We start from the raw sequence: 58,733 nt of genomic DNA, 5'->3' as shown, positions 1-58,733 counted from the left end.
TCACACGGTCCACTTTGGGACGGGTGTGAAAAGCTGAGGAAAAAACGTTCCGGGCCTGTTAGTCACGGAGAACTTTCAGCGGCAAGTGCGGCAATTCATGTGAGGTGCGGATCTCCGACGAAGGGAGAGGGGCCGCCAGCTCTGCTGTTTCTCCAGCCTTGCGCCACCAGTGCAGTTCTGCGCCGTTTTTTTTTCTTTTTGACGGTGCATCTTATTGACGGCATCCAATGATGCAAAATCATTCTGTAATCGCTGGGAACGTTGAACACCCGTTATATCAGGTCACCTGCAGGCGAGCTGACCGAGGGAAGCGGAGGCTGCTCCGCTGACCCGTCATGCTTACAGCCGATACTGGGCCATGGTCACTTCCGCGGCCCAGGACGTCAGTGCGTGCAAGAGCGAGTGCTCGCGAGCAGAGCGCGGAACCGGTGCGCTCAGTTTGCCCGCACTGCCGCCTCCCGCCCGGCCGGTTCCTGTAACGTCGACACGACGCTCGCATCGTCGAGGACGCCGCCGCCTCCTGGGAACGGCCGCAAATACCCCGCCAAGGAGATCGTGTCGCGGGGATTCGAAATTTGGAGTGAGCAGTGTGACTAACAGTGGCCAGCAGTGGTGGATTCAGAGTTATTTCTTGCGGGGGTGGTATGGCCATGTCCATGATAATGGCTCTCAGAGGGTATCGAGGGCACAGAATGCATTCGGGAAAGGGGATGGACGTTGAAAATCATTGCAAGTCCAGTTCGACCAGTCCAAAACTCAACCGGACGGATTGAAATTGGTCGTCTTGTGCTTCCATTTGGTGTAATTGTGTTTTGTACTGGTCTAACTACTTGCAATATTTTTTTGTTTGATTGAATGATTTTGATCACCCCAATAAAGTTTAACGCCCACAATGTCATTCACCTTGTTTCGCACAATCATTCATACCGCGCACCATGTTGAGTGGAATAACTTACCAGCACGTGTTGCCACCGAAAAAGATTCCAATAAATTCTTGCAGTTCTTGCACACTACGGTCACTAACTAGAATTTTTTTTCTGTAGTTTTTACCTCTTGCATAAATTGTAGCAGTAGCTTGCATACATTGCTCTTGGTCTTGCTGCAGGCTGTTTCTGCATACGCTGCCACTGTTTATGTTCTCTGTCCTTTGTTATTACGTTATATTGTTTTCTTTTTCAACCAATATTATGGGAGCAAAAGCGTCAAGCAAATTCTTGAGGGCTTGTGAGCTACGTTCCCAATTTCTCTGATTGTTTAACGATTGTACAACGCGGTATGGCTGTAGGTTGTATTTATTGTTTCTTCCCTTCGTTGCAGCTAATTACTGGTTATAATGCGTTCTGTATTTTTGTCAGTATTTTTGTATAATGTTGTCTTGCCCCCCTCACCCCTATGTAACACGCTCACCTAGAGGGCCTTTAGGGGTACTCTGAATGAATGAATGAATGATTGGAGGGCTTAACACGCTGACGCAACGCAGACGATGAGGCGCGCCGTAGTGGAGGGCTACGGATTAATTTTGACTGCCTGGGGATCTTCAACGTGCGCCGAAGACGCGGAATTCCCTCTAGCGCTAGTAAACACCAGATCACTCAACATAACGGCAACACAATGAAACCACACGGAACCGCCACGATGCTTCGCATCCTCATCAGGGTTCCCCACGGGAAGATAGTGTAATTTTTTGCTTTTCGCCTACATCAGAAAAGCGGCTGCCGTGGCCTTTTAATATTTTTTTGGCACCCCCCGGTCCTGGATGCCTTCTCATACTGACGGAGATAAGCATCGAAGACCATATGTGCGTTATTATCAATACCACGATTCCAGTATAGTACTTTACGTTGGCAGCATTTTGTGAATGCCTTTAACTAGTATCCACTGAGGCAGAAATTACTGCTGTCCCTATGACTAGATGTAAAGAGGAAGTTTTTTGTCTATGCAACGTCTACACACACCTCCCAGTAACAATTAAGGTGGTTGGTTACATTGTTTCCACGGGAACTAGAACAGTTATAACTTTCAGGGGAATTCGATGTTAGGACATCTGGAAAAAATTAAACGGAAATACTAAAATAAAATTCTGCTGGGTGCAATGACAACACTTCGCCCATCTGAAATGTTTGTTCAAAGAATTTTTACTGTGTACTTGTTTGTACAAGAGTCTGTGATTTTTTATTAGTGCTTCTCGACAGGGCTCTTTAACGCAAAAGCCCATTTTTCCACCAAGTGCCCGCAGGCAAGAACACAAATGAGGACAAATTTGAAAAATTGGAAGCAGCTTTGAGCATGATGACAAGGACTGGAATAGGACAGATTGTGTTGAGCTCAGCTCAATGACCTTGCACATGCTGAAGTTTTATTGCATTGATTCCTTCCTAGAGACCTGATTGGCCAGGAGCCTCATGTGGCCCAAGCTCCACTCTGAGGACATGCGCAATCTCATAGCCAATGCTGATGCTGGCGTGAAAGTACTACCAATGTAAAGCTGGCTTCTAGCTTCTTTGCCTACCGCACACTGGTGCAATCTTATGGCTGTGGTAATTGGGGTCGTTGACCATCAACATCAAAATCATAACTATTTTGCTTAGTCGTTTGAGTTGACTCCTCTTCTGCAGTTCTGATGACCAGAAGCTCCAGAAGGGCAGATGGCCAATTCTGGCCAATCCCCTCAGACGACACGTTTTTGTAGCCAGTGCATGCACACATCTGCCACAACTATCAAAAGTTTTTTTTATCTTCTCCTAGAATCGTCAATGACTCAGTCGTACACTGCAGCATTGATTGTTAATAAGGCCTTGAATCTTCCTGCTTCTTTTTTTAATGTGATGATGAATTGTGTGTACTGGCATATCAAGTTGCTCGGTCGTGTCACACTTCTGCAGCTCAGTGTGCCGCCCTTTCAAGACCATTTCCCGCATAAAATCTGGCCTATAAAACATGGCCCATGCTAAAATGTGAATCTGCATTCACTACTCTTCAGGCAACAGTTCATCACAAGTCATGCGCTTTCTGATGGCGATGCCTGAATACATGATGATGCGCTGATGTGAGTGAGCATCGCTGTTTGACAGTGTCTGTACAAAATCTGGCGGTTGCCTCTGCTGTACATGCAAAACTGCTGCACACAGTCCTGAAGCAGTCTGTCCAGCTGTTTCCGGTCATTGGTCGCCAGCTTGCCTCTTATCCTCTTGGCGCATAGCGCGCACCTTGTCGATCACTTGACGCAGCTTATTGTACCTCCCTGTTGTGTTGGGCAGGTTCTCGAAAGGAATGAATTCAGAGACGCCTTTGGCAAAGTTCTCGCGCGGTGGCAGTGACGTGTACTCGCTGAAGCCAAGCAGTATTGGAGTGCCCAAAGTCACTTTGCGAAGCCTGACTTTCGGCGATTCTGCAGCAGGCTCTTCGGTGCTGGCACAGTCGCCATTTTCCACGGTGTCTGGCTTGGGGCTCACATCCATTGGGCTTGATGTACAAGCTGTGTCCAAAGGCATGCTTGGAGTGGTGCAGACACTATCCGGCACTGGTGTTGTCCCTGCATGCACAAGTGAGCCCGTCTGATTAAATGTTATCTGCCACTGCTCAGAAACAAGGCACAAAAGCCTTCCAACTTGCACAGCCAATGTAGTAGCATTCCCCTACCACTACTACTAGCACGCTTGCACCAGATGTCAGTATTGTTGACACTCTTTAATCAGCTTTTGTGATGGCATTCTAAAGCTAACCTGGGTGCGTTTTTGGAGCAGTATTGTGCCTTGCGCTACTGAGCTGAGCAATACCAGTGGCTCTTTTAGTTTCTACAACATCCTGGCATTAAATCAACTTTTTCTTCTGTTGCACAGTGACTTTTCTTTTCCAAATATCGTAAATATCAATGACGCAAGCCTTTTGATCCAGTGCGGCTTTGCCCGCCAGGGCGCATGAATGTGTTTGGAACACTTGCGACTTCAGCAGGGAATTTTTGAAAATTCATGTATTGTAATTTGCGCCAGCAATTTTCTACATTCCACTGTTTCCCTGAAGGCAAAATTTTCATATTTTTTCCTTCAACATGTGTCTGGATTTCGGGCAATAGCAATAGCAAGTTGCTAACAAGATTAAAGCAGGTGCAACCCCAAGAGAAAGACATTATTATTTGGTTGATAATGAAAGCATAACCAAATCTTGAATTTGAAAATTTAAGGCATAATCAAATCATTCTTCCATAAGAATTCCCAGTTCACGAGAGTGTATCTATGAAGCAATCTGTGGTTAAGAGCCACCACTTGCTGCACACAATAAAAAGCCAAAAAATGAGCCACTGACTTACAGCAGCGCACTCGTGCTCCCACATTCGCATTTGAGCACTTAAAACATGGCACTTAAAGGCCAACTGCACTCAAATTTTCGACAACGTAAAACTACTGCAACCTAATAGTACACATAAAAAGAATGCGAAATGCAAAATACTATGCTTCAAACATGAACGCGAGCGACACGAACAGCTCACGACATTGGCGTTTTGGGAACCGAAACTGAATAGAAAAGGCAGCCATTACCGGCAGCCGGACGTGACGTATGTGATGGAACAGAAGCGGCCGCGCTGAAACCGGCGGCCGCTCAGAGCTGCCTTCAAATGCGCGTGGTAGCGTCGTGCTTCACACTGTTATTTCCACAGAAGAACTCCCGCTAACGTTTGCCCAGGATAATGGAGTTAGGCGCAATTCCGGCACCGCGTTGCTATCAATCGAAGTGAAGTAGATTGTTCAACAATTATTTTTCCATCAGAATAACTGCCGCTGTAGCGATCCTTGGCATTGCGAGTAAAAAAGCAGGCCCTGATTTACAAAGCTAGTTGCTCGTACGATATTGGTTAGCCAGCGCCTCGGCTGTCACATCGCTCTCTTTGAAAGGAATAAACCGCATGAGGGAGGAGATCAATCACTATTTTTGCTATACATTATGTGGAAACAGCTTTGTGAATACCAGCCCGGTATATTTTGCCTTGCTGCACACCGAGGATCAAATGATAAAAGGGATCTAAAACTGCAAGCCAGCTTCCACGGCTAAATGATGCACTAAAACACAAAAAAAGTTACCTATCTTCTGCTGTTTTTTACTTTCACAGGAGACATGTGCTGCTGAAAACATTTTACTTTCAAGTAAACTAAATCTAGCGCTCTACAAAAGTAAATACTTCATTTGGGAATTGAAAAAAAAAACCCATGTTTATCGTTTATGAGAGGAGCAGTTTTGTTAGCTTTCGCACTTCGTGAATACGACCGATATCTGTGCGGATGTATTTGTTGCCACGAGCAAGGCTGATTTTTGGTTCACTTAGCGAGTGAGGCTAAAGTCGCATAAATGTTTATACCTGCGTGTACAATAACTCTAGTTAGGTCACAAAACTTTGGGCAGGTCTAAGAGGCATTGGCCCAGCCCAATTACATAGCAAATATTGGACGCAGAAGTGCAAGTGGTCAATAATTTATAAAAGAACATTTTTCTGTGATATATGCATAGGAATGACAAATGTAAAGCAAGTGTGCGTGTCGCGCTATTTTTTTTAGTAGAAATAATATTTTCAAGTAAAAGGAGTTTTGCTAGATCCAGAACATTCGCAAGCGGCAGTAGTTCAAAGGCTTCTAATCTCTTGTTGCACAGAAAAAAAAAAAAGGGCGAATATTGCTACCCATGCGATTAGTTTGAAATGTGATGGCGATGGTGGTACAACGCGGTGGTGTAGCAGAGAAACCCCGGGTGAACACGTGTCTGCACCCGGCGGAGCTCCGTGCAAGTCGTCGGAGAAGCGCGAGCTACACGGAACAGTTCCCCAACCTCCATCACAGGCCGCTCGGAACTTGTTTCGGCGACTCTCCGCCAGGTGCAAACGTCGTCTGCACGGAGCTACTTTGAACACGGTACCTACTGTGTTGTGTGCTTACGAAGCTTAGGATTTCGACATGGTGATTTTAAGAGCTTAGACTGCTTATTTGGATCAAATCTGGACAAAGAAAAACTTGAGTGCCGTTGGCCTTTAAATGAAGTGAACATGCCAACTGAGGTGTTGTAGCTATCAAATGACAGGAAAAAAAAAAAAAAAAAAGAAATCTGCATGTTTTGGCGTCCTGGAATGAATGAAGCACTTTACCTGGGGAACCACTGCCTATTTCTGGTGAATTCTCCGCACTGCTTTCACCGCAAATCTGCCCCTCTTCGATTTCGTCGTCCTCGACATTCTTGTCAACCACCTGGACAGCGGCTGGGCTTGGTCGCACAGCTGTTGCGGGCAACTTCTTCCGCTGGTCGACACGCTTTGCAGCCTGAGAAAATGAGCGCAAAAAAGCAAGCAACCTGATCCTGCTCGGTGCACTTGACTAAGCACCCTTCAAACTGGTCGCACACAACATGACACGACCCAATATGCTAAGAAGTGCACAAACTGTCAGTCCTCGATTATAACACGCAATGCTGACATGGAGTGCTACAGCTCCAGCACATAACAACATTGACATGGTAAAAAAAAAGGAGGTTCCAGAATTATGACACTTGGTGAACACAAACATCATGCCATTCCTACACACGCAAATGGTTTATAAAAATGCTTGAAGTCTCAAGCAAACGTCATTCACAAGGTGGGTGCGACACATGTTAGGAACAAAATATTTTTGAGTCATTGAAGAGTGAAAGGTACGTAGCTTTCCATAAAAAACCGACAATATTGAATTTATTCCAGAACGTCCAGCGGCTAGCGTTCCAACTCTTGCTCGCCGGGAAGGGCATATGTAGTTTAAAAGACCTCTTCTCCAATACCTCTAACATTTCTTTCTGAGCAAGCGGCCACAGACAAGTTCCTTCAAACTGAGCAAACTTGTATTCCGTCTTTCTGGCCCCTTCTCCTTTCTCTCTTCTTGCAAATCCCCAAACACTTTTCTCTAACCTCATAGGGGAACCAACGGGGTCAGTACTCCTCCCTGCTGCTCTGTTCCCACTTTTTCTTCTCCAAACGTAGACGTTCAAAGAACAACACTAGGCAAGCAACACTGTGACTGCCTACCTGTTCGTTCATGTACTTTTCGGCTTCTGATCTGAGCTGATGCTGCATCATCGGAGCCATCTCGTAGTCCACCCATCGCTAGAAATGAAAGGGAGGCATTTGTATGAGGAAACTAGTGTGGCCGTGCTGTCGAACGGCGTCACTGCATGGCTGCACTCGAGGCCCTTCACTGTTTCACTCACAAATGAATTCACACACAAAGACAGCACGGTCTCGCTCTGAAGTGCAACAATGAACGTCATATTTAGCTTCAAAAACTGGGTACTGACATCATTGACCCCTTCTGGCATAGGGACATTGAAGCCGGGAAAGCTGATCAACCGTGTTGGGTCATACTGCACTGCATTGGGAAGAAAAAGAAGAGAAAACGCGCACGTGAGCGTTAAAAATAAATACGGATGAGTTGTGATGTTGGAATGACTGATAAAAGAAATTCTTATATTCTTGGGGTATGGGACAGCAGAAGTGTCCCATACCCTACACAGAAACAGGAACACAACTGCAGGAGACACTGCAAGACACTAATATTGTACAGTAACCATTTCCAATTGCTTGCAACGAAAACACAGAACAACTTACCTTCTTCATCTTCCCCGTCGTTCGCATTCTTATCTGCAGAAGTGACAAGAAAGAATACAAACAAAATGTAAAGGGAAGGTGCTACAGTGCTGCTGATACTGTAGCTCTGGCATATCTTGCTCTGTGCTTCCTACTGTGTAATGCTTCTTGCAACAGGCAAAAATTGTGTTACTAGCATTTCCTTCTTTAAGCTTCTTTCTCAACACTGTGTGACGCAGGAGCTGCAAAGCAAACATTTCTCACTTGCCCTACCCTGCCGCGACTTTATCTAAGGCATAACACAAAGACTGCGCATTTGACAGTCTGGCATGGTCATCATTTTTGAAGATAGCGTGCAAGTCAGCAACGAATGTAAACTATATTCTATAGCCCCTTCGCCCTGCTCACAGAGCAAAATACTGGTAGCACCAACAGGTTGGTATTCTCTCGCACCAGGTTTAATTCAGGTGCCACATAAAACCCATAGTATAGTCCACAAGTGGCACGAGCATTATCTGTGCCAGTTCACTGAAAGTGCAATAAAAGTCCACTGGTGTACGTTACACAACTGACACCAGTGTACAAGTCCACTGGTGTACGTTAGAGTAGCTGTGCAAGTGTTCATGACCTGGCACCCTGTGCTGAATGCTGCCTTTGAGTCTCCACGAGGTAATCTTGGAGAGCAGCAAACAAATCATGACGTGGAAAAAGAGAATGCACGCTAAAGAAGCCCCCCTCGCCTCATTCCTCCACCTCTTTTCTCCTAATGAGGAAACTTAAGCTGCACACAAGCAAGGCAAGCAGAAACAGCTGCTCCTCTCTTTTTTATCTGTTCGTGTGAACCAGTTAGTTCTCCTGTATGTGGTTTCATTTTTTCCGGCAACACTGTCAGTGGACGTATTATGTCCCGTCTATCATCATACTAACCATCCAAACCATAGATTTCAAGACCTGATTCTTCAACTTCTGCATCCTTAAGCCAGCCTGGCGGATACCCAAGAACACGCATCTTATAGGTGAAACAGGGTAGCTCATTCCGCCTCACGTCCAGAGCATCCAGCAATTCCTCACTGAAATTGAGAAAGCACTTTTTTACATGCATATTCCACAGACTGAAAGGATGTGTGGCAAGTGAAATTCAGAGCTGAAGGAGACCAGCGACCACAACAACAAAGACTTTCTGTTAATTTCTTCTTTCAGCGTAGACACTTTTCAGGGAAAAGAAAAAGACAGGTGAATAAAAGTTCCAGGTTTTAAAACTAATGCTGTCAATATACTCCTTTAGCGCAAAAGGCTCATAGCATACACGTTTTATAGCTCAATGTGTAGCTGTCAACATTGTTAAAGGCACAAATGCTCACCTTAATTTGCCAGGCTGGAAACGTTGGCACTGCATTTCATACTCAAAGTAGCGCCTGGAAAAAAAAAAGGGCGGGGGGGGTTATGCTCACGACCACAAGTACATTTGTATACAGAACGAAATTGGTTTACACCCGACAATGCAGGGGTGCACCAAGCTAAATCTATGGCTGCGTTTGTTCAGCCGACACAGCTTTTTGTACAAGTCAAGTGGCACTATACTGTTTGCACAATATATGGCCACATGTGGCATGCCATATATGACATGCGAGCTGTTTTCGTAAGTTTCATTTTAAAGTGGTCACTTAGACAACAAACTTTTTTTATTGAAAAGATATGGACTTCCATAGCAGTACCCTGACCACTTGTCTGGCAGCAAACAATGCTTTATTCAGTGAGAAATTTATCAGTTAAAGCTCCAATTTTCATTTCCACAAGTACATGATGCATCCAAGGGTGACTATGGCCTGAACTACGCCACCCAGTAGGAGACAAAATTCCTTACATCTTTTTGGGGCCCGAGTCCCTCTCCCTGGCCATTTCCCGGCGCTTCTGAGCCACACGAGCCGAGTCAAGCTCCTTGGGGCAGTCGTACAGGAGGTGGCCACCCCCGCAGTTGAAGCACTCAAAGCTGCACGTGCAGAAAAGGACACACCAGACTTTTAGCATGGCTTGTGTGATGCATTCAAATACCACAGGAATGAAAAGAGGAAGAAAAGGAGGACTGCACTACAAGGCCACTACCACCTTTTCTGGAGCACTGCTCTTGTTCTTCTCGGCGCTGCTCACGATAACAGCACCGGATAAGTTTGCAGCCTTTCACTGCGCACCAACGTGGCAGCTACACTGATGTCACTGCAAGCAATCTATAGTGCAGTGCACCCCAGGTACATATATAGGGCATTATGCCGTGAATTTGCTTAGTTATTAGTGCACAGCCATGAAAGTGCACACCAAAGGCAGGGTACAAGTACTTCCCCTGCCCCGTCTTGGCTCCCATATTTTTGTCTAACACAAGCATTATACAACCTTGGATTTTCATTTTTAGGCAATGTATTATTCAAGGTATATCTGCTCTGCAGTACATATTTGTGGTTTGGCTTCTGTAGCGCAGTTCATCCACGCTTCTTTTTGACACTAAACTGATGGCAGTTTTCATCACCTTTTCTAAAAATTACCTAACATGCAGCGGTGTAGCCCCTCTAAGGGACACTAAATTAAGTTGTAAACGCTGTCTAATTAGTTTACCAGATCAAAGTCTTATATGCGTGGATTATGCTGTCAGTTTCCTTTTCAGCAGATTGTGTTCAAAGTTGCTGTTTATCCCACAGCATCCTACCTGTCAGTTTGATGACGTTGGCTATGACAACACACTGGCCAAATTCACAGGGCTAAATTTATAAGGCAAACCAAGAGCTCGAGATGAAAAAATTTTAAAAATAACTATTGCAATAAGTCAGAACTCATTTCAGTTTCCCTATAAAGCCAATGCCAGCCTTCTGCTGTATGTACGTGGGGAATTTCACATCCGTAAAGAAAACGAGCCAGCTGGATGGCTATTTGTTGCAGCGCAGAAGATGATGTTAGCTAACGACTCTGTTGTTGGTCAACACCATCGTGTGCGTAATTTCAGTACAGCATTTAGTCAACGTTGGAAATAAGACCCTCAAGAATGAGGCACGAAGGGAGCGCCCAGAGCTCCATTGTGCGAGAAATATCCACCTTGGCTGCGGCTTGTTCTCAGGTTCTCGCTCATTTGCCGCCGCCTCATCCTCCGGGGAGATAAAGTCTGCCGTGTAGCTGTGGTGAAAATACTTAGGAAAAAGTATTCAAGGTGGATACCAATTCAAGGGAATTGGCAAGAAATGGACAGCAATGACGAGTGATGGGGGCACTCACACACACACACACACACCTGCAAACCCTCCGCCACCTCCTCTGAAGTCACGACCACACCCTTCCTCCGAGCACAGGCCAAATAAGTGCGCGCAAGAGGATCGTAATACCCCTCATTCTTAGATGCAGTGAGGTGTCACTCTGACTCACAGCCTACCCATCCACCATTGTCTTTTGTGAGGAATTGCATCGTAACCCAAATCCCCAACCAGTGCTCGTTAACAAGCGAAGAGTTGGACACATGCCACGTCGATGATGAAGATGATGGCAATGACACAGACGCTGTGATGTGAACCCAGGCATACACCTTACTTTATGATAGCAATTACGTCTCGCAAATAACTGTCTTACAGCTCATACAGTTTTATGCGCAATTTTAAGAAAAGGATACAGAGGTGGCTGTTCAGTTGTCTCACCCCCTTTCTTGTCAAAGAAGAAGAGGTCACCACCTGAAATGTCCTCCTCCTCCTAAGGAAAAAAAGATGAGAAATACAGTGAATGCCTACCAGTCGTGCTCACAGGTGACTGCTGAACAGTGACTCAACAGCTATCTTCTTCTTTTCTGTGAAATCAGGTGCCCACTGAATAGCTTATGGGCAATGGATCCAAAGTGGAGTCAACGGATTTTAAAATCTTAAATGTAGATTTCAAAACGACACCGAACAAAGTTATAAACACGTCAAAATTACTTTATCAAGTCAAATCATAGCATGTTTAGAGCACTTTTCTGGGGCATTTTTTTTTAACAAAGAAGTGGATTGGAAAGTGCTGTTTTCTTTGCTCCATCCTCCCAGCAGATTTGGTGATGCCCATTATGGCACCATGCTTGCAAGTCCACAGACCTGAGCCCAGAGCAGGTTTAATCTGTATAAACTGTGTGTGACCAAACAAAAAGTTAGGATGAAACATGAAAATACACATTTTTAATAGAATAAACTCAAACAGCACTGAAAACCAGCGAACAGTCACTAATGCTGCACATGAAGCAGCTGAAAATGGTGAAAAATGTTTCCGTTTGTTGTTATCTTTGCAAATACTCTATGGCTCCATGCTTGCACTAAATGGCAACACAAAGGACCCTGTGAGTTGGAATACACTGATTTATTAGTTTGACAAATTTCCTTCAGGGTCCTCTTTAATACAACCGGGCTATATAAGCACTGAAATGAAAGGCTAATATAAACCATTCCTTATTGTGCAATTTACCCCACTGTGTTCTGATGTGGCAAAAATCAGTTCACCCCAGGTGCTTACTGCACAGGTACTTTTTGTAACTAGAGAAAAGAAGAATCCACCATGCCTGTTTTAAATTTTTGTGCTAGCGTTCAGGTGATGTCAAATGCCACATTTTTAAGGCGACACCGCAGGTGAAACAAAAATGAACAGCCACGTGCAACCTGCTCATGCACACTGAAACAAAATAATTTCACATACCTGCTTTTGGCGTTTTGCAGGTGGGTCATCCTCTTGGCAGTCCCTTTTGGCGCCAGTGTCTTGGAGGGGACCATTCTGGCAATCTTCGCTAGCACTAGCATCTTTGCACACGCCATTCTGACAGTATTCAGCAGAGTTCGTATCCCCGGGTGTGCTGTTGTGGCCATCGCCGGCAGAGTTAGTGTCTCTGCACGCGCCATCCTGGCAGTCTTCGGCAGAGTTGGCATTTCCGAGTGTGCTATCCTGGCCGTCCCCAGCAGCCTTTGCATCTCCAAGTGCCCCATCCTGGCAATCTTCAGTAGAACACGTGACTCTCGATGCAGCATCTTGATGTTCTTGAGAAGAGGTGGTGGCCCCTAACTCATTATTCTGGCCATCTTCACTAGGATCAGCGTCTCTGAATGTAGAAGGCAAGAAAAACCCATCCTCTTGAAGCAACAATAAATGTCACTGCAAAGGAAGATGGCATTGAAGGTAGGAACCTTTCAACGCAGACGCCTCAAATGCAATTAGAAACAAGGACAATCTTCAGGCAATTTGGCTGTGTTTATCGTGGTTATTCCAGCCCATGCCCGAGCAACTACCAGACATCCATTAGTTGTTCGATGTTCGCCCACACACAGAGAGCCTCATAACAGATCTTCAACTCTTACACTGACATGAAGACAACATACAAGTTTGGTTCATTAGAAAGACTGCTTTGTTTCAATAACAATGATACCAATTTTATTGCAAACTTTCAACAATTATTGAGATATTAAAGAAAAGAGATGGAGCCATGGTGACTAATCAGCCAGTTTCTCTCCCAGCTCTTATGATGTCACAGGGGCTTGTTTCCACAACTGGTGGCCGCCAACCAAAGTCGCCGTCAAGAAATATGACTGTGTGATTGCAGTTGTGCCTCAGGGACTGTTTGATTGCACCACCTGAATACTAAGAAAGAATTAACACGCTGATAACGATCTTCTTAATATTTCCCATATTACGCGACTACTACTGACATTGTGTATAGCAAAATTTGAATGTCTTTCTTTTTCTTTTTGTGAAAACATTTTTCGGAGCCGGAATGGAGTTATTTCAAATTAAACGCAGCTGTACCTTGACTTTACAGTCCCTTTAAAGGGATTTCTATTTAGTAGCTGATGGTGTGCCACATTTGTCCATAGAAAATCCGCTTGAAACATTTCTTGGTGTCCTGTCAGATGTCCAAATTGGACTTTTCACACACAAGTGCTGAGGCAGTACACGCATAACCTTATCACAGTCATGGACAAATTAAATGCGAACGCAAAAATATAAACCTAAACATGCAAAATTTAAAAATACTGTTTGTGGATGTGAAATAACGGAGCATTATTGGTATATATGGAAAGCTACATTTCTCAACTTTGTTACTGTAATTAATTCACACGACAATCTGTTCTGCATAGAAAGAAATTGTGCTATTTGTGTGTTTGGATTCATATCTTTGTGATTGCGTTTCATTTGTCCATGACTGTGCCATTACTTTTTAATGAAAAGAATGGCAGAAAAGCACTCTAGTAAAAAGTGCTCCACACACAGATGCAGGCATTGTACATTTATAGGCATACATTTGTTGAACGCAAAACAAACGCTAAATATTCCAGAAATAAACAACCACATGACGGGGTAATACGAATAAACACAACTCTTTTTCTCTCAATTTAAGCTAGAATGTCTTCCACACATGTTAGTTTTTACATATTATTATTTCACGACGCCTGACGTTGTTGCCGAGCTTCACGAATACGGCACGCATATCACGACGCCCGTCGTCGGGCCGTGAGGCGGACGGTCGCGACGGCGGCAGCCGGGGGGGGGGGATGTTTCACAATTCACAACGCCTACGAGGCGCCAGCCAGCGAACACTCTAATAACACACTGAGTGCATACTTTCTTAATTGCCAAGATTTGGTACCACAACCACAACTACGTCAAAGCATCTCCTACATGCACCCCATCCTACGTTAATTCATTACGCGATTCTTTGTTGATTTTGTTCTGTTGTGACTATAACGGATAATTGCTACCATTTAGATTTTAAGGTGTTTTATTATCAATGCTGAAATACTCTTTCGCGGTTTGGCAGCCTGTTACTACCCTGAATTTGTTCGTACTTATTTCAAACTTACCAAAACGCTACGGGAAGGCTCTTACACAAGATTCGAACTATTTCCTTTTCCTGCTTGACTCGGGCCATCGGAATCTTCACATTGCTAAAATATCATCTGCTGACCTGTGCCCTATTCTTTCAAGGCGAGTTTCTACACACACTGCCGAAGCACGACGTATCTTCGGTCCGACTCTGCCCGAGTCGTAGGGAGAAACTAACACGTACACGACACAAGGTAACTAGCGCACTGGAAATGATGTGATCGCCAATAATCTCTTCCAGAAAATTTTGCAGCGCCTACTGCAAAGTTAGAGGTTGATAAATATAAGCAACACAAGCAACTTACACTATTTGTAAGTCAATAGCGTCACCGGGCACTTCGATCGCAGCAGTTTCGTCCATATTTTCAACCACGGCCGGCTGTTGTTTACAGCGATGCGCTGCTGTCACCAAATATTATTATCAGGCATATCGACATCATTGGTTTCTTTTCCGTTCTTTACCCCTTATAAATTGTGTAAAATGATCCTAAAAACCAGAAAGATAAAACATTAATGAAGGTTAAAAATTATTAAAAAATAGTAATATGAGTAAATTCTGCTATAAATAGTATTTTCCACGTTACAAATACCAAAAAACAGCTCTCAATTGGTAGAGAAATAACGAAACGAATGACGACTTGCTTCACGGTTCGTCACTCTCGACTCTTGACGTCTAGCGGTCTAGTTGACTGACTGCTTTTCTTTTTTATTATTGTTGTTTTGTTGATTGTCTTCAGGCGCCGGTGGAGTGAGCAGTGGAGTGAGTGCACATGTGCTGGGCGAAACAAGTCCGGAGTGAATGATCCTCGGGACTTTTGGCTGTATTTTAGGAACCGTAGGTACCACCGCCTCGAGGTTACGTTTGCCGCTCGCTCGCCGGTTTTCCAGGTGCCACGTGTGCTGCAAGCTTGCTCCCAACTGGGGTACGAAGAAATCTCGCCTGAAGAAGTTGGTCATTGCCAGGAAAGAGATGGCCACGCCGGAGCTTGCTCAGATTCTCGAGCCTCTCAGGAATGCCGTTAAAGAACAGGTAATATAGCGACGAAATCGGTCTATCTTTTCATGTGTATCTACATCTGTTTGGCGAAGATGTTCGAGAGGTTTTCAAATCTTTCATCACAGGGCGACTTGGTCAGGAAGCTGAAAGAAAGTGGAGCGCCGGAACTGGATGTCAAGAAAGCTGTTAATGAGCTTAAGGCGCGAAAGAAAGTCTTGGAGGACAAGGTAAGCTGTGTGTTACTGTTACTGGCGTTCAGCATAACATTTGCGTTTTTTTAGCCTCCTTGCGAGCGCAATTGGTGGCTATTTTAGAAGACTTGCGTGACCATATTGTATGTTTGACAGCTCCTGTTTGACCCAGTTTCATCATCTTTGTGTCTGATCGCCTATATGTCTTGAATGTGTGCGCGGCCCCTTCAAACTTTGTTTTTTAGCGAAAAATTCTGTATCGTCTGCGTTATGGTGCTATGCTGCGCCCTTATGCCCTCAGCGTTGTATTGCTTCGTTTATTCTTTGGGGATACTCGACTGACAATATCAGGGGGTAGGGGCGCGTACACGCGCGTAAGTCCGTTTCCGTTCACATCTCTGAAGGAGCATGATGCAATGCTCGCAGTTAAATTTTAACGGTTTGTGAATACCGTTCTCTTACAGGAACTTCAGCTGGCCCCTCCTGAAGTGGGGTTTGACAGACTGCGGATGGAGGACTTGCTGAAGAGACGGTTCTTTTATGACCAGTCCTTCTCAATCTATGGAGGTATGGCAACTACTAATGAATTGAATAAACAACCTCAGTAAAATATAATCAATTGCGGGTTTTCATTATCTGAAACGCAATAGTTGTTACTTAGCTTGGTTTTAGTTTTCAATGATTGTTGCAAGGTTTTGACTAAGAGGCTGAACAAGTCACTTGAGCCGTTTGGAAGTAGCACAAAAGCAATATATAATAGGAAACTAAGTTACAGCGATTCATGGCTCGTGTGTCCCTGTGGCTGCATCCTATCGTGTGGTGTACCACCTTGCAGTTCAGTGCGACTGAGTGTAGAATCCTGCGCATTGCTTCTCTTGTGCCCTAAAATTCCCGCATTGTTGTCACACAGGTGTTGCTGGCCAGTTTGACTTTGGCCCCATGGGCTGTGCCATGAAGACTCAGTTGCTCAACCTCTGGCGGAGCCATTTTGTGCTTGAGGAACAAATGCTCGAAGTGGACTGCACCGTGCTCACACCTGAGCCTGTGCTCAAGTAGGTGCCCTCTTACAGTGCAGCATTCCCTGTCCTTTTTGTAGGGCAAGGTTGGCAGCTCTCACTGTTTAAACAAATATTTTTTCTTTGAAGAATTGAAGGACAAACAGTGTGTTGCTTCCTTTTGAAATTGTGCGAGATGAAATTGTTGTTGCTGCAAAATAACAAGTGAAGAAGCTTTTAAAGTGATTTTTCGAAAGGGAAAGAACACGTAAATGGTGTAAGCAAAAGCAATATTCGCAGCATGTGAGTTTCAAGTTAGGGTTTTAATGAAGTTCGGTATGCACAACTTGGGAGAGAAAATTCAGTGCTAAGAACCAACCATGGAGAAAAATGCCAGTATTTATAATTAACAGATAATGAAGGGACTATTGTGTGATACATAAGCGTTTGGTAATAAATGTCTTCAATTAAGTTGGAGACTGCCAATCTGCAGTCGATTTTTTTATGCCAGTAAATCCTTTTCTCTCCCTCTCTCTCTCGCTTTCGTGTTTTTTTTTTTTTTTGAAGGGAAGCTGCATAAAATAGGTCACTTCTTTCTCAGTGATCTCTTCAGTGTATTGAGCTGTGCAATTAGATACTCTTCTCTGTGCAAAGCACTCGCGAACAAATTTGCTACGCTCTCTCGAGGGACCCTGTAACTGGTCAAAGCTGATGTTCAAGTAGGTGGTAAGCTAAGGACATAAGCGTAGGTTTTTACTAGTTCTAAACCTAGTGCGTATGTCTCACTTTTACAATACAAATTGCATGCATGAAATCACCCTTTACTGGGCCTTTTGAAGTATTGGTTTTCTTTGTCCTGCCACTAAGTGTTCCCTACAAACCGACGGCTACCCCTGATTGACGAGTATTTGGCAGGAAGCTAGCCTTCACAGGACGCTGCAGCTAAGTTGTGCTTCTGTTGTTGTGCAGGGCATCAGGCCATGTGGAGCGCTTTGCAGACTTGATGGTAAAGGATCTCAAGAATGGCGAGTGCTTCAGGCTTGACCATCTCATCAAGGGTGAGCCGTTTGTCTTGTGCGCCTTTGAAGCTGCCAGAAGATTAAACAAAAAGCGTTTTCATTTATTTCACTGACTGGAAGTGCGAGTAGGCTCAGTTGGTATAAGACTGTGTTTTTCTGTAGTTTTATAATAATGCCATCTGTCTCACCTCTCATGGTGTGAGTAAACAACAAATGTTTAAAAACGTAGTGTTTGCATGTGGGATTTTTCTAGTGCAGGTATATGTCAGGAAGCTCATTTCGGCAAATGCTTAGACCGGAAAAATTGTGCACGCAAACACTGTTTCCAAACGTTGGTTGTTTATTCACAGTGTGAGCTTCCTGGATCAGGGAGCGAACTCAAGTAGATGATATCTTAGTGCAAGTAAAGAAAAAGAAATGAACTTGGGCTGGCCATGTTGTCAGACAAACCGACAACCGGTGGGAAATTAGGGGGAAAGAGTGGATACCAAGAGAAGGGCCTGGAAGAAGAGGAAGGACATTAACCTGACGGAGGGAAGAAATAGGGAAATTCGCTGGACACGAGCAGCACAGGCAGAAGCTCCTGGAAGTCAATGGCTGATGATGATGATGGTGAGGTATTTGCCATCCTGCAGTCACTGGTACTCATCTATGTGTCAAGTTGTGTGTTGACATACGCTGTTAATGCAGTAATACTAATACAAGCTCACAAAGGCCATAAACACACACTTACACCCTCCCAATCTTTATCTATAGTATCAAGGAAGCACTGACCGTTTGGTTGGTCGGCGCCGTATGACGGAGTGGCATGGTAAACTCGGCGAGAGTCGCTGCATGCGCACTAAGCATGGGCCATGGCAGCCGTCTGCTAAACTGTTCCGGGAGAAGAGCACTGATGCCGGTTTTCTTCTTCGCTTACCGCACTGCCTGCCAACCCACCGCTAATGGTGCTAAGAGGGAAGTGAAAGTGACTAATAGCAGAAGCGTAAGCACTCTATGAACAAATCTCACAATGTGCATTTTCTTTTAAAATTCATTGGCTGGTGCCTTTAGCTTCTTCGATGTATCCTCCCGACCAAATGAGCAGTCGTCAAACCTTCCACCTCACCAGCCAGAGTTGCTAGCTTGTAAGTCCTGCAAAAATGTTGACATAAGTTTTTGAGCTTTGCTGTTTCAGGCTTGGCCTCAATCGGTCCAAATCTGCGTGAGTTCTTGGCTGTGCGCGAATTAGTGCGGGGTGCAGAGTTCCTTTAAAAATGAAGCATGTTTTTCAACAGCACACCTATAAGTGGTCTTGGCATGCTTACCACTTGTGTCTGTGTGAGTACCGTAAAGTAACGAAAGAAAGCCCACCCGAAGTACAGAAATATGAAGTGAAAAATATGGAATGGGCGATCTTTCGGGTCAGGTGCGAAAAACTAGAAAAAAGTGGCTGCACTGCCATCCAAAGCTGCGGAGATATCAAGAAAAGATACCAGATCGGCAAACTTTCAGTTAAGTGCGGAAAGGACGAATAAGTTACCCAATCAACACATGAATATAGAATTCGCGTTTATTTTGCATAAACTCACAGACCCCAAAGGCCATCTTTGGGGTCTTTTAGTAAATTGAATATTTCACCCCTAAAGGGGCGTGGGTGATGTTTCAGGGGTGGGCGTTCGCTCGGAACTTTATGGTAAGCGTGCTTGAATGCGACACATGTGCCAGTTTGTTCTCGGGCCCTGCGCTGTGTGCCTGAGTTTTCTCGTGCCCCTGTGCAGCTCATCTGGAGAAGCTGTGTGCAGACAAGAAGACCACGGCCGAACAGAAGGCAGAGTACGAGGACATTGTGGTCAAGGTACGTTGCGCTGCTGCTACCTGCCAGGTCTATTATGCAAGGGGGCATTGGCAAGGTGGTAGGGCTGCGTACACATCACTGAAGATGAATGCAGCAACCTCTTCTTACATAGCGTAACTTTATCTTGCAATTTAGTTAGCTTTATTATTTAAGTATCTCCCCATTGAATACAGCCTTTCTTTTTTTTTTTTTTTTTTTTTTTTTTTTACAAATGCATGCTTTGCTGAGTGTCATCATGGTTCAGAACTAAAGCTTCGTTGGGTACTAAGGCATAGAAAAAGAAAACAGGTGTTCCACTGGAAAGGAAAAAAATTTCCTCACCCGCCTTTCTAATAACCAACTAGCCATTGATACGGTACTGCATTTATTTATTTTTATTTATTTATTTGTACTGTCAACCCTCACATGAGGGTCATTACAGAGAGAGAAGCATACGATATGGAAAGCAAATACAGACATTGATACTTTCAGAAACTTGGAACAAAACACAATAGCATATTCATTGCTCGGCAAAGTAAACATCAAGAGCACATTCAAATTTCTTAATGTGAGAACTTGGTTGAATAATTAAATGGAATTCCTTAACAGTAGATTGTTCTGTTTAAATGTACGTTTGTTTTTGTCTCCCCTCATTTCTTTGCTACATGAATGCCCACTCTGCATAGAAGTTCAATGGTCAGCAGCATGTAACAAATAAAAGTTGAATAAAGAGTCACACAAGTATATTGTTACTAAATTCAAGTAGTATTTCGAGTTTAGTGTGCGAGTGGAGGTTTCACACGAGCAAATAAATTCTTTTTCAGCAACCGTAACTATGAACACAGGTAAGTTTGTTTGTGGGGAGGGTGGTGGGACACTTCTTACACCTTCGTGCTCTTGCGTACCTATTCTTGACAATATAAAAGTTACGTAAAGGTGGTTAAACCGACAAAAATAAAATACACTAGCCAATATTTGCGCAACAGATTCCTCCACATGTTTCATTTAAATGTGGAGAAGCATGCTTCTCTTTCTTGCACAGTTCCTGTGTTGCGCGAAGGAGCCAACTTTAAAATGTGTGCTGTGTGGAAAAAGCTGACAGCGTGTACTGTCCTTGTCGAGATTTCCTAGGCCAGGGAAAAGGTTTCTGGTCCACAAATAAATCAAAGCATGACCTTAATGTTTAACTGTGACAAAAATATTTTATGACAGTAAGAAAGAAAGGAGTTTTCTCCTGCTTTCCGGTATAAAACATTTCAGCCTCGCTCTAGAGGTGAGCTTGTACTTTGAAATTTTTGCGGCCTAAGTACTTTCGCCATGGCCTAGAAAATTTTGACAAAGGCTGTACATGCCATGAGGGAAAGCTCGCTTGTGGCATGGTTTGACATAAAAGAAAGGGGGTAGACGTTTTGTGGGAGATCTTGTGGACTTCGTGAAGTGCCTTTACGTACCAGTTTGTGCTCAGTGTACGCTGTTCTAGGCAAACATAAGCTTGTTCACTGAGGTAAAACACTTGTCCTTGATGGGCGTTCAGTTGATGAGTGTTCTCTCGCACAGCTGGACGGCATGACCAAGGACGAGATGAACAGTGTCTTGCGCCGCTTTGCCATCAAGTCGCCCATCACTGGAAACGACCTGAGCGACGCCATCGAGTTCAACCTCATGTTCTCCACGTTCATTGGGCCCTCTGGGCTGGTGAAGGGGCAAGTGGTTTCCCTTTTTCTCTCTTGCTGCACTCGCTGCTTCTTGGATGCCTGTGCTACCGAGCAGTCGTCTGCAGACACTGAATGTAAATGGCCTTATGAAAAGGTGGCCTTCACCATCTGGTACATCGCTAGTTTCTGGCTGTCCTGTGCAGCAAGCATCAGCCCCAATTTGTCTTTGAATGTGCTCATGTGGCCTTTCCCTATCTCGCCCCTTGGTATCCACTGTGCTGCGGAACCTGTTGTCTCTCATGTGTATACTGAGAACAAAAAAATTTTAAGCAAGCAATAGCCATATCATTATATAAAACGCCATCTTCAAAATTGTTTTTTTTTTGTTTACTCTACTTGCTGCCTAAAATCGACGTGGCACTGTGAAGTTTTCTTACTGCAGTTCACTTTTTTCACTGGCTTCGTTCAGACCCACCTTCTATTTTAGCCAAACGTTTGCTACTTTGTAGATCGATTGAAGGTGCAAAAGTCTTGGATTTACTCGTTTACCGTGCACATTACCATGCTACCTTTAGCTGGGTGACCTTGGGTTGCCTTCAATACGGCACAAATTTGGGGGGAGGGTTTATTATGCAAGAAAAAGTTCCAACAGATTTTTAAAAGTTTAAATTTCATACACTAAAGATGCTAAGTTAAGCGCTGTCAAAACCTTACCTTTCCAGTACGACATATAGGTAATTGCTCATCTGCTCACCATGGAGCTGTCCTCCTCACTGAAGTCGCTAGCAGCTTCACGTTCGTCGTCAGTCCACAGCACATCATCTTCCGTGCTGTCAGGGCACTCCAAAACTTTTTTTTCCCCCCTAGGAAGCTTCCCTTCTTTTGGCCCACGAGACACACGGCGATCCTTGTTTATCGCCCAAACCTCTTGTTTTCGCCAGTAACGTACACGCACCGGATTAACACTGAAGTTCCGCCCAGCCACGCGGTTTTAATATGGTTCAGCGCATGCTCCACCACCTTCAGTTTAAAACTGGCTGTGTAGCTCATGTGCTGGCCCATCGTGCATCGCGCACCAGGAGCACAAGAAAAGGTTGGAACACAGCTGAACAACAAAACCATGGAGCGTAATGGCGAATTCGCGAAATAGCACAGAGCAGGGAAGGGTTGGGGGTTTGTTTGGGGCTTTGTCCACATGCCGCTGTGCTTACATGGCGCTATACGGAAGAAGGTTTGTTTTGTGTTTACCAGGGGGCGCTCCACAAGCGCGCATTTCGTAAATTGTGAGCTATGGTATTCACACTTACATCTCCGGCTACTGTTGAGGGTTTTTTCTTGTTAGAATAGAGAGTTTTAGCATACCGGGTACCATCCGCTAACACTACGGTGGCGGCAGAGTCCTTCAATGCTTTACTGGTCACGAAACTTCGGCGCTCGTTTCATATAGGGACCGCGCGCGTCACTACAGGCACCACCGCCACACAAAGGTCATCCAGCCGCCGCGTGTGCGGCGTATTGGCCAGCTCTTGGCGTGCAAACGCTTGCTGCTTTTGGTGTCTGCGCGCTGATTAAGTGTGTTTTTTTTCGTAGTAGTTAGCGATGAATAGTCCAGTCATTGTGTATATCTCCTGCCTTCAATGGGGTTTTATTCTTCGAAGTAAATTACCGTAGACTTCGGCCACGAACGGCAATGGCTTCTGTCAAGTTCTGTGTGCTCTGGCACAAGCACTGCGCTGTCGTGTTTACGGATTTTTAAATTTATTGTGCTTCTTTTCTTAAAGCAAAGTTGTAATTACCACATATACGGTAGCTGTGTAGTCACTAACTGCTGCGGGCCTATCGATAATACAATAAAAAAAACTGAAAGAAACCAAGTACGCGTCATTCAGACTACGCTTAATGAATCCGTCGATTGCTCTGGTATGCACAGAACGATAAAAGAGATAGCCCAATAGTATTGTCGTTTCGATGAGTGGGTACATACTTGAGAACATCTAAAAACGCTGCAGAAACGCGAAGGATCAAAACACGAAGAGATATATGTTGCACCATGCGTCTTTCCACTTCCACGCTTTGCAATCCTTGCAAAAACAGAAGCAAAAAAAGAACAATAAAACTGTTTTTATCACACGCAACAAAAAAATTCAATGTCACTAAGGGAGACAAAAGAGCGCGGTCCAGCGTACAAAAATTTATTTTTTCGCGCTGCGATGTACAGCACGCGGAGTAAACAGAATATTGCCACGTAGCCCAGAACGACGCAAAGCTTTTCTGAATGCAGCGAGCTAGCGAGCTCCTGCTTTTCAAAAGACTAGAATGAAACACAAACGTCGAAGAAGCAGTCCGCAGTGTGACGTGCAGAGATGAACGTCGATAAAGTAAGTTGCGTGGCGTTTGCTATGCACGCATTACTCTCGGAACGTTATTAATTTCAGATCCATGGAAATAGGATCGAGAACATTGTCGAAGAAACCAAAAATCAAGTTAGCGACAAGGTGGCACCCTTTCCATATCAAACAATATTGCCCGACGGGACGTACGACAAACAGAGCAAACGGGCGCTCCGGTTGAAACGCGAGATAAGAAACCGGAATCGCCCACGCGCGGTTACAGAACAAACAAAACGAACCCTAAGGGATAATTCGCGGTAATATGAAAAGTAAAAGCCCAAGGACGTCCCAAAGCATTTTTACGCGCGAGCCTGACCGCAAGGTAATACAAGTTTGCAAACAGTTAATGAAGCACCGCTACAACCTGACTTATATGACAAAAATCCGGCTTTAAGTTAGCCTTGTACAATTCTAGGTCCACGATGCTCTCAAAATGGTACATTGCTTTTTCCATTCTCACACACAGTGCATTTCCACATACTGTCGCACACTTATTATCGAAGCTGAAATCTCTTGCTGCTTGCCTTGGAATGGCGCGCCTCCAATTCTCACGCAGCTGCCCGTCGCTGGGTCAACAGAACAAGGAAACATTTTCTGTGGTGTCGTTGTACAAGGAACGACATCCCGGGACGCAACACATGTTCGGCATTGTCATTGCACTACTTAAGTCGCATCACGAGAGCACGATATGCACGTTACATTTTTTTTTCCCGCACAAAACAAACCCAACTCGCCGCTGCTCCGCCGTTTGAGCCAGCGCAACGCCGCCCGAGGAGTGACCTCAGTGAGAGGGTGGCGCCACTGCGCGGCGGCCAGACGCAGCATATGAAGCTCTCCCATTGAGTTACGGAGCAGTTTCGTGACCAGTAAAGCATTGAAGGACTGTGGCGGCGGGTAGCGGGGCCCGACTGGGAAGGTGAAAATTCGTTCTGGTGGGGGGATTAGTTCCGCCGGCCGGCCTTCGCCATACCTGTGCCTTCTCTCCCCTGAGGGGCAACCTCTTTGCCCTCTCTGCGCGCGCATGTGCGGTTGGGTCCCGGCAACCCGCCACTGTATCGTGAGCCTCCGCTAGCCGCTATGCTAAAACTCTCTAATGAAGTTTTTGGCATTTCTGCCCGTACTGTGGCGTGATATCAAGTTACTGCGATTGTCGATAGCATCAGCAACCATCCTGAGATAAAAATGTATTGTACAGTACCTTTTGCATTCTTGCTGCATTTCTTATGCAAGGTAACAAGAAACTAAATTAGCAAGAAGAAAAGTGTGGGGGGGAGGGGGGTTATTACTCGAGTGGGTCCATTACGCGAGTAAATATGGCAGTTGACCGTGAATTTTCTCACTGGCATTTTCAATCTTTTATGCAAGCGTTTTTGTAGCGTTCGTTTGTTTTTCTTGCATTCAAAAAGGTACTTTGTCACTTGTATATCATATTACATGACAGGACAAATAAATGACCAATCATTTTGCTTTTGGTTCTGAGCATTTTTATAGGAACCTTTGCTATTTTTGTGAGATGCTTCCCTCATTGGAAGTGGTGGAGTAATTTGCTGCTCTGCGTTCTACTTCTCTTATGGGCTGTCTGGTTTGACCATGTGAAGGGTGCAATCGTAGTCCTGTGGTTTGCGGTTCTGGTTAGGCGGGATTAGGAAAATGCTGTTCTTGTAGTCACAAAAAAACTCTCCTAGTATAACCAGAACGAACCCAGTGGTCATTTGGCCTTTTCATTTTCTTTTTTTCTCTTAGGTACCTTCGACCTGAAACAGCACAAGGCATCTTTGTGAACTTCAAGCGTCTGCTGGAGTTCAACCAAGGTCGGCTACCCTTTGCCGCTGCTCAGATAGGCAATGCTTTCCGCAACGAGATCTCACCGCGGTCGGGCCTTATCCGGGTTCGGTAAGCCTTGCAGAACTTTGCAACCACTCCCCAAGCTGAAGTAGGGCTCGGCTTTTGGCAATTAACAAAAGAAAACAGCAGCAGGCTGTTACACAAAGCTTCACTGGAAAAGGATCGTACAAAGCAAGGAGGCGAGAAACGAAAATGCCTGTTTGTTGAGATTTTGGTGCACGTTAAAGAAGCCTAGGTGATTGATATTAACCGGGGACATTCCACTACGGCGCACTTGATAGCCCACGTGTAGCTTCGGCACATTAACCCGTAAAAAATAAATAGGATACTAGTGTGGAAAAGTTTGGGGAGGGGAGGGCTAGCTCATTTTACAGCTGAGTAGTTCTTAAAGGGGCCCCGAAGAGGGTTCCAAAGGTTGCGATTTTATGTGCGCAATCGTTGGAGTACTATTCAAAGAACGTCCTGCCGCAAAAATAGTTTAAAAGCGTTCAGTATTATTCGAGTTATCGTTCATTAAAAAGGGCCCGCAACAAGGCCTGGCGCATTTCCTCTTTCACCGCGCCTCCAAAGCATTGTGGAAGCAGTGACATCACCGACCAGGTGCAAGACCACCTTGAGAAACAGGGTTGGTTCGAGATGCGCGCAGCCATTGGCTCCGCTCGGTGGTACGTTGCGCTTTTTTTTAACAGACGACGGCCAAGCTCTGCCTACTACATCCGCTACCGCTCAGCGGGGTCGGTTGGTAGCCAGCCCGCATCGAATGGCTCCTCACGCCAACCGTGCCCGCGTCGGAACGTCAGTTTTATTATAGCGGAAACGAGCATTTGAAGGCCAGATAGGGGGCTTCCAAACACAACATGCTTGCTAACGACAATAATTGAAGATTGCCACCGACGACTATAGCGGCTCGCTAGGGTTTCGGCATGCGCCATTGTCGCGGTGAACTGGTCCCACCGAGGTCTGGGAAAAGGCTTAGCATCGCCGCAGTTATCCAGACACTGCTTTGCGAGGCCGTGACGACGATGATCCCCCGCACAATCTTTCACTGCACAATCACCCCTTTTACGTATTTGCAAACTGATTTTCAGCAATAGTCTCGCTCTGCCAGGCGTTGACAAGTTTTAGCTGCTGCGGTGTATGCCGTATCGTGCATACACCGCACAGTGGGCTGCTTGTCGACCGTGCAGGCAGATGCTTGTCGCGGTCACGCGTTTAGCGGGCATTTGTGCCCGCAGAGACACTCCGTGTTTTTCAGCTTTATTCATACCTTGTAAACGACGCGCTATATCTACAAACTCAGCTAAGCGCGTGTAATGGATGGCGACAATCTGCATTCGTTTGTGCCACCGGTGCAGGATGAATACGCCGTGCCACCGGTGCAGGAGCGCTGCGTGCAACCGTGTTTCCCCCAGAGCCGGGAACGCTAATTGGCTACAGCATTTAACGGGGCCCACAATAGTGCAGTCGTACTGTTCAGAGCTTCGTGCGTCACAGGGTTCGTTACAAGCAGTCTGTCACACGTCAGAGCGTGGCAGTGTGGCGGCAAGGAAGCGGTAGGTGAGCAAGGAAAGAAAGAAAGGATCTTTGTTGCGTGTTTGTGCGGCCCCTGCTTTATGCAGAGGTGTAGTATTTGGTATACATTGTCGTGAAGGAGTACTCTAGTGATTGCGCGATTGAAATGGCGACCTTCAGAAGCCTATTTAGGGCTCCTTTGAATGGTGCTCTGCGAGCAGCACCCCAAAATTAGAATGAAACCCCAAGTTATAAAAAAAAGCTGAGTTTTCTGGGAAATGTTTTTTTTTTACAAATCATTTGCTTTTGCTGGCTGCTGAACCCGTACAATATATCTAAGTCTGCGTAAAACACGCATGCGAGTGCCGCCATGTTCGAGCAAACAAAAAGATTTGATAACATGCTATGTACTATCACTCTCTCATCTTCCAACAGCCCCCAGGGTGTTGCTGACACATTCATTGCTGAAAGAGCTTTTTTAGTCAATCAGAGCACTGTCAACACTACAGGCAGTATATTTCTAAACTGGAATGAATCAAGCCTAGGGCTTTGGGGTATGTGGCATTTTACAGGCATTTAGTGTGACAGAATGAACCCTGAAGATGGGCAATCACGTCTTGTCTTCCTTGTCAGAAAAGTGTGAATGAATGATGAGAGTGGGCCCAATAGCCCTCAGTTATAAGCCCCTGGGTAGTGCTTTTTGAATTTGGCTGGTGGTGTATGAGACCAGCCACTCAGAGCATGCAAATTGTGGTGCATCCTTGGATCCCCAGAGAGTTCACCATGGCTGAGATCGAGCACTTTGTGGACCCTTCGGACAAAGCGCACCCCAAGTTTGCCTCCGTCAAGAACCTGGAGCTGGTTCTCTACTCGGCCTGCAACCAGATGGACGGCCAACCTGCTCAGAAAATCACCATTGGCGAGGCTGTCGCAAAGGTAAGCAGCCGAAAACAAACTGAGTTGTGTAATTTGTGGCAGTAGCACGTTCATAATGATGATGAAGTAACCAGGGCATATAAAATTTTTTATAGAAAGAAAGCTTTTTCTGTTTATGCACTTCCTCCAAATGAGCCAACACACTTCGATCTGGGGGTTTTATATCCTAGGAGGTTCCCATGAATGGAAAGGCAAAGTTCACTTCATGGTAAAAGGTTGCACATGTGAAGACTTTTTACACACTCTCAGTATTGCTTCTTTCTTGATTTCAAGTAGTTAAGAAGCTGAACTTGGCTGGCACTAGTAGTAGCTGTTTTGGCAGATGCAAAGGTTGTGTGGTGATTTTTCTTATGCCATAAGGGCAGTAGTGCGGTCCTTCATGCTTAGTTTTAGTGCTGATGTAACTCCCATATCACCAGGCTCAAAATAAAGTTTTCAGCAACAGCAACAACTGCTGCTTGGTGAACGAAGGACCCCTCTCTTTGTTATGGGGCTTCCTTGCAATGCCTCGGCAACAACTGTAGACCTTCGCGGGGATGCTTTTGCTGGCGGCATCTTTCATAATTGCACTGGCCAGTGCTACTAACCTGGTTGCCGGTAAAATGGCGAGTATCGAGGCAACAATTGCAACACAGCTTGCGATAGCATTTGCTGACCCATCGCGTGCGCTGAAGGCTGCATTGATATATAGTGGTGGGTGCTACACTTTTGTTGAGGAAAACCTGCTTATTGTCACTGCTGAGTATGAGGTCACGGTTTTGATTTGTGGCTCAGGAGGTTGTTTTCCTGGTGGAGCGAAAGAAAGAAAAAAAAAGAAGCGTGCCTGTGGGAGATTTCAGTTGCACATTAAAGACCGTCCAAGTTGTCTAAAATCTGTAGTCTGTGGCCCTCACTGCCTCGTCGATATCCTCTTCACCTCGTACTCCTTGCGGGACCACCCAGGGCCTGGTGGCCAACGAGACGCTGGGCTACTTCCTGGCCCGCATCCAGCTGTTCATGGTGCGTGTGGGCGTGGACCCTGCCCGCCTGCGCTTCCGGCAGCACATGGGCAACGAGATGGCCCACTACGCTTGCGACTGCTGGGACGCCGAGTGCAAGACCTCCTACGTGAGACCTCTTTTCTGTGGCTCGCTGCCCGCACCCTGTGGGCACCCACGGGGCACCATTTCTCAAATGCTGTGGGTCAGGAAACTGGGAAGACAACTGGGCCGGCCCATTTGTTGTTACTGTAGGCTCTTTTCGGGAAGTGCAGAATTTTGCTTCACGAGAAATGTTCTACCCCAATACATAAATACTATGGACAGTGTGCACCAGTCTGTAAAGGCTGGATAGGAACCTTAGTGCTGTTGTCTCTACCTGCTGCAGCTACTAATAAGATCTAGCATAGCTCCTGCAGCAGGGCACTAGCTGTATGTTACTCAGAACATGTTGTTTTGGTGCAATCAAAGTATAGCTTGTATTCACTGGCAAGGCACGCATACAGGCAGCCGTGTGAGTGCGCTGTCACTGGTTACGTCGGGCTCCGCGGGATGGCAGTACTTGTCCATGCTAAGCACACGTTAAACATTGCAAACTCTGCCCCACCGAAAACAAAGTAATGCCTCGGCTCTAGTGTGAGTGCGATTAGTAACATCTCTGTTCACACCACCGTTCAGAATCGGGTTGAAACGAAGCAGACAATGTGTGCCGGTGTTTTCTTAGCCGGTGTTTTCTTACTTTCCAGCAAGGTGCGGGCGCAGTGTGTGCAAAAGCCGTGCCATGTCCGTGTCACTTCGGCCATGTCCGTGGCCGTTTCCAGTGTTGCCAAGCAAAAAAAGAACTTGACAGCTATAAACTTTTCAGTGAATACCATCTATAGCTGCATACTGTAGCAGGCCTTCTGGCTTGACATGAGATGTATTGCAGCATGCAGCTGGGCTTTCACAAGACAAGAGTCTCCTTTGCTGGGCAGTAAATAGTCCTGTGTGCCACGCACTCGAGAGAAGAATGAAAAGACGTGCGACTGCTATGGCATGATGCTGTGTCCACGTGTGGTAACATCAGCAGCGACGTGCATACGTGGAAGCTGTGACATTCATGCATATTGGAAATTGTTATGGGAGTATGGCTGATTTGAAGCTGTATGCAAAGCATTTTATAGCTATTTGCCTTCACAATTAGGAAGCGTTTGTCAAGACCAGGTTTGTTCCACTCAATTCTTGCACAGGTGTCAAATTTTATGGCCGATTTGAAGCTGTATGCAAAGCATTTTATAGCTATTTCCCTTCACAATTAGAAAGCATTTGTCAAGACCAGGTTTGTTCCACTCAATTCTTGCAAAGGTGTCAAATGTTATGGCAGTTCTTGCTTGACACGGCATTTGGCAACAGCGCAAGTATGGTTCGTCCACAGAAGAAGAAAAGTGTTTTTGTCTGTACCAATGTTTTAAAACTGTTGCTAATCGCTCGTAGTAGCCTACTGGAATTCGGGGAACTTTTTTGGGCACCCCAGCAGCCATCAAGTAGCATACACTTTGTAGTCTGTGGGCCCCATTAATATCACTTACGGTTTTCTTTATCTTTACCTTAACTGGACAAGGGATAGTTTCTTTTTTCCATGGTCTGTGGTAATGAACTGTTGCCATAACACTTACCACAGAGTTCCGAAAGAAGCCCACTCAAACTGCAGAGATATCAAGTGATAAATCTGGTATGAGCAAGCCTCGGGTCAAGTGCGAAAAACTACAAAAAGTGGCTGCACCGCCAACCAAAACTGTGGAGAGAGAGAGAAGGGATTTGGTGGAAGAAAGGAAAGGAAAGTGCACTGGGGATATTATTGAGCTCAGTAGGGAGCTCACAAGGCCAGACAGGTTGTGCCTCTTTTGTTAAAAATCGAGACACTGGCAGTGTTTGCAGCCGTGGGATGTTTCCGCGGAGGGAGCTTCCCGGGCTTTCAAAGGCGTCGAAGCTAGTGCGATTTTCGGGGTTGGGTGATCTTTGGGATCTTTTATTAAATTGAATATTTCACCCCTAAAGGGGGGTGGGTGATGCTTCGGTGGAGGGAATTCTCTCGGAACTTTACAGTAGGTTTTTGCTTTTCATTTCTCCTTGTAATGTGAATGTCAGGAAGCCTTGTGTCAGTAGTGGTATCAAGGTGCACATGGCTGGGATTTTTGTGCATGCTGAAGTAAAACAGGGCTCAGTGGCTATTCTAGTTGTTGACAATGTCTAAGGAAAAACTGCTTCTTTACAAGACCTGCAGACCACTTGCGCCATTTACGGTGTTGCTGCTAGCAGGAGCAGATGGAATGTGTATGGGTGTACTAAGTTGGCTTTTTACAGTTAAGCTTTTTAGCAAATCGAGGTTCCTGTCCGCAGTTAACAATACCAAGGACATGCCAAGCGCACATTAGCGTGTGCCTCCCGGTGTCCGCCGGGCAGTTAAAAAAAAAGAACAAGAAAATGCTGAACACTCGTGTATGCGTGTCTTGCGGCGACAGCCCAGCGTCTCGGGTGCACGTTTGTCAGGGCAAACATACCCACTTGAAAAGAATGGCCAAAATTGGCAAAAAGAAAAAAGAAAGAACTCCAGCATTTGATGTGATCATGGCAACACTTGCTTGGAATGAGAAAGACACGTCATACTGTTAGCCCCTCCAAGGTGGTGTCCAATGATTATCGCTTCCAAAAAAAATGAAGGTAGCTCACACTTATGGCAACAATGATGGAGTGAAGGTCGTTGCGGCAGCGAAGAAGCAGCAAATCGGCTGCAATCATGGACTTAAACCATTGTGATGGTCACGAAGGTTGCATACAGCTTCGATACCGTCAAGTCTTGCACGTTAGTTTGAGCTTCCTACATTTTTTTCACTTTCACATGCATAGGTAACGTTTTTCTTTGGACGGCCACATGTTGTCCTGTGGAGTTTGCAATGTGCTGTAACTGCGGGGCCCTTCTTCCTCCCAGGGCTGGGTGGAGTGCGTGGGCTGTGCGGACCGATCCTGCTTTGACCTGACCCAGCACACGAAGGCTACTGGCGTGCGACTGGTGGCTGAGAAGCCGCTGCCACAGCCGATATCCTTTCCTTCCCCATGTGGCTGGCTGGTACTAGGGGCAGGGAGTGATGTCCAGAGCTGCTCCGGTTGAGTGAGCTAGCTCCACGTGGCCTTTTAGCCATCTGTAGTTGATATGTGGGTAGACTGTGGATAGTACATACCTATTGTACCGTCAGTAGTTTTGCATCACTCGTACAAAGTTGCTGAAAGCGCCACTTAAGGGGAGACGTGGGTCTTGAAATGAACTTTTTTATTAATTGGTCTGTGATAATGAAAATCACTGTGCATATGTGTTTTGTCTTCCTCATTTCAAATATGTAATTAGTTTTCAAGTGGTATAATTATTTTTTGAGTTATAAAGAAAACACTAGAGCCTAATTAAGTAATTTCTTACGGGCCTTTAAGGAACTTTTTATTAAATTTTTCTTAAAATAAATGGTATGGATGGGTAGCTTAAGACCTGCCATGCATGCTGAAGCTATTTATATTCCTGTAAAGATAGTTGATTGGATAGAATTAATAAAATTATGCCAAGTACAGTTTTCTGAAAACTTAATGACCTCTAATTATAACTCATAACATTTATTTGAGGCAAAATGAGCCAATTAAAATAGCTTCAGCATGCAGTTCATTTTATCCCGAATTCAACGGTATAACACTTGTAGAAATCCTTTGAAAAAAACTACCTCAAAACCCCTGTAAGGCTAGGCACATATGCAAAAAAAGGGAAGCTGAGAAAATCGCAGTTCAAGTTTTACTACAAGTGACAGTTTTATCTATTGAGCATATGAAAAAAAGAAAGGTTCTAGAATGTAGCTCGCTTTTCGCTCAACAAGAGCATACCAAGTTTGCTGAAATCCGTTGGTGGGAAAATTATGAAATCCTCTGTCTACAGATGGCACCTGGCAGAAAAACTGAACAAAAGCAAAGCCAGAACGTTGCTTCAATTTTTATGCTGTTGGCAGCGCGCCGTCACTCTTTGGCGACTAGGGCTGAGGTGCCGATCGTGCACCACAGTTGTAAACGTTTATTTTGTTATGTTACTGCTTCATTTGTAGCAATCAAATCGGATTTGCATCGCGTGAAATGAGTTGCAGCGAAGGGGCTGCTAACGGAATGCCCGCCACTGTTCTGTAACGTGCATGTGCTTGGCTAGGTGGGATAACCACGTTTTCGGTCTAATCTACTCGTATATCACGTCACTAACGCACATTGTGCTCAGTGCGAGCATTTATAATTCCCAAATCACTCATCTATATGGTAACCTGCCGACAAGGAAGCGCGCGCCGGAGTGCGGGCCGACCCGCCGCGGCATCGTTGATAACAGAATGAACACACTTCCCTTGCGACGTCGGCGTGCGGCATCCTCCACTTTATCATTTCTTTTCTTTCTATTTGCTGCTGATCGAAAGATAGACGCAACTTAGTGCCCCCGCAGGCGTAATCATATCGCTACGCTATCGTCTCGGCAGCCCGCAGGGGCGCTAAGCCTACCTCCGTCTCGGCGCCGTTCTCGCGAAAAGTCGTCGTCAGACACGCAGAAAATCGTACTCCAGGCGCTTTTAATACTGCTAGTTCTTCCTTTCAGTTATCGATAGACATATTTACTTTATTTTTACGCCATGCGGGGCTTTTGCCGGTCCTCGCATAGATGAATACATGAGCCGTTGCACTGTGATGAGAGTGCCGAGCAGACGACCCACGGCGCCCAGCCAATGAGGTTGCACCCTGCGGTCACGTGCAGTCAGTAGCCAATTGGGCGGCGCGTTCCGTCTCTTTTCTACCCCGGTTTTACTCGCAACCATTGGACGAAACGGAGTGGTTCTGGCGGAGAATTGAAAACGAAAAGACGCGCTTTCGAATGAGACCAAGATGGACGCCGTGGGGCATGTAGAACCCGAGGGGCGAGTCGTCGAAAAAATGCTATTTTCGCGTCGAATCTTGGCCGATTTTAGCGGGCGAAAGAGCTATAAATTGATATTATGGCTCAAATACGTACTCCTGGGTCTGGATATTTTGCTAACCGGTAGAAAAATAGCTCTACTTTCCGAAAATGGCGATTTCTAAAAATCGATTTTTTGGCCAAATTTCGGGATTCCAAGACCCGCGTCTCCCCTTAATATCGCAGGTTTTTTTTTCTGCATCATTTATGGACAGTTTAAAACATGACCTAGAAGAATTCTTTGCAGAGACAAATGGCTGCCTACAAAATAATGTCCCTGCAAAATAGGATTGACTGTTAGTGTCCCCTCCTTCGTGATGATTGTGCCTTGACTTGTGACCCGATGTGCCTGCACAAGACTGTGGACGTTGTGGAAGCCATTCCCAACAAGGCAGCCCTCGGAAAGCAGTTCAAGAAGGACGCCAAGCCTGTCTCGGACGCCCTGGCAGCGCTCACTGCCGAGCAAGTTGACAAGCTTGAGAAGGACCTCAATGAGCGCGGGTGGGTGTTCTTCGCCAGTTCAGAATGCTGCACATACGTTTTTCTTCCCAGGGCCAAATTCTACTGTTCTTGCTTACGCTCGAAACCCTAGGCACCAGCACTAGCTTCGAGAACTCATTAGGTATGCTTTCACAGATTTTTGAATTTTGTAGCAGCTGCGAGCCTTGTGAGAAACTTTCTCAGAAAATATGCCAGATTTGCTATTCTAACATTGCTATTGACGTTCCACATAACAGCCCTTGCTTTTGGGCTTCGTATTCTCAGGACCAACTTTTTTCCTGTAATGTCAACTGTCGGGTACAATATCTTGGGATGTACTGGTCATATTTGTATCATTCTTGCTTCATTCGAAAGCGCAAGAACTGAACAGTGCAATAAAACCGCAAGGATATAGAATTTCGTTATGCGAGTACAATTTTTATGCAGTTCGTTTTGCGAAAACATTGGTAGTTGATGACCTGAAATTTAATAAGTCTACAGTAATTGCAGAAACAAGGATAAAATTACTGCTGTGGTATAGTTGCACTCGCTGGTCCTTCTAGAGCACAGAGGGGCAAAAAGTATGAAAGTATATCATAAGTGGATAATTAAAAAAATACCTGAAGCGGAATGACACAGCATGTTGCACAGCTCTGAGCTTACACTATATAGACAAATACTGACTGCATATTTGTGCTTAGGATGTTAAAATACACTTCATGTGCTAATCTCGGGCACATTGGTTCAAAAATAACAAAAATGTCCTCAAGACCAGTGTGGGACACTTAAAACAACTTCTTTTAATTTTCAAGTGAACTCTGTGAAACTTGTCAGTCTTGCTGCTTTTTTCCCACTGATTTCAAATATGCCAGTATTTTTTCAGTTGTTCAATTAGTTCCCAAGATAATTAGAGATAATTAGCCATTTTTGTCCCCACAATTAACAAAACAGTGTTGGTCACAAAACTGTAATCTTTATATTTTCCATTACTATGAACCCTGCTGAATGCAATCTTGGAAACAGTTTTTTGATGCATCGCTTGGAACTAATTTTACAGCTCATTAAACTTCGGTGTTTGAAATGGGCACTGAAAATGGTTCCTTGCCACTGGTGCCACCGAAGTTTAATGAGGCGTAAAATTAGTTCCAAGCGGTGCATCAAAAAACTGCTTCCATTATTGCATTCAGCAGGGTTCATAGTATTGGAAAATATAAAGATTACAGTTTTGTGACCAACACTTTTGTTAATTGGGGGCAAAATGGCTAATTATCTCTAATTATCTTGGGAACTAATTGACCAACTGAAAAAATACTGGCATATTTGAAATCAGTGGGAAAAAAGCAGCAAGACTGACAAGTTTCACAGAGTTCACTTGAAAATAAAAGAAGTCGTTTTAAGACCAGTGTCCCCCCTTAACTCTAGTGCAGCCCCTGGCCCCCTTTTTCCTTCTAATGGCAGATGTGGGCTTTCTTTTCTGTCCCTCTTAATTCCTTATGTGATGACCAGTATGCTAATATATGAAGTCATGGTTGGTCTCATGGTATTTGTTTGTATGGCACTTGGTACGTTTTGTGCATCCTTGTGTTGTGTTGTCTGCTTTGCCATGCAGGGATTCCGAAGTGTCAGTGGATGGCTCAGATGTGAAGGTCACCAAGGACATGGTCCAGATTAAGCGGTACCAGAAGACTGTGCATGGTATGTTGTGGCCGCGGTAACCTTCCGTGACGTCTGTGCTCTGTGTTTAGCTCTGCTAGGCATACAATCTGTTCCGCGAGGCTGCATGATTTTTTGTGCACTTTTCACCGTGGAAAGGATGAGAAAGAATGCAGCGCTTCTATCGATTGCTGTTTCATACGCGAGTTGGTAGAGTCGTAAACGATGCATTGGTTGCACACAAGACGAAGTTCAATGCAAGCATGGCCGAATGAGACTGTAGCAACGAATTTCGTAGCTTGAAACTTCATTGTGCTTTTATTGTAAAAAATAGTTCTGATGTAATGCTTTTTTTTTTTTTTTTTTTCATTTTATTTCTGCATTTGAGGCATCCAGCAACATAATGTGAACTCTGAGGTGCATCTCCAAAAGCCAGTGTTATGAAATTTGAAGAATAGAACTGTCACAGTCAGAAAAACTTGGCACTAGAAACTAGTCTGATTATCGGCACTAGAAACCAGTCTGATTATCAGCATGATAAATCAGAAAACTTTTTCTTTGGAGGAATTAGCAAATACTTTCACAGCTCAAAAAAAGTTGCAAAATTTAAATGTTTCCATAGAAGATCATTGCCGTTCCTGTGTTTTTGGCTCTCTTCTGCAGTGGATGAACTGGTGCCCGGAGTGATTGAGCCATCCTTCGGCGTTGGCCGCATCATGTACGCCGTCTTTGAGCACAGCTTCCGGGTTCGCGAAGGCGATGAGCAGAGAACGGTGAGCAATGCTTTGCCTTATTAGCACTTCGCTGCCAGTGGCAGGCCTTCAAAGTTGCTGCTAGTGATGCTGCAAAGGTTCTTCTGTGCATTAGGGGAATTCTTTTTGCCTGCAGTACTTTGCCCTGCCAGCCGCTGTTGCTCCTCTCAAGTGTTCTGTGCTGCCACTCAGCAACAACCCGGAGTTCACCAAGTTTGTGCAGCAGATCTGTGAGTCTCCCACTTGTTCCTTTTGGGTCAAGTGGTGCTTCTCCGCCACTGGTGTTTGTGTGTTGTTCCACACAAGTTTTCTAATTCTGTAGGAGTGTTACAGAGTACACGGATTTGGCACCCAGCAGCCATACGCAGAGAGCGTCTCTATTCTCGATTACACTTTCTAGTGGCCTGCATCAGTGGTTAGAGGTATACTAAATAGTGCTCAACACTGCCAGTACACGAGCATCAAACTCTCATCTGACTGTCGTGTGGAATATACAAAGCTTTACGCACATCCTTCTGGTGCCATTCTGATGTATCCAAAGGTTTATTTTGAGTCTTCTTTTTTAGGTAGTTCCTACTATATATACAAAATCTGTAACCACGAGCAACAATGACAGATTGTTCACTTCTGTGTGTGTTTTTGTAAAATAACATTTGATGGCACTTTTTAATGATAAGGTAAACATTTTACTCCTAAATCAATCTGTGTAAAGGATTTTGATTTTGCCCTAATAGGAGGCTCTGCCAATCCTTGTCAAGATGACGGCTAGCTTTGTTTTGTAGTCCAGTTTTGTTTGACTGGAAAATTAAGCAGTAAATGGTGTAAATTACAGGGCCATAGAATGCAATCTGTGTGCAGAGCTTCAGCAAGCTTGCTGTTAAGAGAATAGTTGGAACACTTGTAGGCAGGTAGCTAGTAGGGCCTCGGTTTCAATGCTGGGACAGTGCCAGTTCAGATGGTTTTGATCTGAAAACTTTTGGGAGAAGCTACAAAGTTTCCCTGTCACATGGTGCACAGACAGCCACCTTTCAGTTGTAACAATGACTAGTGCCAAATTAAAACTACCTTCTCCAATTTAGTGGGGAATTTTTTTGCACGTTCCTCACAATGTATGTGCAGTAGCAGGCATGTCCTCTATAAATTCTTATTGTCAGTCACTGTAAACAGCCTGGACCCCCCTCCCAATGGAATGTAGTGCAAATAAAATGCATGCACCTTCTCCACGGACTCAGTAAGCTGAATTGCATTCATACAAGAATGGCAAGCATAGCATAGCGTAGCATAGCACAGCATAGCACCCTTTGTAACTGTCATGGTACTTCAGTATGCTGTTACTTTCTTGCAGCGTCTGCCTTGACGCAGCACGATGTAGCACACAAGATCGACGATAGCAGCGGTTCGATCGGGCGACGGTACGCCCGCACTGACGAGATTGCGGTGCCCTACGGGATCACGGTGGACTTTGACACCCTGCGGGAGCCCGCCACTGCCACCCTCCGAGAGCGAGACTCCATGCTCCAAGTCCGATGCCCGGTATGTTGGGGTTCAGCAACCCTCCCATGAAATACAGGACAACTTGGAAAGAGAAAGAAACTCCAGATTTACTTATTATTTGTAAACAAATAAGTTGGCATTTTTCATCAAACAAAAGTGGAGCAAGCTCTGAATATATTTATCTTTCAGTTTGAACAAAAAGTTGCCCAGCTTCTAGTGCACCTTCAAGATTTAGTGCCACCATATTTTATATGCAACATAAGTGCCTTCACCTGTGAACATCTGCCCCACATGGTACCCAGAAATTTTTCTCAAGTTTTGCAGGTTTTTTATGCTGCAGCTATGCCTGGCCTGTGGGGTATGAAGCACATTTTAGTGGAAGGCTACAGCCTAATTTAGGCCACCTGGGTATTTTTAATACAGTCAAACCCCACGATAACGAAATTCCGCGAGTACAAAATTCCCACGGCAACGAAGTATTTTCGCATCCCCAGCGAACGTCCATAGGCGCCCATGTATTTTATATCTCGCGGCAACGAAACGTTTTTGTAAAGTGGTCCCGCGTTATCGAAATTCGCTGCAAGATTGGTCGGCATTTTACCTACCCATTGGAGGTTAACTGCATTCAAAAAGGGCTCAAGCATTTTTTTTTTTTTACTCAAAGTGCATAAACTTCTGCCACAGCTCGCTTGCATGGCCGCCGCCATATTTGTTTACAAAAGACTGCGGGGCACACAGCCGGCGGCCGTAGGCAGCCTCACAGCGGCACCACCAGAGGGCGACACATGGTTACTCAAGTTGCGGCTTTGGCTTGGGCTACGCTAGCCCGCTACTGCTGATAAGCACGTGTGCGTTTGTTTGTGTGCGGCTATCGGCATGTTCGCTCTCGGTAAAATGCCTTCGCGAGCCCAAAAGTGGGTTTTTATCGCTACAAGATAAGGCAGCCATCATCACCCAAGTCAGTACCCCAAGTGGAGGAGGATAGCGCTGACGAGTTTGGAAACGCCTGCAGCTTGCTCAACCATTTTGAAAAGCAAGGATCCCACCACTTGTCAATGGCGCACGTGCGCAAAACAAAACAGTGACGGCTGTGGCCTTTCTGGGCGTCAACAAAGCGGTGCCCACTTTCTAAACAATATTGGTGCAACGGGGTGCCACTCTGTCTGGCAAGGTTCGTAAACAGAAGAAGCTAGGCTTCGCTTGCATGATCGGGCATACTCGGTGCTGAGGGCAAGGGCGAAAAACGTGCAGAGAAGGTGAACCCACGGAATGTTTTGGATTCATTTGGCACGATCTCGTTGTTCTTGGGCATGCATGACGACTAGCAATGAACCACTTGTACAGTGAGAGCTAAACTGTGACGTTGACTGCAAGGAAAGGCTTACGAAGTAATATAACCGACTTTAGGAAATAAATTTTTTGGGTGTTGCCGATTTTCCGGTCGTTTATGTTTCATTCTCGCGCCAGCAAAATTCCCGCAAAAGCGAATTTTTTGGCTTTCCCCGGCGGTTTCGTTATTGCAGGGTTCAACTGTATGTATTGGAACTATTGCCCACAGGCATTCGTGTTGCACTTGTTGTATCGTGCAGTGCATGTAAATGTCTTGCCAATGTCCCCGTTCCTTTGTGCAGATGCACTAGAACACAACTTTTGTTTTGAACCAGCAATTTTTTTTCCACTGGAACCAATACAAGCCGAGGCATGCTCCAAGTACACGAGTTTCGTCAGAGTTCCAGGACTAAAATAAAAATAACTGTTTGAATTGGGCAACGGGCTAAATGTCAAGATCTACTGCTCTACTTGTTCTACTGTTGCCTCTAGTTATTGTGCCACTCATGTGTTCCATACTAATTGGGGCATGATCTGTGATGCAGCTTGAAGATCTGGCACCCCTAGTGCATGACTTGGTGCGTGGAAAGATCACCTGGGACCATGTCTGCTCCGTCTACCCCAAGTTTGAACAGCAAGAGGTCACCAAGGCATCGTAATCGCCCTAGTGCACACAGCCTACACCAGGGGGCCACCGGTGGCACTCCTCCTTGGCAGGCTGGCAACACGTGCGGAACTGGCTGCAGCCACAGCGTCCAATCGTCTTCCCACCGGGATGCCTGCTGTACTTGTGCGTCGTTGTCTGCACAGTGAAATTGGTCACAGAAGTGCAGAGTGTTCATGGAGCATGTATGAAACAGTGAATTTCAGGCTTAATTTTTGTGAACTTAGAGGCAAATTTTCTACTGGCACCAAATGCATTATTTTTGAAGCAAATTTTGTTCTTTTAGAACTTTTGTTTAAATGTTATGTTGGGATGCTGGATGTCTTGATGACAGTAAGGGAGCAATGGGATGTCGTTTGGAGGCTGAAGAACCTCGGTTAATCAGGTGATGATGCAGGTTAGAGTTTACCAATTTGCTTTCTCTGAAAAGCACTATTTTTAAATTATGGTGCACTTGTCTGTTCGTGGTTGCGGCCTTTTTGATGTGCAGTAAAGCATATGTGATTCAACCCTGTGGCATGCTGTCCTTTGTACATGTACGGTCTGCATAAAAAAATGGTTTTGCAACCATTCTGCACTGTATCACTCCTTTGCAAGTACACTGTAACTTTGGCACACCGCTACAAATCAAATCAAATCTTTATTTTTCTCTTGAGAGAAAGAGGGAGGAAAAGCGAAAAAGCCGCACAATTCAGCTTTACCACTTGTTTGGTGCAATTAAGAGCTTCTATCAGGGTGCAAAGCTGCTTATCTTGACTTAATTAAATTTTCTGCTTGATTCGACCAAATTTTAATGGTCTCCCCAGTGTCAAATTAACAGGAGTCCACTGTTTTAGCCTCTTAGTGTGTTGCATTGCAAACTGCTTAATAGTTAGACAAATTTTAAAGCCAGATCTCATAGATGTTTGGGAATGTACCAGGTCACATGCTTGCAGTGCGAAATTGGGGAGAGCCGTCTTATTGACCGCTCAAATTTTAGAGACCCTTAAATTGATTAGGGCATTAGGGCTTTGAAATATGTGCTGCGGTGTAAATTGGGTTTCTAGTTCATAGTGCAACATTAATGCTCGTAGTTGCAGCACAAGTTTAAGCACTAGTGTGTTGAACAGAAAACATTGTGAAGGCATATCTCGAGCCACAAATTGGTGGTGTGATTGCTAAAAGGTGGAAAAGCTTCATGTAACAGCCTGCTTCGATTCTGCAGTAGAACAGAACTGAATCATAGTTAACTAGTCGAGACAGAGTGGTTACTATTAGCTAATATTTGCTACAAGGGGAGCCGCTGCAAACACCTGTTTTGGCTGCTGTTGCATCTTGGAACGCGTCCCAGCACCGGGCTCCGTCGTGCGTGTAATAGCGTGATGGTGAGCGGCCAACAAACGTTGCTGCCTTGGAGATGACGACCAGAAGCCGAAGGCAAATTTAACTGGTTTACTGCGAGTAGAGATGAGCTGAAGCAAGACAGGAACAATGCCCTTACGGGCGAGATTACAGTACAGGACTTGAGCAGAGTGACAGCATTGATTCACTGCTCCAAAACGAACTAACTTTTGCACTTGGTACCCCGTATTTCTACCCAAAGCGCTAATGGTCAAACAGGTTCTCCTCCTAGTTTTTGCATATGGCGTGACGTGGTACAGACACACACTACGCTCCTTCCAGAGTTGGTGAGGGGTTGGTAGTAGTGGCACACACTGAGTCTGAGAGAGGGGAGAAAGGAGGTCTCCGATGTGGTATCCGCACCCTTCAGGCATGTATCCACTCATCGTGTTTGCCGCCGCCGAAGTTTGAATCTCGCCGACATTAAGGCGCCTGCGAACCGGTCGTTCGCAGCCACGTTGTGGCATGTTGGAATCTGTTGGCTGTCGCTGCAAGCTTGAGTCGCCAACAGAGGGGCGCCCACATGGAAGACGCACGTTGTGGTGGCTCGGCCACCAAGCACAAGAGCGCTGCATGAAGCTTGCAGCACAGTGGCGCGCTGAATCTTAACACTACCAAAATTGCTGGGAAACTGCACAAAACGTCTGTGATTTCACCTCCACACAAAACAGTTGTAGAAACATAGATTACATCCTACTAAAGAAGTTTGATATAAAAGTGTGGCACACATTTCTACAGAAAGATTTCCAAGTTTGCCATCAGCACATTCTGCCTTCGGCCAGCACCTACAGCATTGACCGTAGTGTTCTCCTGAGAAACACAAGTTTCTGCTTGTTGGGGCTAGGTTCAGCCACAGTATTTGGCTATTTGCCTTTGGACAAACTTTTTTTACTGGGGTGATTTTCTGATGATGATTTTTTTTTCCTTATTCCTTGCAAATTTTTATAAGAGGCAGAAAAACTTATTTGGGACTGGTCTTGTTATTTATCGTGATGGAGGGCTTATTATATCTGGAGTTAATATTACAGACCTCTACTGTAGGGCTGTGTGCCTCGAAATGAGTAATTAAAGTGTGCATTGACAAATTCTGATGCACTGGGTCTCGCAATAAAATAAAATCACTAAACTATTTTCACTCTATATGCTGAAAAGACTGCAGTGGCAGGTGAATTGCATTCTTGCCAAAGATGTTTGATATGCGGGGCCATGATCGTTTTTATATCACAATATTAAATGTCCACCTTCAAGTGGCTCTAGATCATCACAAAAATAAGCATGGCACCCTGTGTGCAATGTGGCTAATACCACTTTGTTACTGCATTCACCACTACATATTCATCAAAAATTCACTTCATGTACCCACGTACAGTAAAGCAAAGCTCAAGACCTGTGCCTCCAGAAATACGAAGGGAACTGCGTCCACTGCGATTTCTCTGCACTTGGTTGACTGCAGCGCAATGTGCCGGCAGCCAGCCCCGTGCTGTGGGCAGTGCAACTGCTGTCTCTGCTTCTTATTTTCAAGAGCGTAGGAGCACGTCAACGAAGCACACAATAGTAGCTCAACTGATTAAACTCTGTACTTTTACAACTTAACTGTCTACAGGTTGCGATCTATGGTTCAGTTGTGAGACGCCATCCAACTGCGGCTTTCTCTCCTTTTTTGGCTGAAGGAGTGGCCAATCAAAGCTATGCGCAACTTACAACATTGTACCTTGGTTGCGCACTGTGTGGTGTTGTAAAAGGCTAGTTTGGAACCAGTGGCTTCGTGTCATTTTTTTATTCTTATGCATGATAGCTGGGGCATGCGGAAGGTAATTCCAAAAAGTTCTCAGCACTATACCTGGCAAGTGTTAAGTTTTGAGGCTGCCTGCCACTGCCCTTAGTATGTCGAAATAAGTGCATGCCGCAATGGGCTTGGAATAATAGCTGCATGCACGCATGTAGTCACACCTATAGGATCGGAAACACCGTGTTCATTTCAACCAACGCTCATTCATTTGTAGAAGTGCGAACATATTAACTTTTGCTATGTGAATCAAATATGAATGGTAAAAACTGACTGTGGATTAATGCAAACGGAAAAACTAGCCAAGGATTGAATCGAATTTTTCCAAATACAAATAGTGACAGCTGACAGTCATGTCAAATATTTTCTGCATGTGCACTAAAGAAATTTCTTAAGTGTACATGCAGCTTCTAGAACATAGCTGCAAAAATATATAGTCAGGACTTGGCACATTGGAGTCTTCACGTACCAGTGCTTGATAAGAAACGTTTACAAAAAATAAACAGATTTAGACAAGATTGGAAATTAGTGGAACAAGAACAAAAAATAATATCCATTTTGTTTACGAAGCAATTCTAGGCAGTCCTAGGTGCACTGGTATTTTGATGTAGATATTACAGTGAATAAAAAAACCAACCCTACTGATTCATAAAGGATAAATATGACTGAGATACTGTTTGGGTGGTGCTCCCTTTGTTTTTTTGGGCAGCGTGTAACACCCCCCGAAAAATATTTCTGGCTACGCCACTGGTCGTGGATGATGGCGTCCTTTCCCTCCAAGATTGTGGAAAGCGTGCTGGCCGGGATGCAGTCGTCTGTGGCCAAGGGGCTGCAGAGTTTCTTAGAGCTCCGTGGAAACGAAACTAGATGCCTGTTCTATTTTTCTGACGTAGCTCAATAACCTTCGTGGCATTCTGACGAAACAACTTTGAAGTTGCTCCTTGTAGTGCGAAGCACCTTAAGACCTCGCAATGTCCGTCTGCCGTCCGGCGGCGTCTCCCCAAGTTCCCAGTTGTCCGTCCAGAGGGCGCTACGCGCAAACACGAGATCAAAGTGCAGGTTTGGCGCGATGTTCGAATGGGGCGTAGAGCAGCGCCCCAATACTTCTCGGAGACTTCAATGTTAACATTCTGAACTCCGACTTGGACAACAACTGGCTCGTTCAGTTCAACGCTAATTTCAACTATAATTTGCGAAAAACGGAGTTGAATTGCAGTTGCAGCCATAGTGACTACAGCGACTACACGAGAGGGCACATATATATACACACTACACGAGTTTGTCATTCATGCAATGCTTTAATGCATTCGAAACACGCAAGCCGTCGTTTCATTTCGGGCCAATAAATCACACCATCTCCACGCCGTGAACGATGCCGAGGGTGTGAAGCACTGGGACGCGACTTGTCTTGCGTGTGGCGTTTGTCATTTACAGTGCACTTACTGCACACCAAATCATTTAATAAACTTTGAGTGCATCAGCGTGCACGGGCGACAACACTCATCCACACAATACACACAACTTGCGTCCCAGTGCTTCGCACCCTCGGCATCGTTCACGGCGTGGCGATGGTGGGATTTTTTTAAATGCGTGCTCTCGAACTACTTCCTTAAATCGGGCATGATGCTAAATCTATTTCGTTAGTTCGAGTTCATAAAAGAATTGAGTCGTATAGGCACTTCACGGGGAATCTGAATTTGTTTGTTAGATCGGGAGATTTGTTGATTGATTGATTGTGTGGTTTAACGCGCCGACGCAACGCAGGCGATGAGGCGCGCCGTAGTGGAGGGCTCCGGATTAATTTTGACCACCTGGGGATCTTTAACGTGCGCCGAAATCTCGTACACACGGGCGTTTTTGCTTTCCGCCTCCATCAGAAAAGCAGCCGCCGCGGCCGGGAATCGAACCCGCGACCCCGTGCTCAGCAGAGCAACGCCTTAGCCACTGAGCCACCGTGGCGGGTTCGGGAGATTTCTAAGGTCGGGTTTTGTTAGATCGAGTTCTGACTATATATTTGACTGATCCCTCCAGTCATTGAAGAAAAGCCTTAGCATTCTAGTGGCTGGTATGACATAAGCCGTCAAGTGATAACTCGTGATTCCTCACTCATGCAAACTAATTTACAGAAAACTTGGCTCATTAATTTTGCACAAGCAGCGTTGTACTCGGCTAGCATTCGGTTGTTTCCTGCAGGGCTTACACGTCGAGCCTTTTTGCAAAGCTTTGGCGTCTTGCAAAAAAGCCAACCCAAAAGCGCTAGCCGTGCAGTGAAGCTTGACAGTTCGCTTACTCTTCTGCTCTTTTATACCTAAATTTCGGATGCTTAGAACGGCAAAACTTCGAATCGAATAGCAAAAATTATTCACGAAATTTTCGAAGTATTGGACGTTTCGGATATTCGCACAACTCTAGGACCCATTGGCACAGACTGTCAAGCGTGACGTATCCCTGTCCAAGTTACAAAGGGTGGTGTGGTACGTGTTCACTCTCCGCCTGCCAGGCCATTTTTGTAAAATGACCAAGAAGCATTTCTGACTGCCCCTTTCTTGCAAAACAGTGAGGAATATGTCAGCAAGTTGTAACTATAGGTAGGGAGGGTGTTATAGGGATCCATATAGTAATCTGTGTCCAGTCGGATGATGACGAAATTTTTAACGTGACTGCAAGCCTCTAACGAGCAGCGTATCGTATAAACCCATTCCCGATACACAAGTAACACAACAGGCCAAAAACACTCGGTTCACGTGGCCTGATGCGGTGTATTAGTCCCTGCGGGATGCACTCTTCACGAGTGAAAATGATGGCTTGAGTAGGTCGAAAATACTGATGGCACCCGTGAAGCCCCAGCTTCAGCCTTCGTGGCATGTGTATGGACAGGTGAGAGTGCTTGGTGCAAATCTACGCTGCAGCTTTCCAAGCGCCCGTTGCCCTGCAAGAAGACTGCATGCTGTAGTTTTGTGCCCGCAGTTAGCCAGCCAGTACTCTAGAGGTGTACCGTACTAAAAACACGTAAGTGCTGAGTTACCGTCTTTCACCCCACCATAAAAGCTGGCATAATCTCCCCACATAATAAACTTTCCCCCTGCCGCCTTCTCTCCCCGCTTCCGTTATTACGCCTTCGCCTCTTACCCTCGACTGCGATTGTTGCCTTCCTTCACTTCCCTTCTTACGTCCCCCCGAATAACCCCCCTCTTCCCTCAACTGTTCCCACATTCCCCTCTTCAATCACCTCCCGTTTGATCCTCTATCCCCCCCCCCATATTTTCGTCACCCCTTCCCTTCATTCTCCTCTCATATGCACCTCACACTTGTTTGTTTTCATTCCTTCCTCCTACCTCCCCTTCCGTTCCCTTTTCAACCCAAACCCCTCCCTTGATCTTTCTACCCTGCTACTCAGCCAGTTCCCGTTCCTCTCCTTCCACCACTCTCTGCCCCTCATAATTTCAAGTTACCCACTCCCTTTTCACCCTCGATTATACCCCATCCGCTAAACTAAGCATAGTCGTCTGCTAATCATCCTCACCTGTCGTCCTGTACAACTCGAAGCTGACGACAATCTCGGTTACGCCGAACGCATCGGCGACGCATAAGTTACAACAGTGTACCGTCGAGCCCGACGAGCACTCACGCGGTCAGCGCGACTGCCGGTAGCCGTCGGCCAACTCGCAACGTCCCAACTACGGCGCACGCCCATCTTGCTGCCCCAACTCCGTAGCAGGTGCAGCAGTTCCCTGCACTGCGGTGCCACCGCGGCTGCACCATGAGCAATCGCGGGACGCGGTGCAGAGCACCATTCCTGCAGCGATGAATCGAGCGCTTTGGTGCAGCGCACCATGCACCGGTGCAGGCGTCGCCGTGAACCGCTTCTCAATCGAATTAACCTTTTGCAATCCTCCTCTCTGTCCTCTCCTCCATTTCACACCCCTTTTCCCGTCTGCTACACTCGTCTTTCCTCCCACGCCCTCGTCTATTCAAGTCACCATCGCCGATTCTCCTTTTCCTCGCTTCCCCGTTTTGTCCCCCTCCAAACGCAAACCTCCCAAGCTTCCACTTCGTTATCCCCTTTCGAGTCCTGTACTTGCGCCCTTCCCGCTACTCTTATAATGACCTCTTCCTTCCTCCTCGGTTTTCGTTACTCCATTTATCCAAAACCGACTCGGTGTTGCTTTATCCAACTTTCCCTCCTATCCTTACCCTCTGCCTTCCCCTTTCCTTCATTAATTCCCTGTGGCCCAGCAGCCCACTGGGGAGCATTCTCAGCGGTAATCTTCTGGCTGACTCACGTGACAGACAGCAAAAATTTCGCGCTTAGGTAATTCAAGGCTATCTTTGTAACAGCGCGGGAAGTCGGGACTAAAAAAATTGGCGCAGCTTGCACGATAGTGGTGCAAGGCCGGAGAAACAGCAGAACTGGGGGCCGTCCCATTCGCCACACTGACAGCGGATGCCAGGAGAGAGGTAGCAGCCGAACCCCAGCGGTGCAAATCCGTTTTGGACGGCACTGTAAAGCAAACGCCATTAAAGTATGTGCAGTGTTTTATCCAGTAGCAATTATCGTCACCCCTTTCGCCGTTGTCTTCCGACGGCGCAGCACGTAGGGAAAATCCTCTTGTAGCGCGACCTCGTAGACCTCCACTTCTTCGTCAGTTGGTCCGGTGGCCGTCTCCACGTGTGGATTGTGAACGGCGGACCCGTGGCGCGCCAGTCGTTACATATGACGACGACGACGAAGGCGGGAGCTCGTATGGCGTAAGCCCACGCGCAAGCTTTGACGACGCCGGACGGCCGCCGGTACGCGCTCACGTGCGCTTGGTGTTTTCTGCGCCCGCCGGACGGATTTGGCTCGACCTAAACAGCTCTGCTGTTAAAAGGGGAACACGCGCTCACACGCACTGCGCTGCCGATGAACTATCTGCGCTGCATTTCCGCTATCGCTGTAGAAAGAGTGACGCTCAGTTCGCCGTGCTTTGTTCCCCCGGCTACGTGGCGGCTGCACGTGCCCTGGTGACTTGCGAACCGCGGGCGTTTGTGTGTCGGGGCCCACAGAGCCGTCGGTGCGCTGTAAAGGAGGCGCGTTTTCGCACCTGCGCCGAATCTGGCTGGCATATCTTCATTGTGTCCACGCTGCGCGGGCCCCCCTGCCGCGATCGGTTCGTGTACCAGCTGGCCCCGCTGGCTCTTTCGCTTCTACGCGCGGCGGCCAACGCGCTGCCCGGAATTTCGGATCTCCCACGGTCAGCTGTAGCCACGGAGCCCAGCTGTGGCCAACGAAGAAGGCGCACAACCTCTCTGCTGCGGCACGGCGCGCCATAAGATTTTAAAGCATGTTGCGTCGGGAGCCTATGTGACAAGTAAACGCACATACGTGACCTATTAAGGTCGCTTGGCGTAGTGAAAGAATTCGCAATTCGGAAAAGAAATCCCTGCAGCACCAACCGCTGCATGTACGCTATAAATATCCGCCCACTATCCGCGGGATCTCTGCCGGACTGGGTTGGTTGGCGCACTCACTCGTGATAAAGAAACGGAACAGCTTAAATACGGAAATAGAGATAGAAAAATGGACATGGCGCTGGGGAGTTCCATATTCTCTCTGTCTTCCTTTTATCTTTGGTCGATGAGTAGTTCATTTTCAGTTTGCAAAGCTTTTTACGCTGACGCAACAGAAAATAAATTAAAATTCTATTTTGTTCCCCACTCACGATTGACCAGCGAGGCTGCGCGTGATGATTAATTAGCGGCGAACGCGCAGAGTTGGCGAGAGGCCTAACCACTTCAGTCTCCGGTCGCAAGGTGCACTGGTTCCGCGGCCACTGCACGTTGACGTCACAGGAAGTAGGTGCGATGCCATAACGTCGCTTCCGGCAGTAATGTAATGACTGCAGTTAAAGGATTTTGGATCAGCCACCTCGCCAAAAAGGGAGTTTCGGACCCAGGTGGCCGTTTTGTACGCAACTGTTCGGCCCCTATATAGACCGGGCACGTCGGTTGCGGACGCATATTGACAGCGAGGTGTAGGTAGGATCATCGGTTGAAGCTAGCCTCTGCATAAAACTCGTTGCCACAAAGCGTTTTGTACTCGTCTCGACAAAGACCGATGCGGTTCTTAGCCGAAAGAAAAAAGAAGACTTTGTGCAAAGAAGACATACACGAGACGGGACAGTCATGTCTTCTTTGAGCTAAGCTTTCGTTTTCAGCATGAATCAACTCGCCCAACAACACGTTATATTGTGGGCCGAAATCTCGGATGCCCATCTTATCTTGTATTTTCGCCTTTGCCAGAAACGCAGCCTCGCGCCTGGGAAATGAACCTGAGACCTCGCGCTCATTACGACATTACGTAATGATCACAACACTGTCGTAATGGCATTAGCCATTACTACAGTGTTGTGGGCGTTGAATTTCTTCCGTATTTATGAAAGGAACTCTATGGCAGCGGGGCTGTACTACTGGCTCACCTGATGAGACGTCTACGGTTCAGCGCGTCGCGTGCGCCAAATACAGTCAACGGGGAACGTCTTAAAGGGGCAAGGGACCCTTGAGTATTGCAAAACGTCCATGCAGGTCGCCGGTAGGATCGAAACCTGGTCAGAGTCGCACATGCGGTCAATCGCGGCTTTGTCACCCGTCGAGATTTCAATTTTTGTAGGCGTACAAGGGGGTAAGGCGTGGGGTCGCATTTCAGTGACGGGTCAATCGGACTGCATGCATCACAGCGATAAACACGCACGATAGTGAAAAGTGAAACTCTCCCACTATGCAGCAGTCTGTGCAGTCATGGCGGGTGGGAGTTCGGCTGAGGACAACGTGGGGCTCATAGAGTAAGCAAACGATACTTCTGCTGGACACGCCTAGAGGCGTTCTGTCCAAGCTGTGTTACCTATTACGGTCTCCTCCATACTTGTTTCTTTCGTCACCTCTTGTAAAGGTATTAGTTGTTTGCGTCCCTCCGAGCAAATCAGATGGCGCGCTATTGGCCTAAGTGGATAGGCCGCGAAGCGACATCCAACATACTCGCATTCGAATGGATCAAATCCACCCGCCTCGGCGGCGGCGTCGAGGCGTTAGCGCGCGTGTGCAACGAACGCGCGTGCAAGTGGCGCTGGCCCCGCGGCCCGCTGTGACATTCAGCCGCAGTGGCTGCGAGGAAAATCGGGGCAAGGCGGCCTGGCGCTGTGAATGTCGGCGGCGGCTGAGCAGACGGAGCGAAGCGGCGGCTGTCGGGCCGCATGACGAATGGCGCATTGTGCGCGCGCCCGGGTCTTCCCGTCGAACGAGAAAGTGCACTTGTCTGCCCGCGCCCACGTGCGGCGACCAAGGAATCGGCAGCTAGTCTTCATGGGAATCCGGGCCACCGAGTTTCTACGGCGTGCCGTTGGCTGGAGGGCTTCTGTCACGTGCCAACGAGTCATACTGTCGGGGCCAGTTTTGGAGTTACCTCTCTCTAATAGGGGCTAGCTTCGGCTAGAGCACTGATGGCGTCGCACAAGGTCCATATGTATGCCCAAGGGCGACAGTGGGGCTGTTCGATTGCATTATTACCTGCGATACATTCGTTGTGCAAGCAGGGAGGCTTTTTCCCCCTCACACTTTGAACCCTGCGCCATGCAACCGATTGCCTTCTGTTAAGTATGGTGGGCGGCTGGAAGTTTCCGCTATAGCCCAATCTTTGAAATGTCATTACGTCTCGTAATGTAAGCATGTACGAGACGTAAGATGTTGCCCTCTTCGAGCCCATGGTGTTCCCTTCAATCAGGAGCTTCGTCAAATAAACAAGTTCCGCCCGTCTCTCATCGGTCTGTGTACGCGCCAAGCTGAGTCCATCGGGACGCGATGTAACGAGCAAGTTGGATGGAATTATACTGTACGCACAGTCGCATGGCGGCACTGAGTGCCACAGAAAGACACCCAACGTTAGGCCGGACGTTAGGAGTGACGCCCGCAGTTCGACGCACAATGCTTGGCATATGCCGTAAGTCTCAACTGGAAGGTTACGTAACGGTAAGCTCATACAAAGGACGTCAGGCTTAACGTCACGCTTTCAGGTCAGCCGATACGCATTGGAAAAAATACTCATTATGCTTATTATACTTTAATTTGGGGATATGGGACATCGTAAGGTATCAAAGCGAAACGTTATAGGCCAAAGTTCCGGTGCTGTGCGCATGCCCAACAGCTGCTGCTGCTCTTCTATAGCAAAGTATACATACATATATGTTGCACATATATTCTCGAAGTGGGTATTGGGCAACGTTTATTTATTTATTTATTTATTTATTTATTTATTTATTTATTTATTTATTTATTTATTTATTTATTTATTTATTTATTTATTTATTTATTTATTTATTTATTTATTTATTTATTTATTTATTTATTTATTTATTTATTTATTTATTTATTTATTTATTTATTTATTTAAAACATACTGCTAGCGTAAGTCTCACCCTGTAGCCCTGTCGCACAATTTTGGGTAATCCATAACAGCACATTTCATCATGATACTTTCCCTGCACCTATTCACCCGAAGCAGCGACCCGCCCTGGGCCATTTTAAACGGAGGCCTTTTTCCCGCCGTAACCGGGCCGCACGGGAACAATATGTTCGTACTCTATTCAAAGACAAGGCTTCTGATGAAGTTGACATATTCACCGACGCAGCAATCAGCGGCGCCACAGCTGCTGTTGCCTGGACCTGCCCCGACATTTCCCACTTTGATGGCTCTTGTAGCATTACTAACACATATATACGGTTTCGCTAATGAGGCCGAGCTCTTTGAAGTGTTCAGCGCCATTCGGACCGTTCAAAGTATGCGATATATCGACGCGAATACAAGTTTTGCGTCATCACTGACTTACATGTCGCCATTCGAGAACTAAGTAGGGCCTTTCCACTCTATTCTACTGCCGTCAACATACTCTGAAGAATCCCAGACCTCACTCGCGATGCGATCAAAATACGAGCGGTCTGGACCTGTGCGCTCCACATTTTTGACCGGGAGAGTGTACACAATCCTTTCGTGGTCGCTCATGTAGAACCCGACCCAACACCTACCGTCAGCCGACAATGGCCAGCCGAGGTTTTGGTTTCAACCTGAAAAAAAGAAAAGAAAAAGAGTTACACATTTGCGAAGTTGCCACATCATTACACAATGAAATATAACGGGCCCTAGAACTTGTACCGCTAGGAAAGTTTCGCTTAAAAAGCTACAACCTACACACGTGAACTGTGAGGTGAACCCACGTGAGGCAAGCGAGAAGATAACGATCCCACCGCAGCTGGAGGCTGCAACAAGGAGCTATGGTTACGGACTACAACTCCAGGCCGTCCAGCAGGTCGCGGCGGCCCTCGAGAGGCAGCGACCGGGAGAAGCCGCGGGGTGGGGGGAGGAGTGGGGGGGGGGCGCAAGCCTTCTTGGACCCATGGGCGGAACCCGGGAGCGGTCCTCTGCAGGACGCAGTTGCGACGACGTCCAGGCCACGTCACGGTGACGGACCCCCATGAAGGGGTAGCCTAACCGCTCTGCAGGCGTTTCAATAAAGCTGTTCTCCCTCCCTCCCTCCCTCCCTCCCTCCCTCCCTCCCTCCCTCCCTCTCCCTCCCTCCCTCCCCCTCTCTCTCTCTCTCTCTCTCTCTCTCTCTCTCTCTCTCTCTCTCTCTCTCTCTCTCTCTCTCTCTCTCTCTCTCTCTCTCTCTCTCTCTCTCTCTCTCTCTCTCTCTCTCTTTCAAAAAGCTACACTTACCAGAGGTCGTGGAAACACTAGACCTGGGTTTGGAAGCTCTCTTGGCGAACAATCAGATAAACATCGGCTGTACTACACGTTCATTTGCCAACAAACTTTAAGCCTGTTCATGCCTCAACACGAAATAAATCTGCATCATTGATTACTGTGCTACGTCACCCGACGTTGTTATTGCTAATAGGGGAAAAAATTCTCTCGCGAATAAATACTTCATTAAATTACGAACGTAAACGTCGTGGAGTCAAGAAATTGGTTTATTTTGCTCCGCAGCAGTCTGCACTATAAACAGGAGAAGCATTCGCCAGTAAAGTCTACGTCACTCGTTATATACTCCTGACATCATCTCTTGAATGACGCCTGAATGATGATGTGCCCCTATCGCAGTAACTGGCTAACAGCGCACCAAACATATTCGTGTCATTTGGACACGTCAGCCTTTATATATACTCAACTGGTCGCGACCAGCTCCTTACATTCCCCACGACTTCTGAAGAACTCTTCCAGTGGGTCAGAAATAACATCAGCGAAAATCACGAAACTCCTATCTTAAACCTGATTTCTGTGAAATATAGTAAGATGGCGAAGCGGTCGTTACCCCCTCTTGCCTCTCTAATGAGGCCCTGAAGCAGGCTCTTTTGTGGCACTCCGATGACTCCACACCACTTCTAGAGGGTGTTCACCAACTCTACCAAATCTGGGATAATGCGTGCATCGTGTACCTATAGGCGTCGTTACCCGCCCTGAAGTGCACAAGTTAATCCTCTACGTGCCATGTACAGACTTTGCACGAGTGGGGGGGGGGAGGGGGGAGGAGAAGGGGGGTCTTTTTTCGCGAGCTAGGCTTCACGCCCTCACCGATTACATGCCCGTTCTGCTGGTTGCAGGTTTCAACGTGGGCGTTTAACGGCTCGATGCGACCTGACTGCTCTCCTGCGCGGTCGAGCGGTTTGGGTTGTTGTGTTTCACAGACAGTAAGATGCCTACGACGCGGAAGGAAAACGGGCAGCCCCATGTTTGTTCACTAGAAAAAAACCCGCATAGCACTAGTCCAAGTTTCGTTCGGCTAATTAACTAAAGAACTATGCTCAATCGAAATATACAAGCGAGCGTGTTTTGTTTCGTGCAAAAAAAAAAAAAAAATTCTGACGGCTCATGGAATGTATTAACAGCTAGCCTACAAAGCGAGGATGCAAAACCCCCGCAGTTACACCTGATTATCTGCAAGGAATTGTTGCCGAGAGTCGTGTGTAGCCTAAATCCGGTCAGCGGCAATGTGTAAGATTGCCTGCCTGGTTGCGTGCCGGAGTTCTTTATACCTACAGCTTCAGACTGAGTGTGTTTTGAGCCCTTTGTTAGTCACTGCGGCGTATATAGCAGCGGTATCTTTGTTCTCATTTCATAATCATCATCATCATAATCATCATCACCACCATCCCCACCACCACCACCACTAGCAACAACAACAGCCCACTATTGGATTGGATTGGAAAAGACTTTATTTACAAAGATCCTGCAGTAGGCGGGGGCCGATTTACGGCTCCGCCTCAACGCGGCCTAACGTTGCATCCCCTTTCGCAGCCCTACTGAGCACTAGCTCCTTTCCGGAGCCCATGCCTTTCAAGCGGGGTGAAGATCTGCTGGATGGCCCATTTTTGATCTATATTGCTGGCTGACTCGATGGCTCCTTGAAGTTTCGCTGGATACTTCTCGAAATTGGCACTGTCCGGTTCGGTGACACAGTCCCGCATAACGTGCCACCGGTTGGCCGGTCCCTTCTTGCACACACTGCACAGGGCCTCGGGGTATTCATCCGGGAACATCTGATGTAACGCTGCCGGTGATGTGACCGACGCTGTCTGGAGTCTTCTTAGCCACACTGCTTCCTCGCGACCCAGAGACCGATGTGGCGGCGGGTACGCCAGAGTCGTCCCGAGTGCGAATGGTGGTCGGAGACCAAGGACCGAGCGAGAGGCTATGGCGAAACACTCAACAACAGCCCACTATAGGTCCAGTGCAAAACGAAGGCCTCTCCCATCGACCTCCAACCGCTCCTGTCCCGTGCCTCTCGGGTCCATTCGTTGCCAGCGAAATTCTTTATTCCGTCCCTCCATCGATTAATTGGCCCTCCTTCTCTTCTAGACCTGTCCCCCGGTATCCATTCTGTCACCCTGGTAGTCCACCGGTTGTGATTTCGCCTAACTACGTGGCCTGCTCAAGTACATTTTTTAAAATTCAAACTATATATATATATCTTCTACTCTACTTTGTTCTCTGATCCAGGAAGCTCGTCTCCTCCACATTAACGTTATCCATATCATTATTCGCTCTATGGCCCGTTGAGCCATTTTAAGTTTGCTTTCAAGTAAAGCGCCAAGTTTCCGCTCAATCTGCCATCACCGGCAGGACGCTTCGTTTGAATATTTTCCTTTTCAGTGATAGAGTTAGCTTACTTTTTATTATTTGGGAGTGTTTGCCGAATGCACCCCAGCCCATACCTATTCTGCACCAGATTTCTTTCCCGTGGTTGGGATCAGCACAGACGGCCTGACGGAGGTAGTTACACTCTTCTACTTGTTCTATAGCGTTTCAATATATTGCAGAACAGGGCGCTTCGGCATGTTGATTTCGGCCTTGTTTTCTGATTGTAGTTCCTCAAGCATTGTTCGCGTCTACTAAACAGCATAAAATTTCCTCAAGCACTTAATCCTGCTCACGTGATCTGAAGGCGAAAGCCAGCGATTATCAAATACTTCTCTGCAGCATCGCCTTTGCGCCTCTTTTTTCGCTTTCGTTTTTTCGTCTTCTGACGCGAATTACGCAGACGAGGTACGTAACCTGGCAGCCATAAATGTATATAAAATCTGAAAATGTGAACGATAAACATGGACGCGGCCACTAACTCTGCTGTCATCAATTGCTACCCATGATTAATTTTATGTCGTGGCACGTGCGCCTTTCTCCGTGGTGCCCGCGGGAAACAACCTCTGCTGCAGAGCGCGCCGCTGTGGGTGCTACGTGTAGCAGTGTCGTGGTGTTGGGTTTGCTGCATCGGCTGTCATCCCAATATTTTTTAATTTCACGAACCGGGCAAAGACGGCAACCACTTTCAGGGGCTTCCTGGACTGAGGAGACCCGTACAATATTTCAGATCCCAAGGACCAACTCCAAGCTGGCCTTTCAGAAAAGAAACATTTCATTCATTCATTCATTCATTCATTCATTCATTCATTCATTCATTCACGAAGCCAGAGACGTAGCCGGGGGGGGGGGGGGGGGGGGGGGGTTGAAACCTCCTCCCCACGAGATATTTTCGTATCTCCTTTTCGAGGAAATGATGACTTCCTATAAATTATATATATAATCGAATAAGAATGGGAAATTAGGGGTTTGTTAAATGAAGACCGAAATAATTGTAGGCAGTCAAGACAGCCAAGGAAAGCCAAGGGGAAAATGTGGTAAAATGTGGAAAAACACTCAGCTTTTTTTTTTTTTTTTTTTTTGAGGGATAGCAAGAACATGAAAAAAAAAAATCACGCATCTCCACGAAGTGAATCATGACGAGTGGACGAAACACTGGGTATCGTTCTTACCGTGAATTCGCGCATGTAAACGAGTGACAACGCGTGTGTACAGTACATACAAATCCAATCCAATACACTTCGATACAGTTCAATTGAATCCAATCCAATCTAATCCATTTCAATCCAATCCAGTCCAATGAAATGCTCCTCGCGCATGCGCAGCACGGCTCTGTAGGAGCCACGCGAAAGTGGTCAACCTTCCTCCCTCTCTCTCTCCCTCCCCCCCCCCCTCTCTCTCTCTAACCTTTTGTGAACCTATTATTTTGTTCTTGTTAACCTTGTGAACCTTTTGTTCACAGGTGTTTCGATTTAGACGGTGCTGTCCCCCCCCCCTCTCTCTCTCTCTCTCTCTCTCTCTCTCTCTCTCTCTCTCTCTCTCTCTCTCTCTCTCTCTCTCTCTCTCTCTCTCTAACCTTTTTTCCGCGAATTAGCGTTGATTGTAATTTTTGCTTTTTGCCGCGTTTTGCAACCCTTTAAACGGTTTGACGTACACATATTCGGTTTATACTGATGTGCGCACGGACGCCAACGGACGGACATTGCGAGTTCCCGAGGTACTTCGCACCTAAAACATGCTCGGTGGGATCCGAGCATGTCCCCACGACCTTCGGAATGCGCGTCTGGTGTGATAACCACTACGCAACCGGCGGGGTACGTAGTGCTCCCTTCCGCTTTCTTGGGTATTTATGCTAAGGTAATTAGTTCCAGCGCCTGGGGGGGGGGGGGGGGGGGGGGGGGGTAGCCAGCGCCACTCTGTCTACTCGGGGTGAAGGGGACCTTCTTTTTAGCCCCCGGGCCGTGACTCGAGCGTCTACAAGATGTCGGGTACCTATATGGCACTATGACTGCCCGAGCAGAGGCCATCGCTATGCATGTAGCGAATCAGAATAAGAAATGAGGGCCTCGTTGAGGCAATGAAGCCTCAACAACGCCCCCCTCCCCTCCCCTCTTTTTTTTTCTAATTTAAAATAGAAAGAAAGTGGGGAAAACATGTCCGCCGGGTGGGACCTGAACCAATCTTTCTCTCCAATTCCTTTCTATCCTTCAAAAAAAAACCTGCATCTGTTTCAAGAAGAATAAATGACTCACCACATTTTCGCCTGTGCTTTCTTTGGCTTTCTCGACTGCCTACCTACCCTCACTTTATATCCTCTCTCTCTCTCTCTCTTTCTCTCTCTCTCTCTCTCTGTCTATATATATATATATATATATATATATATATATATATATATATATATATATATATATATATATATATATATATATATATAACGCTGTAAAGAACGGAGGTAGCCTGAAAGCAGTAAAGAGGTGTCTTGGCGTGGGGAAAAATCAGATGTATGCACGTAAAGACAAGCAAGGCAATGTCATCACAAATAGGGATAACATAGTCACAGTAGCCTAGGAGTTCTATAGGGATCAGTACAGTAGCCAGGACATCCAGAATAATGCCGAACGAGAAAGTAGTTCAGAGGAGATAGACATCCCACCAGTAACGACCGAAGAAGTAAGGAAAGCTTTGAAAGAAATGAAAGGGGGCAAAGCACCTGGTGAGGATCAGATAACAGCAGACCTCTTGAAGGATGGAGGAGAAATTGTACTTGAAAAACTGGCAAACCTGTATACGCAATGCCTAATTACCGCAAGCGCACCGGAATCTTGGAAGAACGCGAACATCATCCTAATCCATAAGAAAGGTGACATGAAGGACCTGAAAAATTACAGGACGATAAGCTTACTGTCAGTCGTCTACAAGGTACTTGCCAAGGTAATCGCTAACAGAATTTCTGCAACCTTAGATTTCAGTCAACCTAAAGAACAAGCAGGGTTCCGTAAAGGTTATTCAACAATAGACCATATTCACACGATCAATCAGGTGATAGAGAAGTGCGCTGAATATTCTGAACCCCTATATATAGCCTTCATAGATTATGAGAAAGCCTTCGACTCGGTCGAAACCCTAGCAGTTATTCAGGCATTACGGAACCAGGGAGTAGATGAGCATCATGTAAAAATACTAGAGAATATCTACAATGGGTCCACAGCTACCATCATCCTCCATAATGAGAGCAGTAAAATACCTAT

At 46.2% G+C, this 58,733-nt stretch overlaps 2 protein-coding genes across 3 annotated transcripts; one reads left to right on the top strand and one right to left on the bottom strand.

Annotated features, from left to right (window-relative positions):
* Positions 1–2,117: 2,117 nt before the first annotated feature.
* On the bottom strand, positions 2,118–14,907 carry LOC144170623 (zinc finger CCHC domain-containing protein 8 homolog). Of its 2 annotated transcripts, none has more exons than XM_077700529.1 (12): positions 14,761–14,907; positions 12,281–12,677; positions 11,238–11,314; positions 10,673–10,750; positions 9,456–9,581; positions 8,953–9,006; positions 8,519–8,661; positions 7,613–7,645; positions 7,303–7,373; positions 7,034–7,111; positions 6,128–6,299; positions 2,118–3,532 (listed from the first exon to the last, which is right to left on the bottom strand). In XM_077700529.1, the coding sequence occupies exons 1-12, from the start codon at positions 14,814–14,816 to the stop codon at positions 3,159–3,161; spliced, it is 1,659 nt and encodes a 552-aa protein (XP_077556655.1). In that variant the 5' UTR covers positions 14,817–14,907; the 3' UTR covers positions 2,118–3,158. The 2 variants fall into 2 exon arrangements, with proteins under 2 accessions (XP_077556655.1, XP_077556656.1); XM_077700530.1 differs by having other exon boundaries at positions 11,238–11,311.
* A 215-nt stretch (positions 14,908–15,122) lies between these two features.
* On the top strand, positions 15,123–40,730 carry Glyrs (glycine--tRNA ligase). The gene is made up of 17 exons (XM_077700528.1): positions 15,123–15,485; positions 15,578–15,679; positions 16,108–16,210; positions 16,554–16,695; positions 17,608–17,696; positions 19,418–19,494; positions 21,031–21,176; positions 25,262–25,411; positions 27,649–27,811; positions 28,754–28,918; positions 31,757–31,865; positions 34,144–34,288; positions 35,877–35,962; positions 36,584–36,693; positions 36,809–36,902; positions 38,018–38,205; positions 40,041–40,730. The coding sequence occupies exons 1-17, from the start codon at positions 15,255–15,257 to the stop codon at positions 40,152–40,154; spliced, it is 2,214 nt and encodes a 737-aa protein (XP_077556654.1). The 5' UTR covers positions 15,123–15,254; the 3' UTR covers positions 40,155–40,730.
* The last annotated feature ends 18,003 nt before the right edge of the window (positions 40,731–58,733 follow it).

The sequence above is a fragment of the Haemaphysalis longicornis genome, unplaced genomic scaffold (genome assembly GCF_048455015.1).
Source record: "Haemaphysalis longicornis isolate Haplotype H1 unplaced genomic scaffold, Haemaphysalis longicornis Haplotype H1 scaffold_2, whole genome shotgun sequence".
Classification (NCBI taxonomy): domain Eukaryota; kingdom Metazoa; phylum Arthropoda; class Arachnida; order Ixodida; family Ixodidae; genus Haemaphysalis; species Haemaphysalis longicornis.
This window is presented reverse-complemented; position numbering and strand designations above follow the sequence as displayed.

Bases quoted from the DNA above. Each gene is read 5' to 3' on its own strand.
- LOC144170623 (XM_077700529.1), bottom strand. From the start codon at position 14,816: ATGGACGAAACTGCTGCGATCGAAGTGCCCGGTGACGCTATTGACTTA. The intron at 9,582-10,672 runs GTGGATATTTCT...CTGCACGTGCAG, and splicing joins GAGAACAAGCCGCAGCCAAG to CTTTGAGTGCTTCAACTGCG. The intron at 7,646-8,518 runs GTTAGTATGATG...TCACTTCTGCAG, and splicing joins TGAAATCTATGGTTTGGATG to ATAAGAATGCGAACGACGGG.
- Glyrs (XM_077700528.1), top strand. From the start codon at position 15,255: ATGATCCTCGGGACTTTTGGCTGTATTTTAGGAACCGTAGGTACCACC. The intron at 16,696-17,607 runs GTAGGTGCCCTC...GTTGTTGTGCAG, and splicing joins ACACCTGAGCCTGTGCTCAA to GGCATCAGGCCATGTGGAGC. The intron at 27,812-28,753 runs GTAAGCAGCCGA...GGGACCACCCAG, and splicing joins TTGGCGAGGCTGTCGCAAAG to GGCCTGGTGGCCAACGAGAC.